This window comes from Miscanthus floridulus, chromosome 17 (assembly GCF_019320115.1).
Source record: "Miscanthus floridulus cultivar M001 chromosome 17, ASM1932011v1, whole genome shotgun sequence".
NCBI classification, from domain to species: Eukaryota; Viridiplantae; Streptophyta; class Magnoliopsida; order Poales; family Poaceae; genus Miscanthus; species Miscanthus floridulus.
In genome coordinates, this window is record NC_089596.1 from 111,798,658 (window position 1) to 111,870,746 (window position 72,089).

A 72,089-nucleotide genomic window follows, 5' to 3' on the forward strand; every position below is an offset into this window, starting at 1 on the left:
TGCGATATTTACTGAAGTGCGTGAATCAAGATTAGATTTGATTGGATTTGATAACAAATCAAGTTTTGGCTTGGAGAATGAGTTACGGTAATCGGGCAAAGGCAAGCGTTATCTGGAGTAAATTTTGGAGCATTAATGGTTTTATACTCCGAAATTGGGGGGCATGTGTTGACACCGTTTTTTGCACGTGTCAAAATAATCGGAGTGGACTAATCGGCAAGGGGAAAGTTATTGAATACTTTGGTAGCCAATGAAAGCCAGATGGTTGCCGATAGCTGGTGATGGTCGATGGAAAGGTTGATTTGGACTCGGGCGTTGCCGATGAGGTTGGAGGTGTTATTGTCGATGCCGATGAAGGGAGGCTTGAGGACTACTGCCGATGAAACATGGAGTATGCCGATGAAGGGAGGCTTGAAGACTACTGCCGATGAAACAGGGAATATGCCGATGAAGGAAGACTTGAAGACTACTGCCAATGAAATAGGGAGTATGCCGATGGGAAGGAGGACGGTGAGATTTCCATCGTAATTGAGGCAGACAGGGAAATAGATAGGAGTTGATTTCCTTTTCTATATTTGTTAGGGTATGATTCATGTAAGAGTCACGTGTTTCCTTAGATATGGGATTGGTGTCCTAGTTGTGTTTGGTTGTATCTCTTTAGATCAGGGTATAAATATGGAGTAAGGGGCAATGTAATAGATATATCAATCAATATCAAAACCAATTTTTACTCCTATTCGCATCTACTTACTTTTCGGCGACTTCGTCAATTTGCATATTTTTCCTTTTTTACGAGTTCTCATTGATTCGGCGAGCTGCATCGTTTCAGTGCGACCTTCGGCGATTCTTGAGTTCCGCGTGAGCACCTCTTGGCCGTGACTTCCGGGCGTATCGCTGTTGTCAGGACTAAAGTGTTCGTATCTCCATCCTTGTCGATTAGCAGGTCAAATCGACTGGCACGCTTTGGATATTGATTCGGGTATTAGCCCTTTGTGTTTGCAGATCCACTTTTGCATCAACACATTGCTACTGTGTTGTCTGGACCACGCTTTCTCTCCTGATGTCTGCTGTTTTGAGGAATTTGCCTGTCTGGGTTATCTTTATTGTTTCTATTTGGGAATCTTTCTCTTGTTTTTTCCTCTGCAGTAATCATCTTTTCCACTGTTCTTCTGAATTCTTTATTGTTTCTTGGCTTTTCTTTGTAGAAGTCTTGAAATTGACACCTAGCCATGATTCCGTGAGAGAAAGCTTCGATTACTTCTCGTTGTGTGATGTCATGTACTTGAGCTCGTAGTTCGCCAAATCGTCGATAGTAATTTTTGAGACTTTCACCTCCTTTCTGCTTGAGTCCTTTTAACTCTGTGTGGGTGATTAGGTGTGTAATAATACCCGTGAAATTTTCACAGAAAGCTCTTTGCAAGTCCTCCTAATTTCTAACTAATCCTGGATTCAATTTGTCAAACCATTGAAGTGGCATAGTTTCCAGGGCCATGGGAAAGAACAAGGTCTTGATGTCATCGTCTCCTCTAGCCAATTCAATTGATTGTGAGTAAATCCTAAGCCATTGCTTTGGTTTGGTCTTGCCATTGTACTTGGAGTGGTTGGACGGTTTGAACTTGTGAGGTAGTTGTATGGAAGCCAGTCTGTTTGCGAAATAGGGGAATCTATCATATGTTCTGGCTTCTGTGTATTCTGATTCAGCGCCCCCTTCTTGCCAACTATCATCTTGGTGAGAGTAGTTCTAAGTGGCTGTCCGAGTAGGTGCTTTGCTTCTGTCCTTTCTTGGTTGTTCGACTCGGTTGTTTTGACTATTATTTCTTCGGCTCTCTCCGTTGTGACTTACACTTGGTCCAAGTCTTTCGAAGGTGGACTTCCTTTGATTTTGATCTTCCTGTTCATGAGATGTTGCCCTTCCATCGTGCGTCCTAAGGACTATTGATCGGAGAAAGTCCCAGAGCTGTTTTTGTTTTTCATTGGGATATGAAGTCGCCCTGAGTTCTTCTAGTGCTTCTCGGATCTTATCGTAGGGTGTATTCGCTGCTCGTCTTTCTTCAACCTCTCGCTCTGATTTTCTTCTATTGTACTCGGCTAGATCTGACTCATATTTGATCCAAGTGTCCTTTCGCTGCTTAGCACGATGTTGACGTCCTTGTTTCAATTTGTTCTTTCTCTCTCTCGCTTGTCTCCGACTCTCAGTCTCACCATCGTGCCCCTAGATAAATGGTGATATGTTGGATTTGGATTCATATGAAGACCTTATGTCGGGTACTTCTAGGGGGATCAATGGTGATCGAGGATGGCGAATCATGAATACTTCTCTGGCGTGAGTTGTTCTGTCATCGTCGTTGATTTTCGTATTGCTAGAGCTGTTGATAACTTCAGTAGAGGTTTTAAGGTCACAGATCGAGTCTCCCTCTTGGTAGGGTAGAGTCATTGTTGTCGTATCGTTGTCTAGTTGGGTGTCGTCATCCTTAGGAACGGTACCTGGCCAGTGAACGATGTAGTCTTAAGATGTTATAGTTAAAATGAGACCTTCCTAGGCTCCCTTCAGTGGCATTCTAAGCACCGGATCGAGGAATCCTTCGGGCCATGTCTGATAAGATGTTGCCATGTTGTGGAGTCCGAACGGAAGAGGACCCGACTTCTTTGAAGTACTCTGAGTGTACTCCGAGTAGTATTCTTGATAGGTTGACGTCATGTCCCAGAGCTTTGTCAAAAAAGAACTTAGTTTTCCGAAAGAACTCAGATAAGACTTCGTCTCGGAAGCGAAACTTGAGTTTGAGTCAGATGCGCAAAGTCGTGGAACCTGAGTTGAATCGGACATCACGAGCTGTGCAAATCTTCCGGCAAGCTGATCTGTCGTTGTCGCCGAAATGGAAAAGTCCTGATGATGGTCTGAATCTTCGAGAAGACGACCTTGGAGCTTGCCGTCGTCGCCTACCTCGCAGATCCATGAACCGAAAATAAAGGTTGATCCCATCGAGAAGATCATGTTATCGAGGTCCGTCGAGCTCTCAGATGCAAATTCGCCGAAAGCCCCTACCTGGCGCGCCAGCTGTCGATGTTTGACCACCGATAGCCTGCCACGGGGGTTCCTGGGGCAGTATGTTCGGGCTTCAGCGTATGCAGAACTCGACGGTTAATGCAAGAGACAGTCGATTTATCCTAGTTCAGACCCTCGATCGTAGATCGAGTAATAGCCCTACGTCTAGTCGGTGTTAGCCTTTGCGTTGGATTGATCATAAAGTGTTGTGTTGTACAATTGTTGTCTGAACTCTCTATCCAAGGAGCCCTACCCTCCTTTATATAGTCAGGAGGCCAGAGTCATAGTCGGTTTACAATGAGAGTTTCTAGTAGGATTACAGAATAATACTACTACTAAGATTACAAGAGAAGAATCTTAGTTAGGCTAGTTCTTCTCCCTTCCTTGCGGGGTATCCCGTGGGTCCCGCACCGATAGTCTCCTGTTATTCTTATATAAACAGAAAAAATAAATAATAATGATAGTATTAGTGTCTTTGATCTCTTATCGTTTTCTAATAAATAGATATTTTTTGTCATTAATCAATCTAGATCAGCAAATGGTACAACTAACTAATCTAAAATAGTTTTGTCATCCATGCTAATATATATATATATATATATATATATATATATATATATATATATATATATATATATATATATATATATATATATATATATATATATATATATATATACTTCTATACCTTAATAATACTCCCTCCGTACCAAATATAAGTCGCTTTGACTTTTTTGGTACATCTATTTTGTTATGCATCTTGATATAATAATATGTCTAGATACATAACAAAATAGATGAACAAAAATATCAAAGCGACTTATAATTTGGAACGAAGGGAGTATAAAAAACACAAAATTTTATCTTGTTTCTTCCTATACCCCTAACTACCGGGATATGACTCATACGAGTTAAAATAGCTTCTAGCAATGATGAATATAGGGTTTGATTCCAATACATTTCCTATTGGGTTATGTCCTCCATATCTCATATTTGACCCAAACTTGTGACCCCTCTAACAACTCGCATCTAGCGATGATGCAGTGTTCGGTTCATATACATATTGGACTCCGTTGCAATGCACGGGCACTTTTGCTAGTATCAAAATAAAAAGTTTGTCTATTACTATACTGTAAGTAAAGATTTTTTAAAAGAAAAGGTAATAACGTTTTCACTTGAAGAGCTCAAAGTATCACATCGGTCATAGATCTAGTATTTAACAGTCTAGCTAGATTTATCAAAGATATAGAAATAAATAACTAAATGACCAATATGGATAGAGCAAATATGGAAAGACATAACAGTTAACAGAGCTTGACACCAATGTCTTTGTACATCATAAAAAATCATCGAAGCACTTTCTAGACTCATGCAACTCCTTCCCCCACTATGGTCATCATCTTAGCGTGTCCTCTTGGCTGGAAAGTTTTGGCAGCACCGTTGACTTCAACAGAGGGAAAACAAAACATATCCATTCCAACTGCCATAGCTTAAATTTGATGGCTATAATGAGTTGACATAAGGAGTAACTTGTTTGTCTGCCGTGATTATGCAAACTAGATGATACCCCGCGCGTTGGTGCGGGGATTTTGTAGCATTATACTGGATTATGAAGCAACTTTTAAAAGTTAAGTTGAAAATAAAAAAAAGAATGAATAATATAAACGACAATAGGTGAAATGATTCTACCATGCAGTGTACTACCGAGGTTTCAAATATCCTTTTACCTCCACGCTACAAGATGCTCCAATTCCATTTTTCATTCCCAAGACGTCGATGGACTGGACCAATGTGGGACCTATGGATTGTTGAGTCCGTCGAGTCGAGTATATTCTCTTCCAAAATAGAAGTCGTTCTTGCTTCCCTAGAAATAAACTTTTTTTACTTTGATCAACTATATATAAAAGAATATTAATATCTATAATACATAATTAGTATCATTAGATATATTGTTGAATATATTTTCACAATAAACTTATTTGGGAATATAAATATTGCGTGCATTTTCTACAAACCTAATCAAAGTTAATAAAATTTGACCTGCACATATCCTAAAATGACTTTCTTTGTGAGACGGAGAGAGTAGTTAATTAAGTAAAATACAGCAGCATGGTGCCAACGACCCCTTCCCCTCCAACTTCCTTGACGCGTGAGAAAAAATCTTGGGCTTGCTCTTTCCTGATCCAATAGACTGCTTTTGTGGTCTTACTTCTTGGAGGTATATGCTACGATCGATGGAAAGGGGATTCAATAGATATAATTGTTCTATATAGCATTTGTACTGCATCTGTAGAGCCAAGCAGATGAGTCTGGAGAAACACTGTAGTTAGCATTAGAGATTCCTGACTTGAATTTAGACTGAAGCAATCGTTCAGCTCTGGTTCACATTTAGTATATTTATTGAATTAACTAGCTATATTGCCATGCCTAATAATTTGATAAGATAAGATAAAATTGTTGGGTCTATCATAACAATAATTAAATTATTTGTTCAACAAATGGTTCACATTTTGCCAAAATCGATGTAAACTGAGTTCACTATTGGGACTTGGCAAAACAAAATCAAATATTTCCTTTGATTTTGTGTTGTATAGATAGTAACTATTTTCCTTTCTAATGGATGGTCTGCGTTTATTTTTTGCAAACACCGATAGCAGATATGCTATTTCATCAGGTGTGGATGTATGGTAAATCATAAATGTAAATTGAATTTAACTACAATTATTTTCAGGGTTCAAAACTATAGTGAAGCATATATCGATGCGATCCTAAATGCCTGCGTGCTTCCAGCGGGTCAATTACAATGATCTTTGAGCAGCATCTGCCTACTTGCCTTTCGCTGAGCCTTGGAGTAGGATCTACACCATGATGTTATAACCCTTCCTACCACGTGGGGCTGTTTTCCTTGACTGAGTTCAGATCCTCCTAGGTATTCATATATTTAGGCAATTACGCTTGCTTTCTTCTCAAAGTATTTAAGACATTGATGTGATTCTAGGACCAGTGGTTCAGACCATAAAAGAAGGATACTCCGTAGATACAACTTGCTGGTGACCAGGTGTAGCTGCAAATAAACATGTACATTGTCTTCAGTTTCAACTTTCAATCAATTGCACAACTGAATCGCCTTTAAGCATAGTGAATATGTTGGTGACATAGTGAAAACTCTAGGAAACGCACCAAATTAAAAAATAAAATAAAATATATTGGAAAAAATGAGAATACACTTTGCTTCAAGTATGGTGATCCTGTACCGTACATTAGAAAGATGGTGAAGATTTGGGAGCAAAATAATGTTAAAAGAATACTGGGGTATAGACAGATGAGATCCAGAACTGTTTAAGAGGCCCTGTGATGGCAAAGGAGATTTTTCTTGCTTGTGGTGAAGGTACAGGGCCCTAATTTTTTTATAATTTGGCCCTTTTTTGAAGAAAATTTATGTTTGGTCCCCTGGAGGACTTAAACTCATCTTTGGACCATGAGGGTCAGCGCCAGGACTCATGGCGCCGAGGTAACATGTCTCGGCGCCACAGATCTTGACTTCGAGGTGCCTGGCCGTGCACAGCAGGGCATCCTAGGTGGCATTCACGTGGCCGGTACCTCAGCGCCAGAATACATGGCGCCAAGCTCGGCGCCATAGATCTTGGCGCCGACCTCAAAGCCATGTATTCTGGCGCCGAGCATGAATTCAAAGCGTGCGGCCAAGTTTCCCTTGCCGAGGCTGCTCTCATTTCTTCCTCCACCCTCTCGATTTCTTCCTCTCCCTAACCCGTTCAATCTCTTGAATCGACGAATTTGACCTTGGATACTTGGATTTGATCCATACATCTTCACGAGCAAGGTATCCTCTCTCCCCTTAGCAAATTTTATGCATTGATTTGGTATATATTACGTCTATTTTGCAACCCTAGATACGTTAGTACCTAATGTTTGAAGTGATTTTTTATTTTTTGTATTATGTAACGATAGGATGCCAAGGCGTAGTAAAGCTAGTAAACCAAGGTAATCTCTTATCATCGTGTTATTTTATGTTTTCATTTATGCACAACAAATAGAAAAACCCTAGGTTTAGGGTTTAATGTTCATTGCTTTCAGTTCTTAGAACAAATTTGGTTCAATTGTAGTTAGGGCCGGATGACTGAAAATGCCTTCGACCCGTTGCCTCTGCCTAGTGATGTTCTAGTGCCCATGTGCTTTTACGGCGATCCTTGCAAGGTAGCCAAGTCCAATGAAGAGGACACGTATAGGCAGAGGTATTGGATGTGTGCCAATTTTGCGTTTGAGCCTACACTTCGTCAGCGCCGCATTAACAAGATGGTGAGAAATTGATGTTGTTTAATATTTATTTTGTGTCAAATGAAGTCTTGCATGATTTATTTGTTTTGTAACCATTGCATTTGTTGCAGACCCCTCCACCGCTCTGTGATTTTGAGCAGTGGATCAACACTGAGATCAAGCCAGAAGATAAAGGAGTGGATGCAGAACTGTTATGGTGGGAGGCAGATAATAAGGAGATGATGGAGAAGAGACGCAGAGAGGAGGCTCTAGAAAAGAAGCACAAGGAAGAGGAGGAAATGAGGCGTGTTGCTTCGCACAGGGAGGAGAGGGAGAGGAAGCTTGAGCGTGCGCAGCGAGCGAAGGCAGCGATAGAGGAGAATCCCGATGCCTAGAGGAAGGGAAAGTGACCTCGTTGCACTCAGTAGTCTTCATAACTTGCTAGTTCTATGGTATATTCACGAACAATGTTGTCTAATCTTGGACTTTGCATTGTGTTGTCATGTAATGCACTTTTAGTCTGTCATCATCTACTTCAAATGTTGTTATGTTGATTAATGTGCTCTATTTTTAGACCTTTCATAGTGTTTTTGGTTTTATTATTTGTTGTCATAATATTGAGTTTAATATTGAATAGGTAGTGAAACGAGCTCACGTAGTGCAAATAAAACGTAACGAAGTAGTGAATTACCTAATTTAACACACACAACACATGAAATAGCATGTGATAACATGTACCAAACTATGGTACAGAGGTCCTGAACTAAACCTAACATGGCTTAGGTAATTGAAGCAAACAACAAGCACATGAAATGGTATGTGAGAACATATGCCAAACAAGTGTACATATTTTCTTCGACTAACCCTAACATGCCTTAGGTGATTAAACCAAAAAAACAAACACATGGATGTGGTCCGTTAAAAAGATTGGTTTGTCCTAGTAGTGTGGCCACATAGCAAATTGTGTTGCACCTTCTCCATAGTATCCTCCCATTGTTGGTGGTGGTGGTGGCAGAGGACCCTTGTTCCTATGATTAGGGCAGGTGCAATATGGATCATTGTAGAGTGCCTCCTGTGAACTGGCACCATTGTTGTCGTCTTCATGTTCGTCGTCCTTGTAACCGCTGCTAACTTCCCTTTCTAGATCGAAGATACAGTCCTACAGGTAGTAGATGTACTCCGCATGCGGATAAATAGGTCGAGGATCAACCCACCTAGTGAACCCACAATTTTCTTCGGCAAGGAAGACTGCAATAAGTATGTCTTGTAAGTTGTATAAAAGAGGAACATATTGAAAAAAACAAATAGTAATAGCAATTACCCATGCTCGCGTGCATTTGAAGAAACGACGACCTTCATCTATTCCCTCGGTGAACATCTGCACTAGGCAGTCCTCACCATGTATGCATTTTGGCCACTCTTCTTTTCGTTCACCGTATCCTCTCAGTGGTGCCTCTTTGATGAAATCACTTTTGCTCTCAACTGGGAATCTCTCATAAAGAGTTTCCTCAAAGAAATCGGGACCAAGAGAATCCTCCTACATAATGGTAGTTCCCTTCCCCTTTCCTCTCCCTCTGGACGACCCTCCAGACATTGGTACTACAACGAAAGAAAATACTGAGGAGTGCTCTTCTTCCTTATTGTGTGTGTGAATGAGAGGGAGTGAGGGGTAATTTATAGGCTGAGAGGAGGAATGGAGGCCTCTCAATGTGCCATGTCAGCGATCCGTGTACCTCTTCACCTCAGCCCTTGGATCAAATAGTAATAAGATGGATGGTGGGGATGGAGTAGAGTTGTGCTTCCTTGCATGCCTTCCTATCTTGAGCAAACCGCCATTTCTATAGGTGTACTATTGTCTGAAAGGTTTAGATTCATTCACTGTTACTGAAAAGCCTAGATTCATCTACAAAGCGTCTGTACGATATGATTGGACTATACACGTTCTAATGAATTTACATTTAATCTGTGTACTGCATTTGTGCCTTTTTAGCAGTATAGTATAATTAATGATTCACGGAAAAAAGTTCACAAAAGTTTCCTTTGTTTCAGGAGCATCAACGGTTACAAACAGAGACATCATTATATAATCCAAACATTTAATCATTCAAAGAGTACAATACAACCACATCGAACATCACAATCAACATAACATGTCCTGCATAGTCCAAATAGTCCACAATGTCCATACAGTCCCAAATAGTTATAGAAAAATAACTACATACTTTCCAAATCTCCACACGTGCAAAATAAGCAAAGTCCATGCAGCCCAAATAGTCTGTGGCATCGAATCTAAGTTGGTAGCATAGTCTTAACCTATAAGTCATCATCACTGCCTCCTAGTCTTACCCTTACCCTTGTGGCCAAGAGCGCCGGTGAATGGAGTGTACGTGCAAGGCGGATGACGTCTTCTCATTCCTGCCTCGTAGACTGAGTCGAAGGAGCGTCCTGGAGCTGAGACTCGGCAAGCTCATCATAACCACGCTCCTCGTCATCCTCGTCGTCCTCGTCTCCGTGGCCTTGGAATGTCCATAGTCGCAGCGCTAGTACCTCCGTGAGAAGAAGTACCGAGGGCTACAGGTGTGTCCCATTGTCGTGCGTGTGGCCTGTGTACGTCCATCGCAGCGCTAGTACCACAACCACAATGAGCTGCAGCACGCCGCAGCCTACGTGCTAGTCTCTGTCATGCAAAGATGCAATTAGTAAGCTGTTGAGTGCATACCGATAACTTATTATTCAAATGAATGCCATATCATCATGATACTACCTCTGTTATGCTAGATGGTATGCTTGAGCAGTGAGATATTAAGTAGAAAACCACTAGCTGAAACAACTTACTTAAGCATAAAACAACAAGAGGGCTAGTGTCGACTTACTCCAAGAAAGTTGTTTAGTGTGTGGTCGTCCACGCCTGTCCTTGGAAACCGTTCGATCTCAATCACAGATTGTCTCAGCGCATTGCCCTTAAAAAAACAAATATTAATAATTACAAGGTTGCTGAAATTTTGAAAACTTCATAATTATAAGAAAACTGAAATTAGTAACTAAAATTGAAAAAAATGAAATATATGCATTAGATTTCCTGTAACGATATACTTGTAACCCAGGAATCCTACCGACTTCGCCAACGACTACAGGGGATCCTACCAGTTGTCCTGCCCATTCTACTGCTCATCTTGCACATCCCAAAGTCCCAACTGATCATTATTCATCAGTCACTAACTTGATGAACCTCTGGAAGACGTTCATGTGCATGCATCACCAACTGATCATCTTCCTGTCTCCTTCAGTACACACCTGCTGCTGTCAATCTACTCAAAGACCCTGAGTTCTGTAGGTGACCAAGTATTCCAGTGCAGCGCAGCAAGTTTCTCTCCAGATCAGATCAGTTCATTTGCAACGTCACAGGTAAACAACAGAACACACATACTACTACTTCTTCCCACTCGTTTCTTGGTTTTTGCTGGATTACAATATCGGTTTTCAGGTGGATTACATCCTGGGAGACAATCAGATCAGTCCATTGTGTTGTCGGATAGTCTATAGTACCCATTGTAGTTCAGTCCTCATTTCAGTTTTTTGTTTTTCAGTTCAGGTTCAGTGTACGAGTTTTAGTCTACTGAATGTAGTTCAGTTCAGGTTCAGTGTGCACTTGTTTTCAGATTACTACATTAGAGTTTCAACTAGCTCCAATAGAGTTTGAGTGAAGTTGCAGTGAACTGCATTAGGTTGATTTGTAGAATCAAGGTTTATGATTTCAGGTTCAGTTCAGGCCCATTACATTCTATTTTAAGTTTCAGTCCTGACTAATATAAGTTGCATAGGGAAAAGAATGGGAGTGGGTATACCAGTATATGTACACAAACTAATGTAGCTGTAAAAGATTTTCATCCTCTAGGTTAACTTGTTCCACAATAGAAATGAACCGATGATTGTTAAAATAGTTATCGCTATGAAATATCACATACACACATGGTATAAATTTCTATTTCTATATTAAGAGAAAAAGATAAACCAAGAAATCTTTATTAAGAGCAGCAAATTTGCATTTGCCTCACTGAAGAACCTAAGCACCTAAGTCTATGAATGGTATTTAAATGATGGGGTTATAGTTGACATTACCACTCGGTCCAGGATCAGCGCAGGCTCCACCTGTGTCCCGGCCCTCATCGCAAGGTCGTAAGACGTTTGTTCATCATCGGAGGACTCAATGTCGGCATAGTCTGTTTGGGTCCATTGCACCTTCAGCTTGATCCTTGTTGCCCGTCTATACCAAGATAGGTACGCTCTGAAGTTCTTATTCGTGTGGGGCCGGTCATTCTCATACAAGTTCTCATGAAAGTGATCCCAGTGGTCGATGTAGTCACGGTGCAAGGTCTCAAAGTCCGTCTCCTTCTTTTGTTTGTGACGATCGATCCTGTAGGGTGACAGAAATGAAATTGCAAACTTATAGGCTTCAACAGGATATCATAACAAAATTGGGGAGCAGACACTATAACTAGTTGAAAGTGACCCTCACATCCATAAGTACAGAAAAAGACATGTTTATCTTCTTTTTTTTAAATAATTATTTATTTTTGCAGTCTACAGAGCTTCACATATATACAGATTTCTTAAGAATTGTCCTGGAAATAATCAATGCAATCCTTACATATGCATTGCCCAGAAATCCTGAGGTATGTATTGGCCTGCAATTCAGTTTACTTGACAGGACTAGCACTGCTTCTAACATTTTTCTACAGGTTGTGTATGCTGTATTGCATCGACAAGAGGTTTTTGAGCCACGTTTCAATGAACTGCTTGAGAACATATACACAGTATGTGTTACTTGCCGTTCATGGCGTGGAGAAGGGATGAAGGTAGTAGTTTCATCTTCTTTTAGAAAAGACAGTGACCTCATCATATTCAATAAAGTATACAACAGTTCAAAGACGCTTACTTGTACAAGTCTATTGACGTCGAGAACGGCTCCATGGGCCACTCCTGCCTCAACCCAAATTGGCTTGCAACCCGGTGTGGCAGGTGGAACTCAACCGAGAACGGCTCCTCTCAGCCACCGCCTACCTTCTGCGTTTGTTGCCGTTTTTAGCTGCTCCAACTTCTCCTCAAAGAACGGCACATCAAGCATGCGAGCAACCTCCTCGAATAGAGGAAAGTTGTCCTTCGTACCATCCTTCCGAAGTAAATTCTCGGCAAGGTGTCGAGTGCATCAACGGTGGTGCAAAGGTGCATACCCCGGAATCTACTCCTGTACGACACTGAGTATGCCCTGATGTCTATCAGATATGACACGACATGGATCCTAACAAGCCACAAGAACCATCCCCAGCTATCTTTGTTCTCCCTCTCCACCAAAGCGAAAGCCAAAGGAACCAATGCGTTGTCTGCGTCACACGAAATGGCTACCAAAAGTGTGCCCATGTACTTGCCAAGCAAAAAAGTACCATCAATGGATAACACTGGACGACAGTGCCTGAAGGCCTCGATGCACTAGGAAAAGCACCAGAATGCACGAAAGAATATCTGCCTCCGGTCCTTCCATTCATTCGGCTTCGGGATATACACATAATGCATGCCTGGATTTGCTGCTTTCATTGCATTGAACATTGCAGGCAACTGCTCGTACCCCTCCTCCCAGTCCCCATATATCATCTTCCAGGCCCGTTGCTTTGCCCTCCATGCTTTTCCATACTTTATGTCATACTTAAAAATGTGTCCTTAGTCATCTCCATAATTGTCCTGACCTTTAAGTTGGGCTGACCCTTCAAAGTTGTCCTGACACTTTGAATCCATGCTCGGCGCCAGAATACATGGCTCCGAGGTCGCCGTCAAGATCTGTGGCGTCGAGCTCGGCGCCAAGATCTGTGGCGCCGACCTCGGCGCCATGTATTCTGGCATCGAGGTACCAGCCACGTGAACGCCACCTAGGATGCCCTGCTGTGCACGGCCAGACACCTCAAAGCCAAGATCTGTGGCACCGAGACGTGTTACCTCGGCGCCATGAGTCCTGGCGTCAACCCCCAGGGTTCAAATATGAGTTTAAGTCTCCCAGGGGCCAAACATAATTTTTTTTTCAAAAAAGGGCCAAATTGTAAAAAAATTGAGGTACTGGGCTTGCAGATATCACATCCTTTAATGCTTTTGTTTAAAAGCTATGTAATGTTGTCTTTCTAGCTTAATTCTTCACTTCTTCAGTGCAGTTCATGTTTAGTTGTGCTACTATACTTCAATTTTTGTTGAAGTCAAGAAGCAAGATCGAGTCCCGGCAAAAGGATAGGAAAGAGGAGAAAAAAGATCAACCAATTTGATAATATTTACTGTATTTGTATAGAATTCAGGATCCATACTTTCTATTATTTTTTTGCTTAAAATTTGTGATGTACCAATAACGCAGAAAGGAAAAAGGTGATGTCATCAATGATGTAACAATAATGAATCTTATATGTTCCATTTTATTCTAAATTATTCTAAACTATGGAAACACAATTGTCATTTGGTTAGTTTTTTTTCTCCAATACGCATGAGAGCTGCTTATTATTTTATTGAAAGAAGTCATTTGGTTAGTTCTGATGTGTACGCACGAAATATTTTAGCATTAGCACAGACAATATACTAGTTAATTAAAATACAGCAGCATGAAAGAATCTCTTACTCCCTCCGTCCCAATTTAACTGTCGTTTTCGGTGTCCGTGCTATGACTTTGACTCAATTTGTACAAAATATGTGTAACATTTGTGTCTCCAAATAAATTTGTTAAAAAACTAGATTCAAAGATCTTTTCAATGATGCTAATTATATATCATAAATAATAATATTTTTTAATATATATTTTATTAAAGTTGTTTCTCGGAACGACAGATATTCTGGGACGAAGGGAGTATCTCTCTCTTGCTCATGAACTGTAGCACACAAATCCCCAAAATCGATCTCCAGTTTCCCACAAAATTAAGACTGCAGGAACGGTGATATCCTAATCTCCCACAAAATCAAGACTGCAGGAACGATGAGGAAGGGGCACATGCGTGGATCTGCCGCCTGCAAGGTGCGAGCTCCATGGCCGACCATGGAGCGGCTGGGAGGCAGATGCGAAGGGGCGGCGCACCACGCATCCATGGACCACGGGTGACAAATGCAGAGGGCAGCGTGTCCGTGGACATGGCGGCGGAGGAGCGGAGGGAGGCTTGCCGACATAGGAGGGAGGTGCTAGCGCCGTTTCTGCTTTTCATATCCATGTCGCGAGAAGATTGACTGAACAACGTCAGTCACCAACGTCCACTCCCTGCCGACTCGATCTGGAGGACATGTTGAGCTCTCCGTCCAGATCCGGCGGCCATGCTCTCTCCCTTTTCACTGCTGCAGCCGATGCCTCCTGCGATTCAGTTGCATCGTGTATCTCTTCGATGCATGGCGCACTTGGAGTTCGCGCACCGCGCACGGGGAGGGCCTGCCTGCGGCCTGCGCTGCCAGGACGACGCTCGTTGCCACGTCAACAGCGGGTTCTTCGTTCCCACCGCCACCAGTTCACCACAACCTTGCCACAGCCACCACTGCTCTCGCTGTGATGGTTCAGTTTTGAAGGATGGAAACTCGTGGGTAGGGAAATGGAGCAGATAGAAGGAGACCAACGATCACGACGTGTATCAGTTTCTGGAATTGGAAAGGAACATGAGTTGCATGGCGGCTGGTGGGAGAAGCTTTGGCTAACTGCACCTGCGTGACTTGGTTAGTGAGTTGCGGAACACATCTGATGACGTGGTTTCGCAAAATCGCAGGAAAATCCTCGGGTTCTCCTAGGTATAGCAGATTGGCTCTATCGATGTTGTATGTGCAACTGGTCCATCCATTCGTCGATAGACAACCATGAAAAGCTCAAGATCGGTGCAGCTTACATCATTATAGCCTTTTTTTTTTTCGAGAAGTTGGTCCTGACTAATATTTTGCCGAGTGCACAGAAACGACACTCGACAAAATAATTATTTGCCGAGGGCCAAATTCTGACCCTCGGCAAAACAGACAGCAGGTGAAGGCCGTTTGCCTGCCGTCACAGGTTGCCGACGGCCTTTCTTTGCCGACGGCCGGACCATCGGCAAAGGGCCCGGTTGCCGAGAGTAATTATTTGCCGATGGCCTGGCCCTCGGCAAATATGGTTTTGCCGATGGCCTACCGTTGCCGAGGGCCGACTCTCGGCAAACCTTTCTTTGCTGAGAGCCCGACATTTCGCTCTCGGCAAAGACGCTGGCTCTTGGCAACGGGCCTGTTTCCGGTAGTGATGGTCAATAATAGTGTGAGATCAGTATGGGTAACATGTCTCAGACTAACAATTCATTGGCATTAGTGATGGTTCTATGTTTTTGGAAGCCTTATGGCGTCTATGGATGTTGGTACGATATGAGGCCGTCTAATTCATGGTTGATGAGTCAGAAATGGCACCAATAGATTTGAGCAGCATTATGGTTAACACTGCGATATTTTATAGCAAAAAGGAAACTATAGATCTCTCCGAGATTCAAAACATTAAACTTAAAACGTTCCTTAAAAAAAACATTAAACTCAAAAGAGAGCTAAGGAACTTGGATATAGTTATTTCTCGAGGAATGAAGCTCAACAAGAGATAATTATTCAAGACTTCCTTAATTATACTAGGTAGAAATAGCTATCTCCTATTACAATTACCACTAAAAAGAACAAACCTAACACTACTGTTTTCTGCCAATGACGTGCGATACCTCCGCCTCCGCACTCCCTCGGTTCCCCTCGAAATACCACTCACCGTGGGCCCATCTGAATTCCTTCTTAGAAAATGTCACCCACTACTACAAAAACGATTTGTAACAACACCTTACTTTCTTTGTAGAGGCGGCTCTATATTAAGCCGCGCCCTACAAATGGTTGCCAAATGAGCCGCTCTTACAAATTGATTTGTAGAGGCGGCCGGTGTTATCAGCCGCCCCTACAAATGGCCCAATTTGTAGGGGCGGCTCTATATCCAGCTGCCCCTACAAATCGGATTTGTAGGGGCGGCTCAATATTGAAGTGCCTCTATAAATAGACGCCGAGTATTAAAAATTAAGCACTAAAATTTAAATTTTGTAAATGACCTCGGATGCAGAAACAATCAAAATGAAAGTTGTAGATCTCGAAAAGTTATGAAACTTTGTAGTTGACAACTTTTTCAGTTGAGATCATTTACTACTTGAAAATACTGTTTGAAATTAAAATTTGAAATTGTTGAAGAACTCTGATTTCTCTTTTTAATCTCTGGCTAAAACTTGTAACTAGTCTTTCTCCCTCGTACTAACTTTAAATTTGATGATTTTTTTTTCTAAAATTTTCTAAAATCATGCACTTTCAATTCATTGTGTTCTTACCACTATTATTTTATCCATCTTTTCATGTGACCGTGTTTTATCTATTTGAATTTTGAATTTGAAAAATAACAACTTCAAACGTTATTTTGGAATACTATTTGATTTCAGATGAAAAAAATCATAAACATAGAAGTTGCAGAACTTATCAAGATCTACAAGTTTTATTTTGGTCATTTCTTCATCCGATAAAGTGGTAATAACATTGTTCATAAAATTTACATATCTCTCTTATAGTTTCATAAACAATAAGAGGGATATATAATATCTGTGAACAATGTTACTACCACTATATCGGATGAATAAATGATCAAAATAGAAGTTGTAGATCTCGAAAAGTTATGAAACTCTGTAGTTGACAACTTTTTAATTTGAAATCATCTTGTCAAGGAAAACAACATTTGAATTTCAAAAAAATCAAAATTTGAATTTTTTAAATGACCTCGAATGGATAAACAACAAAAATGAAATTTGTAGATCTCAAAAAGTTATAAAACTTTGTAGTTGATAACTTTTTTATTTGAAATCATCTTGTCATGGAAAACTACGTTTGAATTTCTGAAATTTGAAATTTAAATTTTGTAAACGACCTCGGATGGAGAAACTACCAAAATAAAAGTTGTAGATCTCGAAAAGTTATAAAACTTTGTAGTTGTCAATTTTTTCATTTGAATTAGTTTGGAGCCTCAAATAATCAATTTATGCTTAGTTTTGTATAATACGTGGAGAACCAAAATGGAACGTAGACACAAGTGATCATGAGGTGCAGTGGTAGAGGAGTTTACACGCGAGCGAGAGGTCGCGGGTTCAAAACCCGACCAGCGCAAAGTGTGCAAAAATCATGAAAAATGCTACAACTGTAGAGTGAGGGTGTGTGTGGTTGTCGTTGGGGTCCTCCTCGGATTAAAAAAAATTGCTATTTTTTGCCCATTTTTCGTGATTTCTGGAAATTGATTTGTAGGGGCTGCTCAATATCCAGCCGCCCCTACAAAATCGATTTGTAGGGGCGGTACAAATCAGTGATTTGTAGCTGCCCTTTCATAGGGGCGGCTGACAAAACCGCCCCTACAGAGGGTTACCAGCCGCCCCTAAAAACCTTTTTTCTACGTAGTGACCCAACAAATAGGGTGCTCGCCCCAGCGACAGTTAGGCCGCCCGTCCGCTCCCTCGCTCCCCATGTGCGCGGGCGACCCAGCCTCGATCCCTCGCTCTCCGCGATTCACGCGGTGATCCGGAGCTCAATCTTTTTCCCCACGCCTCACCCCCTCCCTTGCAGTCCTCGCTCTGTCCTTGCGCTCGTCGCACCCGCGCCATCGTCGTCACCGTCGTCGTCACCATCGTCCTCGCCCGCGCCATCTCCCTCGTCGCTAGAAATTGGGCTGGGGCGCCAGCGACAAACACTAACCCTATCTCCTCCGCGCAAGGTGCGCACCGCGCCGAGACGCAGCGCCCACTCCAAGCTCCCCGAGACGCCGTGCCCAATCCAAGCTGCCAGGACGTCCGCAGGACGCACGCCGGCCGCCGCCATGCCTCCACTCCGCCGGGCCGCCGCCACACAGCCATCGCCGCCCATCTCGGAGAAGCCCTCCACCCCGTTTGGTAGCATTTGTGAGTCTAATGCACAGAGGTTTTGCTTTTTACTGGTTTATTAGTTGTGATTGTGATATAGATTTCTGGGGCGGTTTGCAGGTGACGTACGGGAGCATGATCAAGCTGATGCACGAGAAGATGAAAGCATTGGCTGCACTCGCATGATCTGACCGTCACCAGGTTTTCAACTGGACCTTCCTTTAGATCTCATAAGGTAGTTCAACAGTCTTGAGTTTATTGATTAGCTCATTTTTGTCAAAACACAATACTCTCATCAGTTTCTTTGAATTTAATATAAGATACAAACAGTCTATTTTCAAGATTGAGCTAATTTTTAGATGAGATTAGAAAGAATGCAGGATCTCTTTGAAAATATACGATGGCTGATTGGTAGTGCTGGTAGTTCTATGATGAAAGAAATAAATATGGGAAGAAAAAATATTGTTATTGCGAACCTGATAATTTGTGTTTTTTGTAACACAAAATTAACTACTATTTTCTATGAAAGGACAGTAGTTACATTTTCATTGCAATGGCTAGCGCCCTGTTCGCTTGGCTTATAAGCCATACTTTTTCAGTCAACAAATAATATTTTTCTCTCACAACAAATCAGCCAACAGTACTTTCAGCCATGGCTTATCCACCAAGCGAATAGGGCATAGCTTAGTAGGATTGCAATGGGGTGAAGCAGTTCACACACGAGACCATGACCTGGTGTCGCCTGCTCGCGGCACTCGCCACCGGTGATGCCTACTCGTGGCCCATGCTGCACGAAGCTCTGATTAGTGTGTATTCTAAAAGAAGATACCAAATCATCATGACTAGATATGCCATGTACCTGCTTTTAGTCAATTTAAAGATCTCAAATGATTATTGGACTGTACCTGCCATCATCTCAAGGGAATGGAAGCTGGCTATTGGCGATCATTGGGTTATGCTCGGCCTAAGCTATTTGAGGAGAAAACTCAGTCAGGTCTGCATTTCATTTCATACACCATATATTATTAGTAGTGTAGTCATCCCAATGAGATATATAGAACTTATTTTGTTTCATACACCTATATTCCTTCCGGTAAATATAATGGTCATGCAGTAATCTATGTGTTGAACATTTGAATTTCACCTTAAATATTCTCTAAAACTTTAAGCATTTTCTATCTTCTGATGGTAGAAATGCCATGTGGCAACATAGCATTTACTAACCTAACTTGGGTATTCTGGATGATGTGTGATGTTTTTACACATTGAGAACTTTGCCTGGGCTTATGTGATTTTGACTTGGTCATCTATTCTTTTGATTCTATAATATAATTGTTTGTTGGCAACCACACCTTTGGAGTAACTCAGGAACTCAAATTATGATTAAGTTGTAAACTATGCAGCATATCAAGACTTCTTTTTTTTCCTGAAACTCATATTAGGATTAAGTTGTAAACTATGCAGCATATCAAGACTTCTTTTTTTCCTGAAGTCTGAACTGTTTAGTTTTAATAAGCATGAAGGATGAACCTATTAGTTGCATTTTTATTTGACAAACTCCTATTTTGTAATGGATTAGGAAGCTGAAGGAATTGCAAGTTTAAGATGGAAACTCATGTGGCAAGCTGGCAAGCAGCACTGCATGATGGGGTTCACATAGTAGAAATTATGATTCCTTATCTATGTGCATTGTTTCCCAACATTTTCTTCAATCACTGATAGTTTACTGATTGAAAAAATGGGCACTTCAATGCAGGAAGAACAAGATACTGTTTTGGCAAAAATAGAAGTTTCTCATGCTCACGTGGAACTGTTAAAGCATACAGATGTTTTGAATGATGCATTCTATATTTCACAACATGGAGTGTTTGGAACAATAAATAACCTCTGTCTTGGACACTCTCATGAGGTAGGTTATTGTTGTTTCCTATATATTAAAATGTGATTTTAATTCAGTTGTTTCATTCCCTTAAAGTCTTACTTCTTTAAATGTTTATTGGGAGGGTGACGCGTGGCATGCTGCTGTTGCATAAAGTTTGGATTTGCAACTGATTTTGCCAAATAGTTTGAGCTGCAGTTTTTTCTCTGTTCAGCGTACAGCACCTTGAGTGAAGATGTGATTATGGTTTCATGTCAATTGGAATCGGGTTTGGTTTTGCACATGATTTTGTAAAATAGGCCGAGCTGCAGTTTTCTCTGTTTAGTGTACGGAAGCAGCTCGTGCTCACTTTTTTGTTTTTTAGATTGTCAGTCCAGCAGCAGATCAACCCTTGATCGAACCGATTACATTTTCTCTTTGCAGGACTAGGAAAAAGTCTACTCCACCCCCTCAACTATGGAAGGTGGTCTACATAACCCCCTCAACTATGAAATCGTCTGTTTTACCCCCTGAACTTTTCAAAACCGTCTAATTTACCCCCTGGGTGGTTTTTTCAGCGGCGGTTTTGCTACAGTAACAGCGGGTCCGTATTAATCTAAGGCTACAAAAAAAAATTGTACTAAAGCATACCGTATTATATATTCACTGTGTAGATCTACTCATATGGAGTCCAATAAAATAAGATTTTTTATTTTATGATTTTTCTATGATTTTTCAAAAATTCACCGAAAACAAACAAAAAATTCAAAAACGGCACTGTAGCAAACAAGTTGTTACTGTAGCAGGCCGTTGTTACTGTAGCGACCGCCGCTGAAAACCGCCCAGGGGGTAGAATAGACGGTTTTGGAAAGTTCAGGGGGTAAAACAGACGGTTTCATAATTAAGGGGGTTATGTAGACCACCTCCCATAGTTGAGGGGGTGGAGTAGACTTTTTCCTGCAGGACTATATCATCAGCAGCTCAGACATATTCCATGATCTCGCCGTTTCTACGGCCACGCCGCATAGGTGCAACCTCTGCTCTGATTATGATTTAGGACTGATCATTTAATTGTGCATATGTGGCTCTTTAATTGTTTGTGACTACAGATGTCCATTGTCTAGGAAAAAAAATTAGGAGCATCATAAAACAGAGCTGCATGTTTTCTTTTAATTATTTCTAAAAGCATGTTGAACCAAGTTAAGGTACTACACTCATCTATTTTTCTTTACCACAAGTGCTTCCAAAGCTAGAAACTGAACTGTTGATTAGTGGATTAGGTTTAACATTGAGGTTTTGTGAAAAATTATTGTTTATTTGACCCTATGTAGAAGAATAAAAATTGGTCTTAAGAGAAAAAAGCCCGTACTTTTCAAAAATATATCCATGCAGTTGTTAGCACGAGTATGATATATGTATCTGAAGTAAGTGTTTCATGTTATAGCACATCAAGCAAGGATTTTTTTTAAAAAAAGGATTAGAACCACGCAAGACTGGACATGCAAAAGCCTAGCTTTGGGGATGGAGGCCTAGATGCTCATTGTAACGCTTACTAGGAGCTACACTTTGTAAAACATGCATGTGTACAGTCAATTTTTGCAATGGGAGGGAACGCCAATAGTTGCTAACTTATTTATGGTCAAATCAATGAGTTATGCATGTGCTTTGAATACAATCAAATTGGAAAAAGAAAGATTGTTAACTCTGCATTTGATAACAAAAAAAAGGTCCGTGTCCCTATAGGAAATGAAATTATATTTAATAGTTAGGCACCTACCTGACATTTTTATGTGACATTGACCTTTTGTCCCTTATTTTTTCAGATAATTGAATAGCGAACACAAAGCCACTTGAATTGAAGCATTGTATTGGTTCTTCACTTTGCTGGATCGATATCAGTATATCAGTACTAAAAGACTAGTATTTCTTTGGACTGCATTTCAATAAATCTCAACAATTACCAGCATGTTTTATTCAAGCTTTTACACTGTCCTGGTTTGATTCTGTCAGCTTAGAATTGGATATCCGAGTTTTCTTCCTGACGATATAAAACTTTATCTTAGCCGCATCATAGAAAGGTCTATAAAGTAGATTTTGTGAGCCTGCAACGCCGCGCTCTCCGTAACTTTGTTAATTTCATAAACTTTGTTTTTTTAATTAAATATCACTTTAACATTGTTATTTAATTTTTATAGTATTGTTATCTTATTGTGCGATTCATGTGTTTTAAGTACAAAATTACCCCGTTCGCTTGTCTTAAAATTGGCTTATTCGGCTTCTTTTTTCAGCCGGAACAGTGTTTTTCTCTCACAACAATTCAGCCGGAACAGTGTTTTCAGCCAGTTTCAGCCAAGTTTCAGACCAGCGAACGGGGCCAATGTTAGCTATCCCATAGCAACGCACGAGCATGCTACCTAGTATAGTTTAAAGATAGGAATGAAAAAAAAACGAATAGAATATTCAACATGTTTGTTGAAGATAGTATAGTTCCGGTAACTCTATTGTAAAATGTATTTGCGTAGTGGTTTTTCTTTATTTCCTGTTTTCTGCTATTAGCGTAGCAGCTGTAAATAAGTGTGTACCTTGTTGTTTTTTAATTTTCTCCTACTAATATATTTTCGGCAAAGCTTTTGCTAACCGTTAAAAAAAGGGAATAGATGAGAGAGACAACAATAACTTTAAGCCAAAAAAAAATTGTTTGACGATAGATATATATAAAGTTTATGCCAATGAATGTGGTGGGACACATGGAGCGAGAACAATTTCAATTAAACAAATAAAAATACTTGCAAAGTATTTTAAAGAACATTTGCGTGGGTCACCTTGCTAGTTAAAGGAAAATGATGAGGGTACTTATTACTTTCAAAAGAAGTGTGCCAAAGATCTCCGGGCATTGTTAATTTGTTTGCAGTCGCGTATGATCTGAGGTCATTTGGGCAGGACAGTTGTGATTGTCATGCTGGACTGATGAGTGGTGCCGGTGTCTGTGCTGCTTCTACCACCCGTCACAACGGTAGATGTATCGAAGGCATCAGGTGGTGGCTCATAGGTTGCCACCGGCATCCTCGCCGGCAGATTGGGCAGTGGCAGCTCAGACCGCAGCACGTTGACGGCCTGCCTGATGGACGGTCTGAGGCTCCGGTCAGGGTGCGCGCACCAGAGTCCGACGACCATCACGGTCTCCATCTCACGGGCGTCGAATTCACCCTTCAGCCGTGCGTCGGCGGCGTCGACGATGGCTCCTCTGCCGTGCCATTCCCACACCCATTGCACGATGTGGATCACGTCTTCTTCCTCGCGGTGAGCCACTAGAGGCCGCCTGCCGCAGGCGATCTCCAGGAGGACGATGCCGAAGCTTTAGACGTCCGATTCGGCGTTCGCCCTGCCGGTGATCATGCACTCCGGGTCCATGTACCCCATGGTTCTGGCGAGCACCGTGGTGTGCGATCCCCGGCCGTGGTTGACGAGCCTGGCGAGCCCGAAGTCGCCGAGCTTGGCGTGGAAGGACGCGTCCAGCATGACGTTGCTCGGCTTGATGTCCCTGTGCACAACGCACTGCTCCCACTCCTCGTGCAGGTACAGCAGAGCCGACCCCAGACCCAGCACGATCTCGTGCCGGACCGGCCATGGCAGCAGTGTGTCGTCGGCGTCGCTGCCACTGTGGAGGTGCTTGTCGAGGCTGCTGTTGGGCATCATCTCATAGACGAGGAGCAGCTCGCGGCCGCCGTAGCACCAGCCGATGAGCTGCACCAGGTTGCCGCAGCTGGCTGATGATCCTCACCTCCGAGGCGTACTCTTTCCTCCCCTGCTTCGAGCCCTTGGACACCCTTTTGATGGCAACGTGAAGGTTCATCTCCTTCAGGAAGCCCCTGTACACCGACCCAAATCCTCCTTCCCCAAGCTTCCTGTCATTGGCAAAGTTGTCGGTGGCAATGGCGAGCTCGCCGTAGCGAAACCGCTTTGGCCCGGTCCCTTTCTCGAAGTCGTCTTCCATCTGCGGCTCCTCGTCGAAGAACGCTCCTTCTCCCAGCTCTTTCTCCCTCGCTTCCTCAAGGATTCTAGCTTGCCTCCTCCGTTGCCAATCACGATCGAGACGGAGAAGAAGCCCAGGATGATCAAGATCGAGACGGAACCGACAGACACGCCAATCACGATCCCAATCAAGCGATGACGTTGGTGGCGCTGTGAGAGTAGGTTGAACGAGATGCCCTTCCTAGGCACTCGGTTCCGTGTTATATAGAGCCGGGAACAGCACCCGGCGTGGCCTTGTACAACAAGAAGTTACAAGAGATATACATCAAGATATCTATCAACTAGCTTGACCTACAAACCAGGAACTAACCCTAGTGCCAAGCCTAACAAACTCAGGAACCGACCAGGTTAACCCAACAGACTATATCGTCTAACACCCTCCCTCAATCTCAGCCACTAACAAGATTGAGATTGTCTCTGAATTGTCGCAACTTGACAACCTGAAGAGCTTTGGTGAAGCCATCAGCTACTTGATCTCCAGAATGTATAAACCGGATCTCCAGCAATTTTTGTGCAACTATTTCTCTGACAAAGTGGAAATCTATCTCATTATGTTTTGTACAAGCGTGGAACACCGGATTCGCAGAGAGATAAGTAGCTCCCAAATTATCACACCAAAGCATTGCTTTAGGAGGATGAGCAACCTTTAATTCATTCAACAATTTCTGTACCCATAGCATTTCAGCTGTTGTATTTGCTAGCGCCTTATACTCAGCATCTGTGCTAGATCATGACACCATGGCTTGCTTCCGAGCTGTCCAAGAGATCAAACTACTACCAAGGAAAACAGCAAAGCCACCAATAGACCGCCGATCATCAACACAACCCGCCCAATCCGCATCTAAGAAAGCACTAACCAGCATGGACTTCGAAGCTCCAATTCGTAAGCCAAGACCAACAGCACCACGTACATATCTCAGGATTCGCTTCACAGCGCTCCAATGAATGGTGGTCGGTGAGTGCAAGAACTGACACACCTTGTTTACCGAGAAGCACATGTCAGGGCGTGTCAACATTAGGTACAGCAGCGCCCCAACCACACTTCTGTAACGTGTTGCATCATCTGGACCAAGTTTATCCCCCCCCCCCCCCCCCCCTTCAACACTAAGTTTTCCATAAGTGGACAAGGGGGTGTCTAATGGCTTGCATTTGCTCATCCCAGTCCGAGTGAGAATATCGGTAGCATACCGCTCTTGACAGAGAACCAAACTGTTGCCTTTGCGCTTGACTTCAATGCCCAAAAAATAATGAAGATCACCAAGGTCCTTCAATGTAAACTCACGCTGCAAATCAGCAAGCAAAGCATCTGTGGCCTCTGGAGATGAACTAGCCACAATGATATCATCAACATAGACCAAGACAAATAAACTGTGCTTCCCTTTGTTATAATAAAACAGAGAGGTGTCAGCTTTAGAAGGAATGAAACCTGATGATTCCAGCTTACCACATAGCCGTGCATACCAAGCACGCGGAGCTTGTTTCAATCCATAGATAGCCTTGTCCAATTTACAAACATAGTCAGGATGTGACTTGTCCTCATAGCCGGGAGGTCGATGCATATAAACCTCCTCTTCCAACACACCATGGAGAAAGGCATTTTGAACATCCAACTGTCGTAGAGACCAACCTTTAGACATTGCAATGGACAAAACAAGTCGAATTGTTGCCGCTTTCACAACAGGACTAAAGGTATCTTCATAGTCTATGCCATATCGTTGCTTGTACCCTTTGGCCACTAAACGTGCCTTGTACCTATCAATGGAACCATCAGCCTTCCGTTTGATTTTGTACACCCATTTGCAACCAATAATGTTTTTGCCTTTGGGTTGTGGAACTAGATGCCAAGTATTGTTATGGATCAAAGCATGATGTTCAACATCCATTGCAGAAACCCATTTTGTATTTCCAAATGCTTCCTCGGATGTAGTAGGCTCCCCTGTGGATGAACTGGCCAACATACACCACCTCACAGTACCATCCAAATAGGTTTTAGGTTTGGTGATACCTTGTTGAAGGCATGTAACCAGATAGGGAGCTGGAGAAGGAGCAGACACTGCTGGAGAGGTAGCACCAGACGTTGCCACACCGGATCCTGATGCCGCCACAACAAATCCCGGTGTCGTACGCCCATCAGTCGGTGCTGTCGGCGGGACGATGCTGACCAGATTGGGTTGCGCAGCCACACGAGTGGGAGTCGAGGGAGACTGCGGAGTCGCGGCCACAGACGATCCGGCGCCCTGTTGACCGGAGACGCGCGCGAGGAGGTGACCCGAGATCCGCCGCTGATCCCGAAGATGCTGCGGCGACGGTGTCAGCAGGATCAACATCGGCCCCCGTGCGGTCTCCTATAGAGGGACACATGAAATATGGATCGTAGGAAGCTGATTTTTCACCGGATTTTTCACCTTCCGTCATCAAATTTTCTCCTGCATTCATCAAATCTGAGCTGTTCGTAGGATTAGTCAGTGTAGGAGACACTAAATGCTGATCATGTAATTTTGCATCCCCAAAACTAGAAGTAGGATTAAGAAGTGAATCTGGTAAAACATTGAGTTCGGCTTTAAGTTGGGCGCCAGCATTGGGACGCATAGATGCAAAAGGAAAGATGTGCTAATCAAACATGACATCCCTTGAAATATAGACACGCCCTTCAGCTGGATCTAGACACTTAACCCCTTGTGCATATTGCTATAGCCAAGGAACACACACCGCTTGTATCGGAATTGCAACCTGCGCGAATTATAGGGCCGAAGATTCGGCCAACAAGCACAACCAAATGTGCGAAGGAAGCTGTAATCAGGGTGATGCCCAAGAAGACGATAGTGTGGTGTATCATGATTGATGACTTTGGAAGGTAACCGATTGATCAAGGATACAACGGTAAGAAAAGCTTCATCCTAGAATTTCAATGGCATAGATGCTTGGGCAAGCAATGAGAGTCCTACCTCAACTATGTGCCGATGCTTGCGCTCAGCTAACCCATTTTGCTGATGCGCATGAGGACATGAAACTCGGTGTGATATACCTATGCGCTTACAGAAAGAATTTAATGCTTGATATTATCCTCCCCAATCTGTCTGGATAGCCAAAATCTTGCGATTAAATTGCCTTTCGACAAGATTTTGGAAACCACGAAAACGTTGGAAAACTTCTAATTTATGGCGCAAAAGGTAAATCCACACAAATTTGGAATGATCATCAATAAAACTCACATAATAGTTATTTCGACCAACAGAAGTTGGTGCAGGACCCCAAACATCCGAATAAACAAGGTCCATTGGACTAGTGGATACACTAGTGGACCGCGAATAAGGCAATTGGTGACTTTTTCCTTGCTGACATGCATCTCATACACTTTTATTGTTTGAATCATGAAAAAAAGGAAGCTTGTGACGACTAAGGACTTGTTGAACTATGGAAGTAGAGGCATGCCCTAGCCTATGATGCCACAAGGTTGATGGTGGCTTGACGGCGCTGTGGACTTCTTTATTCGATGATGACCTAGCTGACGACGACCATACGGGATAAAGACCTCCTTCACATCTGCCTTGAAGGAGTGTTTTCTTCGTTGACTGTTCCTTAATAGAAAAGTGGTTTGGGTGAAATTCAACAAACACACCATTATCTCATGTAAGACGACTCACAGAAAGGAGATTTTGTTTGCTTGAGGAACACGAAGAATATTGTTCTAATGAATCTTACTAGTAGGGGATCGCAAAAGACCATGACCAACAAGAGTGATCTCCATACCTAAACCATTGGTGGCGTGCACCTGCCCACCGCTGTGGTACTTGTCCCGTATGGTCAGCTTCTCTAGCTCATTGGAGATGTGATCGATCGTGTCGGAGTCCATGTACCAATTCTAGTCGATGCCATATGAGGTTGTCGCAGACGACGCCGACTTCTGTGGGGGTCTAGTGTAGGAGGCATCAAACCTCTTGAAGTAGCAAAGCACGGTGTGGCCCTCCCTGCTGCACAACTGGCACATGACCCCAGACGGTGCACCTCTAGGGGAACGTCCACCGCCATGACCGCCCTTCTACCCACGGCCAGAGCCGTGATCACCGCTGCGACCGCCACGCGCGTTGCCGTTGTTGCTGCCACGTCCTCACTTGGTGGCGACATTGGCAGAGGACTATTGTCCACCACCACCACCATCGTGGAGCTCCATCCGCTGCTCGAAGGTGACCAGTTGAGTGAAGAGACCCCCAAGTAGATGGATTCAATCTTGCAGTGACGACGGAGACGATCGGGTTGAATTCAAAATCCAAACCGGTGAGAATGTAGGAAACTAGTTCCTCATCCTCAAGACTACGGCCAACAGATGCCATATCGTCTACGAGGCCTTTCATCTTTGCAAAGTACTCTCTGATGGTGGACGCGCCCTTTGACGCCATAGCAAGTGCCATGAGCGTGCTGATGATGCGGGCGTGAGACTGAGAGGCAAACATACCCTCGATGGCTGCCCATGCCCTGGACGCGGTCACCTCTGTGGAGACCTAAGCAAGGATTTCACGGCCCAAATTGGATAGGATGTAGTTCAGTACCATCTCATCCTTGGCCACCCAAGTGGCATAGTCGGGGTTGGGGACGGGCAGCTCCTTGTCATCAATGCCTTTCTTGGACTCGAGGAACGCCATCGGAGCCCGAGCGTTCGGCGCGATGAACTTGGCAAGCTAGGTGTCGGTGTTTTGAGTTACAAACTAGTAAATTTCTAGTATTGCGTGTCTGGCTCGGATGGTGTGCTTAGAGAACATGAGGTTTATACTAGTTCAGGCAGAAAGTCCCTACGTCTAGTTCGTCGCTGCTGCTCATGTTACTAGCACTGAAAGTTTGTAGTAGGGGTTACAAACGAGCGAGAGAGGGACAGGTCCCAAGTCTCTAATGTGTGTGTGTTCCTAAGGCATGTTAGGGCATGTGTTTTGATATCCACAGCCGTGTAGAGTGGTGGACCACCGTTGTCTCTCCTAGGGCGTCCTGCTTCCTCTTTTATAGACAAAGGGGAAGAGCAGGTTACATAGAGAGAAAGGGGGAGAAGAGCCAAGGAGAGTAAGGCTTCTATGACTGCTAGGCCTTTTTTCTCCTTTATGCGGGTCCCACTAACACTACTGATGGTGACAGGTATGGCTCCATGACGGGCGCCTGTTCGCCGCTAATGCCACGCCTCGGTGTTGTCAGTGGGTCATGACGTCCCATTCTATCCCGACGGGCGACGCGATAAACCAACGTGTTGGTCAGCAGCCGTATAGGGAGTAGGTAGCATAGTGACCACACATCCATCACTATTGGTTATGTGAGTTCCCTAGGGTGACATGTCGCGGACATGGGTCATGTTGAGATGTGCCCGCTCCCAGCATGATGCTAGAAGTTTGACCTTGGGTTGTACTTTCTGGCCCGTAGTGGTTGGCGGCGGTAAGGGCTTCCATCAAGAGCCATGCCTGAGGGGTCAGGCGAGGCAGAGCCTGCCCCCAGAGGTCGGGCGAGGCAGAGCTCGTGCACCTAGGGGTTGGTTGGAGCTATAGTCACACTCTTGACTGCTTAGATGAATCAATGTTGATGATCATTAGCTCCTCCTCTTTGGGTACCCTAGTATTGGTCCTCGATAGTAGCCCCAAGCCTACGAAGGAGTAGAATACTCCTTCAGAGGCTTTTTCGAACAGGAGGACTCTGAGGGCCTTGACCTTCTTTTGTTGCCCATGGCGTGTCCTGGGGACGACGATTCCCTTTCGTCGTGATCGGACCCCTCGGGGGTATAGCCATGAGATTTGGTGGGTCAGAAAAGGTCTTTCCTGATTCTGACCCCTACGAGGGTCTGTCGTTCTACGACCGCGTGTTCGGTATCCTTACGAGTCCAACTTTCCTTGAGCCCCCGCCCATTGTAGGGGTCCGGTCGAGGGTCGGCTCGTCTTTGTGATCATCTTCCCTCAAGCATTTTTTCTGATAAAAATGGAGGGGCTGTGCCTTGCCATGATTTTCCTCCATTGATGAATCATGGTGCTTAGTGGGATGTTAATGGGCTAGTCCAAGTGGGGCCCGGCATCCCATTCACGGGGGTCCAGCTTGGGTTAGTTGATGACCAACTCTAGATTCTTAGAGGTCAATCCATATAGTTCTCGGGTCCGTTCGACCAGTCCTAAGGGCTCTCTGCCTTTCTTTGAGGAAAAACCATGGATCGTATCCGACCGAGACTCGAACATGGGCCGGGTTGGCCACGACGCTCGTTTGCTTGGGTACTAGCCGCTAGCGGGCCTATCCCTTTCCATCCCTAACTCTAAAGGTGCTTGGAGCGGTTGTCGAACCCGTCGGTGGGCCAACCTTTGAACTCCTAGGCCTAGGTGGGCTGTAGGAGTATTTTTAGCTCCATATCCCTCTTACCTATGATGGGTCATGGCCCATTCGGGGAGATGAAACATCTAGTGCATTTTCTGAGGGGACAGCCATAGGTTGTGTGCACATGCCCCACGACGAGACATGGTGATAGGTGATGGTAGGCGTAGAGATCTAGGTGGGTGGTTGGTTTCCTCGCACCTGTTGCCCCTTCGCAGCCATGCCAGCACTGCCAATGCTTAGGTTTCCTGCCTTCACATCTCCGTTGTCATAGAGCTCGCATCTGTCCACCCCACCTCCAATGGATCTGTGGTGCTGTTCTGACATCACCTTCCAGCGCATGGAGGGCCTCGTTCGTCGCGGTCTCCTCTGCGTGCGGACCTTGGCCGAGGAATGGTTGCTGCCCAGCAACGAGGATTCATCATCATCGCCCGATGGCTACGTGGTGCCATTCGCCTACTTCCACAAGCATGGCTTGTGAGCCCCGCCCACAAATTCCTCTGGGGGCTGCTGTACTTCTACAAGATTGAGCTGCAACATCTCAATCCCAATGGGATCTAGCACATGGCGGTGTTTGTCGTGCTGTGTGAAGGATTCCTGGGGATCAGCCCCCGCTTTGACTTGTTGAGGTATTTCTTCAACGTCAACCTCCTGAAGAAGAGGGAGAAGGGTGGCAGGCAGGAGCTGCACATGCTGATGGGGTGCGCTGGTATCCAACTTTGGAACAATCGGGTCAGCGAGTACCCATCCATGTGGCTCTCAATGTCTAAGAAGGGCTGGCACTCATAGTGGTTCTACCTCAAGAATGACACCGCCGCCCCTCTGTCGGAGTTAACCGGACGCCTGATCGAAGAGGCCCTAGAGCAATGGAGGAAGTGGGGCATCCCGGAGAAGGACAAGAAGAAGATCCAAGACTACATCACAGCCATCCACATCCTAAAGGAGAATGGCCTGCAAGGGTCGGGCATCATTGGGGCTTACCATGCGAGGAGGGTGGCGTCGTTGATGACGCGCATGCTCCCGCTATACGCGATGGCGCTGGAGGCATCGTTCGATGGAACGGTGCTCACCGAGGGAACGCTCCCCAACTCCGAGATCGTGCATCAAGGAGGGGATAGAGCCTTTGTGGGATGATGCAGGTGCCACGCTTGACTTTGTCTACCCGATGTCGAGGCATCCTCCGATGCGGCCGTAGCCAGGCTATGTTGTCTTTGTAAGTTTCCTTTTCTCTTGCCTTCTCTTCAATTGGTTTCCTAACCCTGTGAGACTAACTTTAAGAGGAGCGTGACCAGCCATGGGACCTCATCCTCATGGATCGCCCGTCACCACTACCGAGGGATTCAGCCGTGAGGGCAGCGAATCGTGTTGAGGGTGAGTGGCTGAGGAAGGCGAAGGAGGACAAGGAGGGGAAGAAGCAACCGAAGTTGCAGGCATGGGAACAAGGGGAGGACACTAACAACGACGATGATGATGACGATGGTGACGACGATGAGGTGATGGAGGAAGAAGAAACGGTAGCCGATGATATGAAGTGGGACAACTTGGAGAATGAGGATGCGCTGACAGGCATCAGTTCGTCCTTCCAGGCATCGGGACCCTTCCCGGTCCATGGAGGGGAGGGTACATCTAGGGAGCCGGTGGAGGCGGGCTATTCCAATGATGCCCCCCAGGAATCGATGAAGGCAAGACATACCATCAGCCTGCCCCATGAGCGAACAGAGGTGGGTGGCTCTGCCATCGTGTCCAAGGTGCTAGCGGAGGTGGGCAGCTCCGCTGTTGTGCCCTAAGAGCCAAGGGGAGCGGGGCATTCCACCAATGTGCCCTAGGAGCTAGTAGGGGCAAGCCCCTCTACCTAGGAGCAGGGGGCGGGCTTGAAACGGCGTCGTTCTAATGAGGCAGAGCAAGGGTCAGGGGTTCGTCCACCAAACACATCTGCTGTCTGACGACGCTGAGGTGAGTTATCAATTCCTCCGTTTTTCCTATTTTAGTCAAATTTCATCGTGACTTATGTTTTTCATCCCCTGTAGCATCGGCAGATAGTAGAATCCTTTGGCGCTCGCACCGAATAAGAGCATCGCCCACCAATCAAGGCGGCGGCCATCGGCTGGTGTCGCATCCGTTTTGGGTGGGAGCGACACCGGTGTGACCGCGTCGCCAGCCAGTCAGGCGCCGCGCATGGTGGTGCCTGTGCCCTCAATGGGATGGCCGAACATAGGTGTTCAAGGGGTGCCTTTAGAGGTCGTGGAGCAGCCGGTGACGACCGCAATACCACTGCCGATGGTGGGGCGGATGGGGCTATCGACTACGCTCGTGACGCTGACCGTGGCAGACACAACACAGCCGGTCGTGACCCCATCGACGCAGGTGGAGGTGGCGGCAGCCATGGCAGATGGGTCATAGCCGGGCACAACCACAGCATCGCCTGAGTCATCAGCACGACCCGTGCCATCGATGGCCCAAGCGACGGCGCCTGGCATGGGTCGGATAGAGGGGGACGTGGCTGAGGGGTCACTGGGAGTCGTGGTGCTGGGAGATCATGGCTCGGGTGCACCAGCTCAAGAGGAATGCCCTTCGCACCTGGGTCAATTAGTCCTTCATGATTGCTCGTTCTCATTATGGGGACATCATCGATCTGGAGGTGATGGGCCACAGCTACGCGCTCGGTTATGAAGTCCACGAGCTAGAGGAGATGGAAACGGCTGTGGCTCCCCTTTTGCAGGACCTGGCGGACATGATAGAAGGCATAGTTCTCCCCTAGAGGGGCTAGTTAGTTAAATAGGTGAGGCGATCATTTTTGTAAGAAATGGATAAGTTCCATCCCTTTTGTTTCATTTGAACAAGTCTGTTCCTTCATTTGGATTGAACAAGTCTGTTATTTTGTTTCTTTTGAACAAATTTGTTCTTTCTCCTTTTTATGTGTAAAAAAGGTTAATGTGTTCTGACCCTTCTTATTGTTTAGACCGTAGAGCTCGAGGTATGGGCGGGAAACTCTGGTCACACTCGTAAGAGTGCCGTAGCCGCTAGGGCATAGGTTTCTTGCAGTCTGACGAGTTTCACTCGATGTTTGTTTCCGCAAACCTTGCCTCTAGGTTTTTAATCATGAGAAAGGGTCAGGCATGGTGATAGTTTTAGAAAGGGTATATATATCCTTATCAGCCCCTAGGTGAGACCTGACCCCTTGTCATTATTGGGGTTGGGTTTCACTAAAGATCGAGAGGACAATAGCAAAAACTAGTAGGAGAAAGCGTCACTTGTTTTAGAAATGTTATTCTTAGTTTTTGTACGTACCCCCTCCCCAGGATCTAAGCCATCGTTCTACGACTGTGCATTTGGTTTCCTAGCGAGTCTAACTTTCCTCGAGCCCCCATGCATAGTGGGGGTCCGGTCAAGGGTCGGCTCATCTTTGTGATCGTCACCCCATCCGTAGTTTCCGCAACTAGAGGGGTTGTGCTAACGTCACTTGCCTCGATGGCTCCAGTGTCATGCTTGGTGAGCTCACTAATGGGCATGTCCGAGTGAAATCTGGGTCTGTCATTCATAACAGGGTTGGTATAGCTCTCATGTGGCATTCCACTGCTCCTTAACCCATCTCCCGGCAGATGCCTGAGTCATTCCAGACACCGATTCAAGTGGTCCACTGGCCTCTCCTTGATGGAGATTCTATGGGCATGGCTCAAGGTTAGGATCAAATGAGAAGGTCGAGATGACCCTATCCGCTTTTGAGTCGGTCGGGCGAAGGCCGCTATGGCTCATCAGTGTTTTCTCCCCTGGCTCTATTTGACGTGAGGCAACCTCGAGCCCTTCGTGGGCTGTCCTTCAAACCCTGGTCGGTTGTTGCTCATATTGACATGAGGCGACCTCAAGCCCTTCGTAGATTAGCCTTCGAACCCTAGTCGGTTGTCGCTCATGTTGAATGAGATGGCTGCCGCTTCGTGTCGCGATGCGAAGCGTCATGATGCAATAATTGCATATGTGATGCTTGGATGTATGAGAATGGATGAATGAATGCTGATGCTCTAGAAAAGTAAAGTTGGGGTTGGTAAAGTTTAGGGAGCTCTTACTGGCTATGTCTGAGTGGAATTCGGGTCCACCGTTCATGACGGAGTCAGCATAACCCATATGGGGCATTCTATTGCTCCTTACTCATCTCTCGGCAGTGGCCCGAGCCATCTGATCGACTTGGGTGACCCGTTGGCCTCTCCTCGATGGAAATTTTGGTGGTGGGCCCCTACAAACCCTTCTTGGGAAGGCGGAGGCTAAAGCTCGGGGTGTGGGCAAAAAAACTCTAATCATGCCGGTGAGCAAAAATGCTGGGGCGTAGGTTTCTTGCGGTCCGACTAGTTTTACTCAGCGTTTGTTTCTGTAAACTGTAACACCCTAGGTGTTTGTCCCTAGTGAAGTAATGGGTTTGAGCTCAAACATGACATGTTAAGTGGTAATCAAGATCCTTAGCTCCTTATCTTGAAAGTGGTGATGAAGGTGTCAAGGCAAATCTATGAAAATGAGCTCCAGGTTAAACTTGGGCAACACACCTTTGCTTACTTGTTGGCCCTTTTCAGTCATATACCTAAGTAATGTTGAAGGTGCTTCTTTCATGTGCCTCACATCAATTTCCACCCACAATGATGATTGGAAAAGTTTCATGAAGTTTGGAATCAAGAAGTCACATGAAGTGACAAGTTATGTCCTTGCCTAAATTGCTTTATTAAGTGAATGAGAACATGTGATGTTAAACAAACATTGCAACCTTGCTTAACAACTCTAATTCAACTCATGAACAAAAGTTATTAAGGGTTCATGTTGATCATGTGTCAAGAAAATTCTTCAAAGTGTGGGAAATAGCTAGAATTGTCTTTTTCATGATATGGTTTTGACTTGTGTTGACCAACTATTTGGAGTGCTTGCAATGAGTTGGACCTTAAATAAAAGTTGCAATTCTGCTTAAGTAGAATAAACTTTGTTTAAGTACCAAGAGCTAGTTTAGTATTTAACTTAGTCTATCAAGGCCTCCAAAAGTGAATGTAGTGCTATTTTGGCCCCTCTGAAATATTTCTATCCCTGATTGACAGCAGTGAGTTGACATGTTTGCGACATTTTATATTCCAAATTCATATGGCAACTCACTTGGATTCCTTAATATGAGTTGAAGTACTATCCATGGAGATGACAACAAAATAAGTTTCATCAAGTCTAGATCTAGTTTGGACCTTCAGAATCAGCTCCCAAAATAGCTACTTGCACTAAACTTTCTTGTTGATGCCTGAATGTTCCAAGTCTGGGATTCAGTTTCATGTACCCCTCTTTGGAGCGCTGGTTCTTTCTAACTAATCCGATTTAGACCAACTCTTTTAAGCAAACTTGTAGTAGTCATGTAGCCCTACAAAGTTTACCCTAGTTCCTTAAACTAAGACTCCATGGTTTAGGAGTCAGAAGGGGGAGAAGAATGCAGTTTCAGTCAGCCTATAACTGAACTGTAGAATTTAGTTTTGAGGTACCCTCCTTTGAAGATCCATATCTCCAAATCTAGGTTGAGTTAGCTCTTGATGCTTAAAGCAATCTTGTTCACCTCACAAAGATCTACAACTTTGCCTCTTGTGCCGTGATCACAGGACAACCAGATCGGAGGATAAGGAAGGTTGAAGATGGAGTTTCAATTGTATTTTTGACGTGGTCTTGTCAGCTCCTTAGCTGATTTCAAACTCGAGCCCATCATGGCCGATCGAGCGCAAGATGCCGCTGTCGCATGGCCCTCGTGCTTGTCCGCCTGACGGCCACCTCGCCCATGCTCACGATGTGAAGATCCTAAGCTGCCCCTAACACACCTCACTCGCCTCCCCACTCCCTCTTTACCACTCCCTCACCTCACTCCTCAGCACTGGCGCCATGGCCACCATGGGCAGAGCCACTCGTCGCCCCACAGCTTCGAGCTCCCAGCCCAGGCCAAGTCACCACCAGCCCTATGACCTCCCTCTTCGCCGTGTGCATGCTTGCCAGAAGCATCTCGCTGCCGTTGCCTTTGCCTTCGTCGTCGCTGCAGGCCGTCGTCGTGGCATGCCGCCCGTGCATGTGGCCAAGAGACCACAGACCGCCTTTGGTCAGGACAAGACTAGGCGCAAGTGTGGCCTGACACCGCAGTGCCTTGGTGCCTTCCCCCTTGCTGCTGGCGAGCACCACGGCGGCCGGAATCATCGTCTTCCCTGACAACCTCTGCTCCGGTTACGTGAAGAAGAAGACAGAGAGGAAAATGCAAATAGAAACTCTTTGTTGGGTCCAGTTGTGAAATTCGTGACCCATATGAATAGCGCTAAGAAGGACCTTTTTGTTGGAGTTTGTTTTATGAAAAGTGCAGGGTCCCTGATGCAAGATCTGTTTGTCTCTATCTTTTTCTTTATGCATTAATTTAGCTGAATCTTTGAAAATGCATAGTAAATCGTAGAAAAATCATAAAATAGCAAATGAGGACTTTTTGGAATCCTTGTGAGTAGATGTACATAGTAGAGTCATAATATGATATGTGTTAGTAGAAAGTTTCTGCTATTTTTATTTATTCTTGCAAAGTGCTTTTAAAAATCCTTTTAAGTTGTCGGATGCATATCTTGAGTTATAGAAGTCCAAAAATGGTAGTTCCAGTTGTGTTAATATTGGGATTACATGATATAGCTAATAAACATATTAAACATGCTAGTTGTATATTGTTTTTATAATGTTTTGATTTAATCTTGTTAAATAGGTAATTTTAGCTTATTTTGCTTTTTATTTTCATATCTGAAGTTGTGGTGCTCCAATTGCTGTGAAATTTTTTAGTAGGCTACTGATGTTATATGTGTGATGTGGTAAAAATTTTATGTTCATTAGATGCATTATGGTGGAGTTATTGATTTAACTTGCCTACAGCTTGATAAATGGTTTATAAATAATTGGTATAGGCAAAAATATGAAATGTGATTCCTTTGCCTTTGCATGATGATGTTGTGACCTAAGAACACTTAATATGACCATGTGCTTGCAGAAAATATTGAATTTCATATTTATCTTGCTCTCACATGATTTCTTACAATAGCAATTTGTCCTTTTTGTAGTAATTAAATTATAAAACCTGAGCAAGTGAAATTTATGCAGTAATCATATTTGGTCATCATATTTCTCTCATAAAAATCTCAGCCCCAAACTAGTTGTTCTCATATGGCACTAAAAATAGCATATATATTGCATTGTATACATAGAGGATGAAAGTTTGCTAATAGATCTATGTAGTTATCGTCCTATGATGCTTCTCATAGGTATTAGTATGTGCTATGATTGTTTGAATAAGGTCACAATCTGTTTAGAGTAGCATGTATGTCAAGAACATGTTAGTTTGTAGCAACTAAATAAGAGATGAATGTGGTATGCCTCAGCTATCTAGACTGCAGGTACAATTTTGGTTGTGCAATTAGTTTCATGATGCAAATCATGTTTTCTATGAATATGGTGAATACCAAAGTTGTAGGTAACTTCATAATCTAGCTTGTGTTAGATTTTTATGACCATAGTTCTGATAATTTAGGAGCTATAGATTTTATAATTTCCCTATTAGGTTTTGCATGCTCTCTGTACAGATCTGAATGATTATGTTGTTTGACTTAGCTAAGCTTTGAATCACATCTTTGATATAATAGAATAAGTGTAGTGATTTTCATGATATTTCCAAATTGTTAAAGATCACCCCTTTTGGTGGTCTAAATCTCTAGTTATGAGCTTGTGAAGTGGAGTGACATATTCTGTCCTAATATGGACAGAGATGTCTTCTTTATGATGTTTGACCTAGTTAACTTTAGAATTAGCTTATAGTGTCTATAACAAAGTGGTGCATGGTTTGATAAGATTTCTAAAAAGTCTAGAACCACCTTGTTGTGAATTCTAGAACTCAACTTATTGCTGTCTGAAGTGGCATGTTAGATTATGTCCATGTTTTGGACATAATTGTTGCTTTGTGTGTTTAACGCCAAATAACTGTTGAATCACCTAAAGGTGATAATAAGAAAGTTGTATATGACTTAATAATATTTCTATAAAGTTAAGGATCATGCTTGTTGGATGATTAGAACTCCAGTTATACTTTTCTGAAGTTAATGTCAGTTTTCTATGCTTATCGGTACAGACCGGAGATATTGGCATATTTGATTATGTTAACCTGTGAATTACCTTTTAGAATGAATAACAAAGTTGTATAAAATTTCATTATATTTCTAGAAAGTCCAAGATCACTTTTATTGAATGATTGTAACTCTAGTTATGGTTGAAACACGCGACTACTGTACTGATGTCCAAATTCTGTGTATGCACTTAAGTTGATTGCCCATTCTTGATGTTGCTGGTGCATGCTCTAAATTATGTAGCCCTAGTTACTTAGTTGAATGACTTGCTCTCAAGTGCTTAAATCAATATGATGTGACCATTGTTCATATTCATGAACTTGCATCTTGTATCTCATCTAGGTACGCCAGATGACCCACGTGAAGGACATGATGTTGGAGCCGAACACGAAGATGGAGTTTGGTGAATCATAAAGACAGAAGGACTAAGCAAGTGGTGAGATGAGAGATTCTTGCCAAGTGAGTATTGTCTAACAAACACTAACCTAGTGTTGGATCCTAGGCAAGCTCCAGAGCATTCTAAGCCTCCTATGTTTTCGAACTATCAACTTGAGCCCTTTTATGTTGATGCATTAAGTACTAGGAGTTGATTGGAACCACTTGCTGCACATATCTTCCTTATATATATATACATACATATATATATATGGAAGATATGTGCAGCAAATCTTGAATCCTATATAGGTCTAGGATCAAATATATGCTTAGCCATGCTTAGTCGGTAGAAGTCGGGTGATTACTTGTCACCTGCATGATATAGGCTGATAACTAATCACGGTTGGCTATATTTACTAGCGTGGAAATAACCATGTGTCAATGAATAAAGGAGACCGGGTGAGATCATGATAGAGAAGCAACAAGGCATGGATGTCTTAGGTGCCTATCTATACCCGTGTGTGTCGATTAAGGACTGATTCACTGTATGTCCTCATGTCATGTTGAACGCTTGTCTAGCACTTAGCTGGCTGAATCTAATGATACGACCACGAAGCCGAGTAGCTCAATTTAGGCTAGGCCCCGATAAGTGGAAGTGCACACACTAGAGGCAGTACAGATGTGTGGAGAGCCAATGGCGTGAGTCTAAGGGCGGGTTCGAGTCCCGATCTTCCTGGCAGATTGGTAGAATCTCTAAGGGTGCGGCGCTGATTGGACCCACGAGTTAGTCCTGAATTGTACCAAAGGTGACCTGAGGCTACCTTGGTGTAGGTGTGCCTCGGTTTGTGTTAGGAATAAATTTCCCAGCTGGGTAGCAATCGATTCGAATCACCGTCTCTCCGGATAGTGAGAACTTGACTAAGCAGTGGCAATGTAGAGTAACTTAATGGAAACTTGATGGTTATGATGATGATACTCACATTACTACACCGGCTATGGTTACTATTGCCTATTACTAAATGATATTCCACATGTTTAGCACAGGTTAGTTGCTAATCTAGAGATGAATAGCTATAATTAACTTGGTTACCGAATTGTAAAATGTATAGCTCAACTAGTGGCTTTTATGCAAAATTTGTCAAGCTAGCTCCACCTATAAAGCCTTGCATACTCCTTGGTGTCACTTTATTTCTAGTTTATGATGGGTAAGTCTAGCTAAGTATATTTGAGTACTCAGGGTTTATCCCACCATGTTGCAGGTGAAGTTCTCGGTCAGCTGAAGATGGTGGCTAACCCCCGGTGGGCTCGGTGAATCTATATTTATCTCTCATCTATATGCTTTTATCAGAGGATGTCACTTATGCTAGCAATGTATTTGGAACTTATATTAATGTAATCATTTGAAAGCTATGTTGTTTTCACTAATCGGTTTTGAAACCCAAACTTGTATTATTATTTGTGAACTCATTGTAAACATTATTTCCGCTGTAACTCTATGTATGTAATGTGTATTTGCTTAATCATGCGATCTTTGTTGTGATGTTGATTTACCGAGGTCCTTTGTGACACTCGGCGGACTACCGGGTTTATATAAGTGAAAGTATGCGCGTGTCAACGTGTTAGCGGGGACAGCCGTACTTAATCTTGTACAAATTGGACGGTTCTGTCATACAAACCTTGCCTTTACATTTTTTAATGTGATAAAGGGTCAGACATAGAGAATGTCTACTAAATAGCCATACTCTTCCTAGCCCCTGAGTGAGGCCCGACCCCTTGTCATTGTTGGGGTCGGGCGTCACTTAAAGATCGTGGAGTCTATAGCGAAACTAATAAGAGAAAACGTACGTAAATTAAGGGTGATCTGTCTCTCGGCAGCAGCCCATGCCATCTGATCGACTTAGGTGACCCACTGGCACAGGACTTACCTTGATGGCTCGAGTGACGGGTTCAGGGAGCTCTTACCGGATATGTTCGAGTGGAATCCAGATCCATCGTTTGTGACGGAGTCGGCATAACCCACATATGGCATCCTACTACTCCTTACCCTTCTCTCGACAGCGGCCTAAGCCGTCCGATTGACTTGGGTGACCCGCTGGCACAGTACTTACCTATGGAGATAGAGGATGAAATTAGTTAGGTAGATAAGCCAGGCGGCGAACTCGTAATAAGTGGACAAGCTCTTAAATTTTGTTATAACCAAACAAATTTTTAGCCCTTCTCCCCTTTTGTATAAAAAGGTTAATGCGTTCTGACCCTTTCTGTTGTTAAGGCAATAAAGCTTGGGGTGCAGGTGAACAAACTCTAATCATGTTGGTGAGCAAAAATGACGTAGCCGCTGGGGCGTAGGTTTCTTGCAATCTGACCAGTTTTACTCAGCGTTCGTTTCCTCAACCCTTGCTTCTAGATCTTAACGTGAGAGAGGGTCAGGCACAGAGAATGTTTTCCAAGTGGATATACTCCTAAATGTGTCCTGGCTCTTTCCAAAGTTAAAGCTTAAGAAGCTTGGGATATGGGAAAGAACTCTGATCACGCTGGTGAGCAAAAACGCCGTAGCCACTGGGGCGTAGGTTTCTTGTAGTTCAACCAGTTTTACTCAGCATTTGTTTCTGCGACCTTCGCTTCTAGATCTTAATGTGAGAAAGAGTCAGGCATAGAGAATGTCTACCAGATAGATATGCTCTTATTAGCCTTCGAGTGAGGCCCAACCCCCTGCCGTTGCTGGGGTCGGGTGTCACTAAAGATTGAGGAGTTGATAGCGAAACTGATAAGATAAAGTGTGCGCAAATTAAGGGTAAAAGCGACATAGCTATTCGATATTCTAGGCATTGGCAAAGACTTCGCCGTCGATGGTCCTAAGCTTGTAGGTGCCTGGTCAGAGCACCTCCATGATGATGTACGGTCTCTCCCATGGCGGAGAGAGCTTGTGGCGGCCCTTGTTGCTCTGGACGAGGCAGAGCACCAGGTCCCCAATGTTAAATGCCCAACCCCGCACTCAACAGCTATGGTACCGATGTAACACTTGCTGGTACTTGGCTGAGCGGAGGAGGGCAACGTCGTGCACTTCATTTAGCTAGTCCATGGCATCCTCGAGGGATGCCTCGGCTCCCTATTTGTCGTACGCCCTAACCCTTAACGCTCCATAGTCGAGGTCGGTTAGGAAGATAGCTTTGAAACCATAGACCATGAAGAATGGCATGTAGTCGGTGGCCCGGTTGGGGTTGTCCTCAGACTCTAGAGCACCGCGGGAAGTTCTGCGACCCATCGTCCGCCAAACTTGTTCAACCGGTTGAACATCCTAGGCTTGAGGCCTTGTAGGACCATGCCATTCGCGCGCTCAACCTGCCTGTTCATGCGGGGGTGCGCCACAGTGGCCCAATCAACGCAGATGTGGTATTCATCGTAGAATTGGAGGAACTTCTTTTTGGTGAACCGCGTGCCATTGTTTGTGATAATAGAGTTTGGGACTCCAAAGTGATGGACGATGTCAAGGAAGAACATCACGGCTTGCTGGGACTTGATCGCGGAGATCGGTTGAGCCTCTATCCACTTTGTAAACTTATCTACGGTGATAAGAAAGTGCATATAGCCCTCGGGCGCCCTCTTGAGAGGTCCGACCAGATCGAGCCCCTAGACCATGAACAACCATGTGATGGGGATCATTTGGAGTGCTTGGGCTAGTAGGTGGGTCTGTCGAGCATAGTATTGACACCCTTCACAGGTGCGCACAATCTATTCAGCATCGGCTACTATGGTCGGCTAGTAAAAGCCTTGTTGGAACACATTTCTGACAAGGGTCCTAGGCACAGCGTGGTGCCCGCAGACCCCACCATGGATATCACTCAGCAACTACTTCCCTTGTTTGATGTGGATGCAGCGTTGTCGGATCCCAATGTGGCTTCACGTGTAGAGCTCACCCTCAATAAGGACAAAGGATTTGGCATGACACGCGAGCCGCCGTGCCTTCGTTTTGTCCATCAATAGTGCCTCACAGAGGAGGTAGTCAAGGTAAGTTGTCCTCTAATCGGCCAGAGGGTCAGGCTTAGTCGCTGGATCTTCATCAAGCTCCATGACTTCGGGGTCGGATGGAGCCGATGGCTGGTTAGCCCCTGAGCCTAGGGTAGGGAGCCTATCATCGGTCTGTTCTGGCTCCTCGTAGCAGACTAAGGGCTTGTACTGATCGCTGGCAAAGATGCTCGTCGGCACTGGCTCTTGACTGGACGCCATTTTTGCTAGCTCATCGGCCACCTCATCAAGACACCTCGGGATATGATTGAGCTCGAGACCATCAAACTTGTACTCTAGCTGGTGGACTTCTCAACAATATGCGGCCATCTTGGCATTGTGGTAGCTTGATTCCTTCATGACTTGGTTGATGACCAGCTGGGAGTCGCCTCGGACATCAAGCCATCGGATACCAACTCGATGGCGATGCAGAAGCCATTGATGAGTGCCTCATATTTGTCTACATTGTTGGAGGAGGAGAAATGGATGCGAACCATGTACCTCATGCGTACCCCAAGGGGCAAAACAAAGACTAGCCCCATGTCGGCGCCTTTCTTCATCAGCGATCCATCGAAGTACATCATCTAGTACTCTTGGTCGATGGCTGCTGGCGGCATTTGGATCTCTGTCCATTCTACAACAAAATCAGCCAGCACTTGGGACTTGATGGCCATCTGAGGGTATATGAAATGCCTTGACCCATTAGCTCAAGTGCCCACTTGGCGATTCTTCCTGTGGCATCCCTAATTTGGATGACCTCACCGAGAGGGAAGGACATCACGATCGTCACTAGATGCGACTCGAACTAGTGACATGACTTTCTCTTGGCGATGAGGATGACATACAGGAGCTTCTAGATTTGGGGGTAGCAAGTCTTGGAATCAGAAAAGACCTCGCTAATGAAGTGCATGGGATGCTGCACTTTGAGGGCGTGTCCCTCTTGTTCTCGCTCTACCACCAGGGTGGCGCTGGCCACTTGAGTGGTGGCCGCAATGTAGAGTAGAAGCGGTTCCTCGTCGGTCGGGGGGGACTAGGATCTAGGCCTTTGTCAAGAGCTACTTGACTTGTCAAGCGCCTCCTGAGCCTCGAGCGTCCATTCGAAATGGTCGGCCTTCTTCAGAAGCTGATAGAGGGGGAGACCTCATTCATCGAGGCACAAGATAAAGTGGTAGGGCGCGGTGAGGAACCTCGTAACTCATTGTACCCCCTTTATGTTCTGAATCGGGCCCATCCTCATGATGGCCGAGATCTTCTCTGGGTTGGCTTTAATGCCATGCTCGGAGATGATAAAACCCAGCAGCATACCCCTTGGGACCCCGAAAACACACTTCTTGGGGTTGAGCTTGATGCTGTTTGCTTGGAGTTTCATGAAGGTCTGCTCTAGGTTGGCTATGACCTGGCCATCCCGTTTGGATTTTACCATGATGTCATCCACATAGGCCTCAACTATCCACCCGATGAGATCCCCAAAACACTTGAGCATGCAGTGTTGGTACGTAGCCCTCGCTTTTTTTAGGCCGAACAACACTGTGACATAGCAGAATTATCTGAACAGGGTGATGAAAGACGTCATGAGCTGGTCAGACTCTTTCATCGTGATTTGATGGTATCTAGAGTACACATTAAGGAAGCAAAGGGTTTCGCACCCTGAGGTCGAGTTGACTACTTAATCTATGTGTGGCAAAGGAAACGGATCCTTTAGACACGCTTTGTTGAGACCTGTGTAGTCAACACACATTCTCCATTTCCCACTCTTTTTTCATACAAGAATGGGATTGGCTAACCACTTAGGGTGGTATACTTCCTTGATGAACTCGGCTGCCAAAAGCTTCTCAATCTCCTCACCGATGGCCCTGTGTTTCTCCTCGTCGAAGCGACACAGGCGTTGCTTCATTAGCTTGGAGCCTAGCCTGATCTTCAAGGCATGCTTGATGACTTCTCTTAGAATGCCTAGCATGTTCAAGGGTCTCCACACAAAGATGTCTCTATTGGTGCGGAGGAAGTCGATGAGCGCGCTTTCCTATTTAGAGGAAAGCATGGTGCCAATGCGCACCACTTTGCCTTTGGAGCTGCTAGGGTCTATGAGGACCTCCTTGGCGCCCTCTACAAGCTTGAAAGACCTGGTCAACCACTTGGGGTCAGGTGCTTCTTCGATGACCTCCTCCCTGATGGCCGTAAGCTCTCTAGAGTCGACAATTGCCATGGCATGTTAGCAGCACTCAACCTCACACTTGTAGGCATGGTGGAAGGAGGTGTCGATGGTGATGACCTCGCATGGACCTGGCATCTTCAACTTTAGACAGGTGTAGTTGGGGATGGCCATGAACTTCACATAGCATGGATGTCCTAGGATGGCGTGGTAGGTTCCATGAAACCTAACCACCTTGAAGGTAAGGGTCACTGTCCTATAATTGGTCGAATCCTCAAAGGTGATGGGCAAATCGATCTGCCCAAGTGGCATGGCCTGCTTTCTAGGCACGATGCCATGGAAAGGTTCCCTGGTTAGTCAGATGCGCGATCGGTCGAAGCCCATGGCGTCAAAAGTTTTGGCGTACATGATGTTGAGGGTGCTGCCTCCATCCATGAGCACCTTGGTGAGCCGCTTCATGCTGATGATCAGGTTGACCATGAATGGATATCTTCCTGGCTATGGGATGCTTTTCAGGTGGTTGGTCCGATCAAAGGTTATGGCGGACTCCGACCATCGGAGGAAAGTAGGCGTGGCCAGCTCAGCCGTATAGACCTCGTGGCCCGCAAGCTTCTGGCGATGCTTGGAGTTGTAGGCCGCTGACCCTCCGAAGATCATGAGGCAGCCATCCAGCGTTGGAAAGCCACCGTCCTTCCCCTCGGTGTCGTCCATGGTCGGCTTGGGCTCCTTCCTATGCTCCCCCTTGTTGGAGACTTCGGACAAGACCTGCTTCATGAGAACACAGTCCTTGTATAGGTGCTTGACGGGGAAAGCATTGTTCAGGCATGGCCCTTCGAGTAGCTTCTCAAAGTGGTCCAGGGTACCCTCGGTGGGCTTCTGACCCCTCTTGTGGTTAGTGATGGCCATGAGCGAGCACTCGTGCCACTGCTTGTTCTTCGTCTTGTTGGGATGGTTGGAGGCTCCTTCACTAGCGTCTTCATCTTGCTTCACCTTGCCTTTGAGGTGGTCAAAAATTGCTCCGGTTGCCTCCTCGTCTGAGACATGACTGATGGTGATGTCAAGGAGTTCCTTGGTGGTTCATGGGCCCTTATGTCCCAACTTGTGGACTAGGGACTCGCAGGTGGTCCCAGACAGGAAGGCTCCTATGATGTCGGCATCGGTGATGTTGGGCAGCTCATTGCACTGCCGGGAGAAGCGCCGGATGTACCCACAAAGAGTTTCCCTGGACTTCTATCGATAGTTTTTGAGATCCCAGGGTTCTTAGGACACACGTATGTGCCCTAGAAGTTTCCCACAAAGATCTCTTTTAGGTCTGTCCAACTTTGGATTTGGTTGGGCGGAAGGTGTTCCAACCACGTTCACGCCGAATCGGCCAAGAACAATGGAAGGTTACGGATAATGAAATTGTCATTATCCACTCCACTGGCTTGACAAGCAAGCCCATAATCCTTGAGCCACAGTCCGGGGTTCATTTCCTCAGAGTATTTTGGAATGTTGGTCGGCGGTCGGTACCACGGTGGGAAGACGGCGTTGAGGATGTGTCGGCTAAAGGCCTAAGGTCCCAACAAGTCAGGGCTCGGGCTTCGGTCCTCGCCGCTGTCGTAGCATCCACCATGATGAGGGTGGTAGCCATGGCTAGCCTCCTCCCTCGCATCTCCATGGGTACGCCTGCAGGCATTGAGGGTATTGCGCGCATCACGGTGGAGCCTGAGACATTCATGCACCAGGACCATGGTGCATGGCCTACCACCTTGTAGTGCCTGGTGGACTAACATGTCCTTGTCAAGTCGATCTGATGGCACGCACTGGCTGGTGTCGAGCTCATGTTGTCGGGACAGCAAGCTCTTTGCCTGCTACACTATTGCATGCTTGAGTAGCGTGCAAATCTCGCGATGGGCTCGACGATCCTCAGGGCTCGCGAGTCTCGGAAGCCCCTAGAGCAAGGCCACCGTAGCAGCGATGTTCTAGCTTGCCCGAGTGAAGTGTGGGAGGGCTTCGTCATCCTCGATGATCCTTTGGTTCACATCGTGGGCCATGGCATGCGCACGCCCACCGTCTCTATGGCGCTCGATCTCTTGCTCAAGCTCCGCACATTTCTGCTCGAGCTAGAGCCATGCTTCCTCGATCTCTTGGTGCCGGGACTTCAGCTACTCTACCTGCTGGTGAGGTGGGGCCCCTGCATCCCCCTCGACCTCGTCATCGAGGTCGTTTGTTGGGGTAGCCTCTCCCTCATTGATGCTTTCGATGTATCCCTCGAGGGTACCTGCCATGAAACATTCATGAGAAGGGTGATGGCTCCCCCTACTAGAGTTAGAGTTGGAGGGCAACCCTGATTCTCCCGTGAGGAGGTCGTCCCATGAACTCATCGTTCGCGGGGGATGGAGGCATGCGTTGTGCCACAAGGTGACCAATGGTCTCTATGGCATTGTGGAGACCGGACGGGAGCACTGTCGAGCGCTTTGGATGAGGTATTCCAGGAAGAGCAGCTCTCCCCCGGCCAGCTATGTTATGACGTTGGCGAAGGAGAAGGTGAGGCGGCCCCGATCCTCTTGGGATGGTCGGGGTCCCAAGAAGGCACTGAGCTAGCGCTCTATCCTCCCATAATCAAAACCGAGGAGCTAGTCACTATTGGGGGCGCGGGCCTCTGGTGCTGTTAGCCACAGCTCCTCGAGCACCTCAGCGATCGCGTCGAGGCCAGTGAAGTGGAGAGGTTGGATGGCGATGGGAGTCTGCATCAACTCTTCCTCCATCGTGACGATGAAGTCCAGGTTCCCAAAGCGCACGTTCGCGCCTAGGACCCAACTGACGCCATGACTAGCCATCCAAGGCCTGATGTGGACATCGATACGCACAAAAGTCCCCTACCTGGTGTGCCAACTGTCGGTGTTTCGAGTTACCAACTAGTAAATTTCTAGTATTGCGTGTCTGGCTCGGATGGTGTGCTTAGAGGACACGAGGTTTATACTAGTTTGGGCAGAAAGTCCCTATGTCTAGTTCGTCACTGCTGCTCGTGTTACTAGCACTAAAAGTTTGTAGTAGGGGTTGCAAACAAGCGAGAGAGGGATAGGTCCCAAATCTCTGATGTGCGTGTGCTCCTAAGGCGTGTTAGGGCATGTGTTTTGATGTCTACAAACGTGTAGAGTGGTGGACCACCATCGTCTCTCCTAGGACGTCCTGCTTCCCCTTTTATAGACGAAGGGGAAGAGCAGGTTACACAGAGAGAAAGAGGGAGAAGAGCTAAGGAGAGAAAGGCTTCCAGGACCGTCGAGCCTTTATTCTCCTTTACGCGGCTCCCGCTGACACTGCTCATGGTGACAGGGATGGCTCCACGCTGGGCGCCTGTTGTCCACTGATGCCATGCCCCGGCGTTATTAGCTGGTCATGACGTCCCATTCTGTCCTAGCAAGCGATGCAGTGAACCAGCGTGCTGGTCAGCAGCCGTACAGGAAGTAGGCAGCATAGTGACCACACGTCCATCACTGTTGGTTATGTGAGTTCCCTAAAGTGACATGTTGCGGGCATGGGTCATGTTGAAATGTGCCCGCTCCCTGCACGATGCTAGAAGTTTGACCTTGGGTTGTACTTTCTGGCCCGTAGTGGTTGGCGACGGTATGGGCTTCCATCAAGAGCCATGCCTAAGGGGTCAGGCGAGATGGAGCCCCTGACCCAGTGGCCGGGCAGGGCGGAGCCCCTGATCTAGAGGTCGGGCGAGCCAGGGGCCCTGACCTAGAGGTCGGGCGAGGCGAAGCCCGCGCACCTGGGGTCGGTTGGAGCTGTAGTCGCGCTCTTGACTTCTCGGATGAATCAATGTTGATGATCATTAGCTCCTCCTCTTCGAGTACCCTAGTATTGGTCCCCAACACTGGACGCCCTTTAGTGCCGAGAGAACTTGCGCCTTCCACAACACGTGGTTGCTGCGAGTCAACTTCTCGCTCTCGGGGAGGAAAGTGGCGAGCAATGGCACAACAGATGCTACTGTGGAAGAAGCAGTGAATGCCATGAAGTTCCGCTAGGAGATTGGGTCCAGATACCATGTGAAAGTAGGTTGAACAAGATGCCCTTCTTGGGCACTCGGTTCCGTGTTATATAGAGCCGGGAACAGTATCCGACGTGGCCTTGTACAACAAGAACAAGTTACAAGAGATATACATCAAGATATCTATCAACTAGCTTGACCTACAAACTAGGAACTAACCCTAGCACCAAGCCTAACAAACTCAGGAACCGACCAGGTTAACCCAACAGACTATATCGTCTAAGAGCGTCTCAAGCAGTTCCCCAATACCCCCCCCCCCCTATCCGCATAAAACTGTCATATTGGGGACAATTGTGCTTTTTTATTGCTCCAGCAGTTCCCCAAAACCTCTCGTTTTTTTTGTGGCCACCAATATTTCCTCATCTCCCTTCAAAGAAAGAGGGAAATACAACTCCCCCAATACCGTAAGGACTATCCGAACTACCATTTTTCAGCCATATTTTCTCTTACACTCCTATGGGACCCACCTTCTATATGGGTATTGGGGGAGATATATTGGGATACTGCTACAACAACTCCTCTAATATTGACAAAAGATGATATTATGCTACCCCAGTACATGTATATTGGGAAAAGATTATTAGGGAACTACTGGGGATGCTCGTGCCACCAGCAATCACAATCAGTCGATGACGTAGTTGGCGCCGGCGCCGCCACCGGCGGCAGAGTGATGTTTATCGGGTCCACCAGGTAGCGCAGGTAGCAGCTGTAGCCCTTGATGGCGCCTCCCGTGTTATTGGGAAACAGCTCCCCCAGCCTCTTGGCGTAGCTCGTGATGCAGCGCGTGCACTGGCTGCCGTTGAGGTCCCTGGTGCACTGCGCCAGGCCGTACATCTCCTGCGAGCCCATGCCCGAGTACGGCGTGCTGCACTGCTGCTGTTGAAAATCCGCGACGGGTCGGAGGCGGCGCCGCCCGAGAGGCTGTTCATCAGCGGCACCCAGGCCCCCTGCATAGCTTCTGAGGTCACAGGCATGCCGCTGATGGCCGTGTACACGGCGAACACTTCACGGAGGTCCACGGTGGCGGGGATCGGCGCGGACGAGTACCGGAGCACGCACGCGTCGTACGCGGCGCTCACGTTCCGGCTGCCCGGGCACACCGTTGTGATCCCGGCTGGCGCCCTGGAGAAGCAGTCCAGGCACAGCGTCGCGTTGCTGTCCGCGAAGCACATGATGAGGCCGAACACCGCGTCGGGCCCCGACCCGGCGCTGCCCTTGTAGAACCAGCCGTTGCCGCCGGCCGCAGCGGGGAGCGCGGCCTGGAGCTGGTCCAGGCTCTTCTTGTACTGGCTGCCGTCGTTGTAGTTGTGCGTCGTCGAGCAGGACGGATGAAACGGCCTCAATCTCTCGATCTTGTTGCCCGCCTGCCCTGCGGCTGAGACGAAGATGAGGGCCAAGGTTGCGAGCAGGAGGAGAAGGCGGGAAGCCATAGCCGGCCGGCTGCTCTCAGCTCCCCTGGGACGCCGTTGCTTGCTGGTCTTCTTGGACACCCTGTGTCCTCCTCTGCGTTGCGTTTGCTCTCTTTCTAACACCGTCAGCCGCGGCTAATGAGGATTTGTAGTGGATCAGGTCAATTCGAGCTATACAATTCTTGGTTCTCGCACGATGTAGGATCAGGACCCGGCGACCGGTGTCATGTGCGGAAAGTGTTGTGTCCTGGTGTGCAGATGCAGAAATCAAACTGTCATGTCATAATAAAGCAGCTAGAAGTTCAGAGGGTCAGCTTTAGGGTTTAGGGTTTAGCAGCTTGAAGTGTAACAAATGACATTTTACCAATTTCTTGCTGATTTCAGGAGTGTTTTCATTGAGAAAATTTCCCCCTTCTGTGTGAGGAAGTACAGCAGGATTCTTTTGCAAGTTTCACAAGGGTGATCACTGACTCACTGGTCACAAATTTCGTAGGTTAGGAGTACTGATTTTCTGCTTTCAATGGATATCTCTTAGCTCTCCCCCTCAAAAGATATCGCTTAGCTCTGAAGTAGTAGCTGATATCTCTTAGCTCACAAGGGTGGTCACAAGTTTTGTTTGGGTCCAGTCTATTATCAATCCTACTCCCGTCACTGTCGCTTTAATCAGAATTATAAATGGTGACAGAGAAGAACATTCAGGCAAGGAGAGAAGAACATTCAAGGGCACATGCCATGCTTTGGACGATAGGCAGAAGGAAAGAAGGTTTGCCACTCTCCTAGTGTGTGTGCTGAGGTTGTTAGGGAAGGTAGCCGTTGGGGGGACGCTGTGATGTCGTCGACGTTGGTCTCTGAAGAATGGATACTCTGATTTGGTTGCCATCAGCAGAGTTAACCTGAACCTGAAGCCTTCGACATTTATCACCGCTGAGTAACAAGATGCCAAAGCTCCACGCTGGCTCTTGCTGCAATTACTGAAAGTTCTCTTGCAGGGGGGACCAGAGGAGCAGAAGATGAAGGTAAACATGATTTATCAAGCCTTATTACATCTAGAAAATAGTATGGAAAGGGATTACTTGTTTAGTTTGTTCTTGTTTACTTGAGCTAGCTCTTTTACACAGCAGCAGCAACCACCTAAAGCATCAAAGCGGAAAGCACGTAGGGAACTCCCGCAAGTAATTATGGACAATAACCAGAACATGATCCCGGGAAACATATATCATCAGACATGGCTGAAGGATGCATCAAGCCTTGTCTCAAAAGGCGTAAAGTTAACAGTGTATGTTTGGTCCGACTAACCTATTTTCCTGGAGATTTCTGTACTGATGCATTCTAATAAAGAACATTTATCTGATTTATGCTTGCAGAATTTTAATTTTACTCGATCAACCAAGATAAGTGATCTCATGGACATCCCCCCCGTTGCTCTAATATCTCATGACAACTCGTCCTCAGAATTATATTATCCTAAGCCACTTATGCAGCTCTGGAAGGACTGCACTGAAGTCAAGTCCACAAAAGCTTCTTCAGGTCACTTCATAATGTGTAATATTGTGTCATCTTTCTTGACTTGATCGAAACCATATTATTTTAACATGCTAAAGGCCAATTCAAATACCTTAACTGTTTCTTACTTTCTTAAAGGAGGGCAGCGATCATCATCACAAGAGCAACAGCCGAAAAACTCACCACCTCATGAATTTCCGCCTCAGGTTATTCTAGATTCTTTTATTTTCTGAAAAGAATAACACCCTTCCCTAGTGAGCTGATCATAATTATCATTAGATTTGTCCCTGATGAGTGGTTGAATTTTCAGGCTGGGGGAGAGTATGATATGGAAACAGGTGGTCTGCCGATGGACTTCACAGATGGCATTGAAAAACTCAGAGCAAACATGAGTGCAGAGTATGACAGAGCTTACGATACTCTGCAAAGTGACCATAGTACTCCTGGAAGTCCTGGTAAGTTGAAGAGTGAATAAGTTTAATTTGTGTCTGTGCTTATATAGATAGTCAATGACGTAAATCTCTAGCAGAGTTAAGTCGCAGGTCTGCTTCAAGCTCTGGTGGCTATGGACTGGCATTTATACCATTGGATCCAGAAGTAGAATTGCCACCAGGAAGTGGAAGGTGACTGTTGACTTATAGTAATAGCAGCATGTCACCTATATTAGTATTCTGAACTATGACTGTGATATTTTGGTACTCAAAGAACTTGCCCATCTAAAGATGTTTTCATCATCACAACGGAACCTCCTATTGTATATGCTTATAAGTGCAGAAACTAACGTGTGTAATCTCCTCTACGAAGTGTCAGGCAAATAAAAAAAAATTGTCTAGCTCCCCACTGTCCTTCAGTGTCTTTGTTAGTTTCTTATAGTGAGCATGTGATGGTTATTGAACACAGGTCCAAGAGGGGGCGGCATTCACTACCGGAATCGAAGGATTTGTCAAGTGTCATATTCTTTGTCGAGTGTATTTTATTGGACACTCGACAAACCATTTCTTTGCCGAGTGCCAAACTAAAAACACTCGGCAAAGATTCGACACTCGGCAAACTATCTGTTTGCCGAGTGCCTTACTAAAAACACTCGGCAAACATTCTAACACTCGGCAATTCTACTGAAAAACACTCGGCAATCTTCGGCACTCGGCAAATATGGGAAAACACTCGGCAAATTACGGCACTCGGCAAACATCGTTCCACGTGTCCCTCCATTGCCCTTTTGCCGAGTGTCCGTTGGGCAACACTCGGCAAACAATTTATTTATTTTTTCTCATTTGACCTTGAAACTTTTTTGTAGTCAACAAACAACATAGCATAATCCATGTTAAAATTTAGCATTTTTTTGGATCTGTTTGCTAGTTTTAATTCATTAATTGCATTCTAGGAATTTAATTGATTTACGTCAAATTTGATCTATAAGTGCATAAAATAATAGAATAAAATGGGTAGAAAAATCATATTCATGGTGTCAAGTCTATTTTTTGGCCATACCGAAGAAATGAAAAGAAATTTGAAACATCTGGGTGCCAACACTCGATCATCGACATGTAGCTTATTGGTTTTTTAATTATAAAAAATTCAAACGAAGTCTGAAAAACATAGGACTTGCCATTGTATCATGATATGATACGTAGAGGCTATGGTAAAAAATTGAGACGATTTCAAAAAAGTTGTAACGTACATTGCTTAGAAACCGAAGCATCTCTAAGCAAGAATCGTAGTATCGAGAGAGAACGAAACAGGTTTGAAGGCGAAGTGACGGTTCAATCATTGTTTGACCTTGAAAAATTTTCTATACATTAGATTGAGCTCAAACTTTCTGAGCTTGCTATTTTCCCCTCCCATGAAAAGAGAAAAATAAATAATAAATAAATAAAAAATAAAAAAATAAAAAATAGGAGGTTTGTCGAGTGTCAAACAAAAACACTCGGCAAATAGACAGTTTATCGAGTGTCACAAAAAAACACTCGGCAAAAAGAGAGGTTTGTCGAGTGTCCAAAAACAACACTCGGCAAAGAAAAAAATGACTCACCCGCCCCTCCCCTCCCTCGCGACGCACACACCCCCTCCCCTCCCTCCCAGCTCACTCCCTCCCCTCCTTCCACCGGCGGCCGGCCCCCTCCCCTCCTCCCACCGGCGGCCAGCCCCTCCCCTCCCTCTCTTCCCCAGCCGATGGCGCCCCTCCCCCTGATCCACCGCCCCCTCCCTCCCATCCCTCACCGGCGGTGCCTCACCACTGGATCCGCCACGCTCGTGGTTTGCTCCCCTGTTCGTGACCTCGTCAACCATGTGCGAAGAGCGCAGCTCCTTCCTCGTCCGCAACAATGGCGCTCCGGATCTCTAGCCTCCGGATCTCCTCCCCTTGCTTGACGACAGCCTAGATCTGCCCATAGCCGTGGCTCTGAAGGTGGAGCTTCATCTTCTAGGTGAGTGGCTAGCGGACCCTCTCTCCCTCTTCCTAACTAACCCTCACCCTCTCCCTCACAGATCGATCCCGGCGGGGCTTCTTTCGCAAAGGCAGCGGCGGTGAATCATGGTCGTCGCCTTGGCGGCCTCCTCCGCGCAATCCGGTGAGGTGGCGCGGTCCGTAACGGGCATCGCAGCAAGCTGTGTTCTTCATCCGCGGCGGTGGCGCGATGGGTCTTGATGCGCGGTGGTGGTGTTAGGGTGAGGACATGTCAGTGGCGCTAACGTGCCCAACAATGATGGCAGTGACGACGTCGAGCTATGGTAAGAGGTCCCAAGGCCCAAACTTAGTAGAAATTAGGGTTTCCATTTTGAAATTTGGGGTAAAAGGGCGAAAATCATGATCTAGGTTTTCGAGAATTTGGGGGAAAGTTTCAATTTGGCCGTGATTTGCAAATTCTCCTCCTACATGCTAATCCGAACCCTAGTGGCGTAATATGCACCGTCTTAGCATAAGACATCATCAACAGGGGCTAATTAAGGCATGAACTTGGCTTAATGTAGAACATTAAGCATTAAATTAGGCATAAAATGCATTAACCCATGACTAATCATGACAATTAACTAAACCTAGGCCCTAGTGATACTATTATTATTAACTTTTCGCATTAAGACTCAGTGCATGAGTATTACATATATTGCTTTTCCATATAAGAGGTCTTGAGCATTCATGCTCACTACCGAAGATGGCTTCTTTGCCGAGTGTTCCAGACTTTGCCGAGTGCTTTTTATCGGGCACTCAGCAAAGAGGTTGTTTGCCGAGTGCCAGAGAGAAAGCACTCGACAAACAACTGGCACTCGGCAAAGAGGTGGTTTGTCGAGTGCCGAGCACTCGGCAAACAATAACACTCGGCAAAGAGGTGGTTTGCCGAGTGTTAAGACGGCTTGGCAATCGACAAACCAGAACAGTCGGCAAAGGGCCGCCTCCATTAACGACCGGTAGGTGCCGTTAATCCTTTGCCGAGTGTCTTATCCTGACACTCGACAAACAGGCTCCTTTATCGAGTGTTATTTTTTGACACTCGACAAACCATATTTTTTTCACTTTTGACCTTCAAACTTTTTCTGCAGTCCTCATACAATACCAGGTACTCCATGTTCCAATGTGGCACATTTCTCGAACTTTTTCTATATTTCTTTAATTTATTTCATTTAATTGAATTTTCTTGGATAATTCAAATTATAACAGCTAGTCATTCGAATAATGAAAAAATAAATGGAAAAATGATATTCATGTTATTTAGTATAATGTGAGGCCATATCCAGGAACAGACCACCAATTTCGAACATCTTGTTCACGAAACATGACCACGAACTTGCGGTCGAGTTGTTTTTAAATTCTATAAAAAGCAAATGAAGTCCAAAAATCATGAAACTTGTCAAGATATCAAGATATCATATGTGGAGGCTGTGATAAAAATTGAGAAGATTTCACGCAAGTTGTCACGTATGATGTTTGCAAACCGAATAATCTCCGAAGAAGTTTTATGATTTCGTGAAGAGGCCTACAAGGTGGTAAGCATCGTACATGACAAACTTGCGCGAAACCTCCTCAATTTTTTATCACAGCCTCCACATATGATATCTTGACATCTTGACAAGTTTCATGATTTTCGGACTTCGTTTGCTTTTTATAGAATTTAAAAACAACTCGACCGTAAATTTGTGGTCATGTTTTGTGAACAAGATGTTCGAAATTGGTGATCTGTTCTTAGATACGGCCTCACATTATACTAAATAACATGAATATAATTTTTCCATTCATTTTTTCATTATTCGAATGACTAGCGGTTATAATTTGAATTATCCAAGAAAAATCAATTAAATGAAATAAATTAAAGAAATATAGAAAAAGTCCGAAAAATGTGCCACATTGGAACATGGAGTACCAGGTATTGTATGAGGATGGTAGAAAAGTTTGGAGGTCAAAAGTGAAAAAAAATAGTTTGCCGAGTGTCAAAAAATGACACTCGGCAAATGAGCCTCTTTGCCGAGTGTCAAGACGGCTGGCACTCGGCAAAGAATGTTAATTTTTTTAAAACCCCCTCTTTGCCGAGTGCTAGACTGGGTGGCACTCGGCAAAGAATTTAAAAAATTTAAAAAATACTTTGCCGAGTGCCAGATCGGGGGCACTCGGCAAAGATTTTTTTTAAAAAAAACTCTTTGTCGAGTGCCAGGTCAGGTGGCACTCGGCAAAGAATTAAAAAAATAAAAAAAAACTTTGTCGAGTGCCAAATCGGGAGCACTCGGCAAAGGGGGATTTAACCCCGCCGGCTGGGCCGGCCCACACACACGCGCTAGTGCCACCGCCGCCACCGCCCACGCCCGCGCCGCCACTCCCCGCACGCCCGCGCCAGCGCCGCCCCTCGCGCTGCACCACCGGAGGAGGAGGAGAAAGAGAGGAGGAGGAGGAGAGCGTCGAGCTGGCAGCATCTCTCATGGACTCTCGCGCTGAGCGCTGCTCCTCTCCGCATCTCCACCGCCAACGCGAGCTCACCAAGGCGCCATCTCTGCTGTGTCCGTTGTCCTCTCCGCCGCGACCGCCTTTCCAGCCGCCACGACAACTGTCCCTGCAGCGCGGTCGTCCGATCATCGTCCCCGTTGCGCACAGATCTAGTCCGCCTACTCCTCTCCCTCCCTGTTGTGGTTGTCGTCCCTGCCGCGACCTCCATCCCCACTCAGTCTCGTCCGTCGCCGTCGTCATCCATCACCAAGTCCCGGCATCGAGTGGCCATTAGAGGCCCCCGCTCGTGCAAGGGAGGCCAGATCCACAGCCGCTCATTCGAGGGAGACCGGATCTGCCACGTCCAGGTTCATGCACTTTCGTTTCTTGGTGTGTCTGTTTTCTAAAAATTATGTATCTTGTATTCTTGTTTAGGGTACTGGAGGATGGAGATGCTACCTTGGTCCTTAGATGGAGCAGGTGTGTATGATGATTGTATTTAGAGCTTGGATTTCCCTTCATTATCAATTGAGGCCCGGATATTATTAGCTTGTATTTAGAGCTTATACTCAGATGGGAACGCAAATGGGATAATTGACCCGCATGGAATTTGGGATAATTTACCTGTCTTCTTAAAAGGTACAGGTATATTTAGTTGTTAACCAAAACTTCATAAAAAATCCAATCTCGTATGTATTAGTTAGACATCAATTGGTATAATACCTATAACCATCTTAGTTTCACTGTATCTCTTGGTTTGCTGATAAAAACATCTTTCTTGGATTGTGTTGACTCATGAGATGCTCTGAAATTACTCTGAACATTCAAGGGTCTCTACTAAAACAGTTACATGGTTTGCTATTGGCCACAACACTTGTGCACATGAATCTTTAACCTTGGCTTAAGCAGAAAAGGAAGACCCAGTAGATGTGCAAGGCCATCTATATTGTACGCAAGCAAATGTGAGTATAGTAGTTTCAGAAACTGTCTTCAGCATTTCTTCATCTAAATTGCATCAGTTCCTAGATGTACATCTTTTATAACATTGTCTGATGATACCTGTTGCTGCTTTCAACTTACTGGTGTATGATAGATTTAAATTCATGTGTAAAGTATAATGCTAGAAAATATCTTTAATGCATGACATTGGACTGTAGTTTATGAAAAAGACATGAGCTCTCAATATGCTTGTCATTTGCCCATTTGACTTATGAAAAGTGTACATGCCTATTATGATGAACTATAATTAAGTTGTTTTGGTGATGTCTTACAATCAGCATCTGTCTTTGGCTCCACTTTACTATGAATGAACTTATGGCTCATTTAACTTAAATGCTTACTGATTTGTGGTCTTATTTTGTAGAACAATCTGGCTATAGAAGGCCTGAGGAGGCAGCAGTGCGGTGCATGGAGGCAGAGGCCCAGCGGTTATCTGCAAGCGTGTTTCACCATTTTTGCAGATCATCTCTCTAGAAGAGATTCTGATCAAAGACAAGAGATGTTGATGCCGAGATAGGGGAAGTGCTACCCATTTGCCTTAGAAAAGATATATAGGACAAAATACTTGTTAGCTTGATTGTGAATTGATACATACTAGTTAGCTTGATCGTGAATTGATTGTCCTCAAACTATATGACAACGGTGGACTCGCTAATAAATGAAACTCAATGTATATTTTTATGATTGGTACGGTGTATTATTAGTTGTACTGCATGTTAATGCAACGATAATGTGACACCAATTTGTGATGTTTGTTATATATATCTTCTGTTTGTTTAGATGGGATGTAAAAAACAAATAAAAAAGACTGTTTTCAATCACTTTGCCGAGTGCAATGGCCATGACACTCGACGAAGTGACTACCTGGAAACATGCTTTGCCGAGTGCAAAGGTCATTGCACTCGGCAAACATCACAGATTTGCCGAGTGCCACGGGCCAGGCACTCGGCAAAGGTCGCCTGTTTGCCGAGTGTCTGAGCCAACGGCGCACGGCAAAGCGGCCACCTTTGCCGAGGCCGTCACGGTGACTTTTCTTTGCCGAGTGTCAGATTAGCACTCGGCAAAGGCTTTGCCGAGTGTCCGATAAAGTACACTCGGCAAAGAGGTCTTCGCCGATAAACTGTTTACCGAGCGCCCTTTGCCGAGAGGCTTTGCCAAGTGTATATCGGCCTTTGCCGAGTGCCTCAGGCACTCGGCAAAAAAGCCGAATCCGGTAGTGGCTAATACTGAACCGAGTTTGATGGAGGTTTGTATCAGGCCATTTTTTAATTTATCTCACTTTTTATTATCATTACATGAATGGTGTTTCTAACCAGATCGAGTGCAGTAATTTTCTTTGGAACTGAAATTATTACACTGTTGTAACAAAAAAACTTACAGAATGTGCAATGAGAATTGCTAGCTATGTATATAGACCAAACTGAAGAAACAGAACTCTGTATGCTAAGTGTTTCTTTATGATGAAAAAGTTTGATAGATAGAATCACATGCCTATATATGCCAAGAGTTGATAGGGGTATTGTAACATCCCTCGCTGATCACTTCTTCTCACCATCGTCCCAACCTCCCTTTCTCTCTGCACTTCTTGCTTGTCTTTACTTCATCTTCAATTCAGCGCCGCGCATATACGAAATACGAACAGATTCAGTGATTAGCTAGCTGCCTGTATTTGTTTTTGTCTGCTTGATTTCGCCAGGACTGTTTTTTTCGCGCTTCGTCTTGTCTGTGCATTGTTAATGAGTCGTGGCCGGGTTTCCTTTTCCATGAATCTGTGCTTTTCAATGTTACAAATCTCTTAAAACCTACCATTTCATTTCTTCTACTAGTACGACTACACTGATGAGTTGTAAATGCTAATAGTAGTGGTAGTCGTCATATATGGCCATGTTCGCTGGTCTGAAACTTGGCTGAAACTGGCTGGTTTTGTGAGAGAGAAACACTGTAACGGCTAGTTGATGAACAATGTTTTGTGAAGAGGAGCAGCCGGCTGGTCTGGAAAAACCAGACCAGCAATGTTGTCATCCTTCAAAGAAAATAAATTCCACCATCAAACTATACGATACCACCATCAATTTATTTCCGGAAAAGAAGGCATTTAAGTAGGATATAAATAAATGCCAAAAGGGGACTCATATCTTCAGGATTAAAACCTGCTGCATTGCATGCTCTCACTACTAGTCACAACTCACAATAGGCCTACAGTCATCACTCACCTAAGACTGAGACTGAGACTGAGACTGAGAGTTGATTAAAGTATGGTTGGCGTGGTGAATGAATGCATTAAGCACTTTCTGCTGCATATATATATCTACATATATATTATCTGCTGCTGCACTGCACTAGCTGTATATGTGTAGACTTTTCAAGAAGCCCGGTCATATATCCTTTATTTCTCAAGAAAGCAAGTGTGTTGTGTTCTTCTCCTGATTTGGATTAAGCTCTCCAATCCTTTTCGCCAACGAACTTAATCGGTACTTGCTCGACTTTATTGCTCAACCATAGTGTACCGAAACTTCCTACAATCTTACAAGTCAGTACAGATGCTGGCGTCTTAAAACCATAGAAGACCTTTACACAGTTGGTTTACAGCAACAAGTAAATGCACTCGGTTTTTATTTCTGCCTAAGGTAACAGTACAAGAGTCCTTAATATGTTTGAGATCGTCGATGTAAGAGGAAACCAATAGAACCATGCACAAATGTTAATTCTTCATTTTTTTTATTGGTTCTCAGTAATCTCAGATCAATTATATATGTTTGAGACGATACTCTACAACTACAACTGACATTTCAATCTGTCATGCAGAACATGATGGATGGGCACCATCAGCTCGCTATGATGCAGCAGCAGCAGCATCAGAACCACGGCCAGCAGCAGCAGCAGCCGCCGCCACCGCAAGCAGCCACGAGTGAGAGCGATGCACGGGCCCACGCCACGACGAGCTGCTGATGGAGAGCAACTCTGCCAGCGACAACATGGAGGGAGGTGCCGGGTCAGGCTCCGGTGGTGAGGAGCTGCAGGAGGATCTCAGCCTGCAGCCAGCCCGCAAGAAGCGCTACCACCGCCATACCCCAGCACCAGATCCAGGAGTACCCGCACCCTGACGACAAGCAGAGAAAGGAGTTGAGCCGGGAGCTGGGACTGGAGCCTCTCCAGGTCAAATTTTGGTTCCAGAACAAGCGTACCCAGATGAAGGTACTGACATCGTCACAAAATATCATCACCTGCTTGCATTCACGGTATGCTGTGTTGCTATATGTGCTAATGGAGTATCATGGATGGATGGATGGATGCGCTACTGCAAGCAGCACACAGATGGCAGCTAGCGAGTGTAATTCCAAATTATTATTTTTCTTTGGAAAATAGGTTTGTCGAGTGTAATTCATAAAAACACTCAGCAAACAATAATGGTATGCTGAGAAAAAAATTATTTTTTTTCTTTGGAAAATAGGTTTGCCGAGTGTAATTCATAAAAACACTCGACAAACAATAATGGTATGCTGAGAAAAAAAAATTCTTTGAAAAATAGGTTTGTCGAGTGTAATTTCTAAAAACACTTGGCAAATCACTTTTTTTTTTTGCCGAGTGTCAAATTTGACACTCGACAAACTATTTGTCGAGTGCGCGATAAAAAACACTCAGTAAATAGTTGTTTGTCGACACTGTAGATGTCGTGTGCTGTTTGCCGAGTGTTACACTCGGCAAAGCCTTTGTCGAGTGTTTTTTGGTCTTTGCCGAGTGTCTGTGGCACACGGCAAAGTCACTGTTTTCAGTCAATAATGATACCATCACAACGACTATGGATGCAGCTTCATGCTCTGCTTCGCCTCGTCCTCTACGCTTGCTGGCTGCCCATGGATGCAGCTTCGTGCTCCGCACTTGCTACCCGCCCGTGGATGTAGCTTCGTGCTTCGCGCCTGCTACCACGCCCATGGATACAACTTTTGTGCTCTGCGCCTGCTATCGCGCACGCGGGGCCACTGCGCCCGAGAGGACCACCTTCACCTGCGCCCCCTTGCCGCGCCTGCACATGAAAGACTTACAACATAATGCTAGTGCAACATATGTGTATGGGCACAGCAACATATGCAACATCTAGATAAAATTCTTACAACATACGTTTAAAACAACTAAAACATTTGAAATATACACTTGCAACATACGTGTATAGTCAATGCAACATATGCAACATCTAGATAAAACACTTGCAATATATGTTTGAAACAACTGAAACATTTGAAACATACACTTGCAACATACGTATATAGTCATTGCAACATATGCAACATCAGATCTACTTTTACAACATCTAGATAAAACATATACAACATACATCTGAAACGCATGAAACATACGGTTGCAACATGTGCTCATTATTGGCATTTATTAACGCAAACAGAAAAATCCGCAAGCGCAAAAATAACGCTGTAGCTTTCACCCGAGAGTATTCCAAGGTATCGATTTCCACGGGGAACGTGAAGTGTACTAATCAAGGATCAAGATCGTCCAAGGATAAAGGTATGTAAATGTTTTTGTGGGTAGAGAGGAATTTTCTAAGGTTTCTCTAGTTGATCTAAGAATTAAGGTTACTTCAAGGTTTACTTACTTCGGGACATCAGAACACTAGCTTCAGACTGAGATGAGAAAGGAGCTAGGAAGTTCAGACTACGATCCTACAAACACCAACCCAAACGTGGTGGACTACGTCGGCCATTAGGGCTGTCACCACCTAGGGCTACCACAATGATCCGTAGGGCTGGGTACAATTCCAGGTAATCGCAAGACTAAGCACCACGTCTATTCTATTGATTACTACTCTAGTTTTGCAAAGACTAGAGCACTTGATGCAAGCGAGAACACAATAAATGAACTTGAAATAAATACTAAAATTAAGTAAATAAAGAAATTAGAAATAATAATTGAAGCACCTGGAGATTACTCAAGGATGAGTCAAATCTGTAGAAGTACAAAGTCGAGGAAGATTCGACAGATCTGGCTCCTCCTTAGCTCTCTCCTCTTCTCTCTTCCTATTTTTCTATTTTACAACTAGATGAGAATCATCTAGAGGGACACTACTACAAGGTGTATGAAAATATAAAGCTCTACAGTGTAGCACGGGTAGATGTGTGTCTCCTGGAGGGGGTCTGGGCGTCCTTATATAGGTCGAGGTGGAGTAGGGGGCAAGGAATCGAGGTGGAGTAGGGGACAAGGAATCACCACGTCATTGATCCACGTCAACTCCCTCGATCATCGTTGGATAAACTGACCTAAATAGCCTTAAAATCATGGGTTTAGATCTTAGGAAGGCGTACGAGGCGGAGGAGGGCGAGGGGCCTCTATAATGGGCCGGTAGGCCTCACCACTAGGCCGGCCAGCCTTCTACTATGGCAAGTGGGCCTCCCCCTCGGGTGGTGGGTCTTGGGCTCTGTCTTGAGTCAACTTTTGTAGGTTTCGTGAGTTGAATCACTTGTTGATGTCGGTTTGCCTATTTGGAGTGTATGATAGTGGTATCGGGAGCTAATTTCTGGATAAATCTTCCTGCATCCAAATATTCATCAAAACTTATGGAATTCATTAGTTTAAAACCCTATACCTATGTTTGGTGATGAAATTAAGTGTATATGTAGAGTATATTAATGGTTTATTTTTTTATATTAACAACCATCAACACTCATATACTTGCTGCCCCCAATGGGCGCTCGTTGATACGGAGCTTGACATTGGTGCGGAGCTTGATGCCACGACACGAAGGCCGAACCTCGGCTGTGCGCAGTGCGAGTCTGGACGAGAGGTGCGAGGTGCAGCAACACGTAGCATGAGGCACGGGCGAGGCAAGGCGAAAGCAGCATGCGCCACGAGGCACGAGGCACAGGTGGGGCATGTGAGGCACGAGGCACAACATGAGGTACGATGACAGGCAGGTCCGTCCCGTATGTAACACCTCAGGTGTTAGCCTTGCATAACTTGACTTGCATAACATGAGCATGAGCATCAAGCATTCATAAACAAGCATTTACAATTGAAACATTGGATTGAAACATCTGCAACATTTACTTGTTATCACATGTTTCTTTGAACATATGCAACTTTTCTCATTATTTCATGTCTCTATGTGTATATGCATATGATCATGAGTGTATACATGTAGATGGTTGATATGAGTCACAAAAATATATTGGCAATACTTAAGTTAGCCAATGGAACATAGTTCATGAATGTCATTTCCCATGATCAAGCCTTAAGTCAGGTTTCATGTGATTACACTAAATAGCTCTATGAGTGACTAATACATGAAATGATTGAATAACCTTGCAAATTGCTTAAACATGTTTAGAGTATCATTATGAATAACTTTGATATTCATGGTTAGGGGAAATTAGGTCATTAAGCCATGATTTGAAGTGTATCATCATTTAAATGTGACATGTTTGACCAAATTTGAACTAGGTGTTAGAGACCTTGCATGGAGGAGATCACTAAAGCAAAGTTGTAGTATTTGACATAAAGAACAACTTTTATTTTTGGGTCATTGACTGATTTAGCTTCTAACATGCTTGGATTGGTCTCACAAGAATCAGCAAAATCAACATTTCAACACTTAACAAATTTTTTCTAAGTCATATCGACTGACAGACTGATAGGCCTACTTTGGGGGTGATTTTACTCAGTCTCGGTCGCGAATTAGCATGAGTTCACTGAAAGAAAATTGTAGCTGGTACATAGGGCTATGATTGTTGTTAAGACAGTTTATGAGTTGGAGCCAAGGATTAGCAGCTGCATCGCCGTGAAAACTCATTGTCAGGCGTCCCATTCGGGTTCTGAACCAACTGAATCAGGATGTGGTGGCTGACCGGCGTCAGTCGTCGCGCGCCGCGTGGAGCCAGCGGTCGGCCGCGCGTCACCCGCGCCTCACCGCGTGTGGCCAGGGCAGGCCAGTGCGTGCCTTCACCTCTCTAGCACCCGCCCGCACTCAGCCGCGCCCCCATTTCGCATTGCTGGCTCTCCTTCGTCGCTCACAGCGCCCGCAGCAGCAACGCCGCTCACCGCCACCGTCGTTGCCAGCCACCGGCTTGTCTGGCCGCTTCTCCATCACCGCAATCCCTCCACCGTCTCCCCAGCACCCCATTGCTTCTCCCAGTGCCCGCTGATAAAGCTTGGTAAGCCGTCGCGCCATGCAAAGCCTCACCGGAGCATCACCGCGAGCCCCATCGTCGTGGCCACATCGCCATCGTCCACCTCTCGCCACGCTAGTTGATGCGCTAGGTTCGCCATAGCCCGTAGATGCTCGGCGTAGCGTTTGATTGAGCCACCGTAGCTTCCACCGGCGTCTCGCCGTCGGCCCGCACCTCCGCCCCGCCATGGCCGCCGCCGCCATTGCTAGCACCGACGAGAAGTCCCACCAAGTAGAGCATTGTGTGCGCGAAGTCGAGTAGAACATCTGGTGATGATGTCACCGCCGGCAAGTTCGCCGTCGGCGAGCTTTGGCCGCGCCATCATAGCGCAGCGTAGCTGCCCTATTTCGGGTCGATGACATGTGGGGTCCTCTGACCGATGGGTCCCACCGGTCAGCGACAGCAGGAGATAGGATAGGTCATTTGATTCCAGTTTTTGAATTGTTTTGTGATTTTTATATCTTCAGTTTGGTAGCTTCAAAAATTAGAAAATAAATTTGGTTATGTTCCTTAGGAAGGGTAGTATTTAGGAAAAATATATTCTTGACATTTACAGCAAAAATTTTGGGAGATTTAAATAGAGATTTGAAATGTGTTTTTGAATGCATGCAAATTTATTTATTTTATATCTGGAGTTCCTGTGCTCCAAACATTATGAAATTTTTGTGGTAAGCTATTCTTGTCATGTATGAACTCTGGTAAAAATTTGAGGATCAGTGCATGGGTAGATTTATAGTTATAGATTTTTCTTTTATAAATAGTGAATCCTTGTATGAATTTCTATAAATTATTTGTGAATCCTTTATTCCTAAAATTTGTTGGGGGTAATCCTAGTACCAGAAGGATGCTAAGAAAAATAGGAAATCTGTGGCTTGACACTTTTCACTAGGGTTTTCTATTTATGCTACTTTAAGCCTTTCTGTATTATCATTTTTGTATAGAGTGTTTTATTGAATAAACCGGCATGAAACTTTTACAGTAGTCCTTTGATAGCATTAGTAAGGCACTGTAAATTTTTAAGAATTTTTGATGCACATTTGATATATATTTATTATTTAACCTATGTATCCAAATAAAATAATAAAGGCATATAAAGAAATAGTTTAGGCTTCACCATTTTATTTTCTTGGATGTATTTGGTATGCTTAAACTATTGGTAGGCTTTATGTTGTCAAACTTTGAGTGATTACATGAAGTAGAAGTATTGTTGCTTTGAATTGCAAAGTTAAAGGGATTCCGGATAGATTCTATAGTTTGATAAGTTGCATGATAGGGATGATGTTTCCTGTAAAAATGGTTAATAACAAAGTTGTAGATAATTTAACAAGCTTTCCAGAAACTATAGGATCACTGCATTTGGATTAGTAGAACTCTAGTTATGAGTGAAACAAGTAGCTGCTGTTTTGTGATATAGTAGATGCATTGTGGAAGTAGTAATTAAATAATCGAGAAGAGATATGCACCTACTCAATAAACATAATGCACTTGTTAACATATATGCATTCATAATACTTATGCCATATTCATGCATCTAGGATCGGAGGAAGAGATAACGTTGCTGGAATTCGACAAAGCAGAGGAAGGGGACCAGCAGGAGAATCCTCAAGTCGTAGCTCCTGAAGGCGTGGAGCAGAATCCTGAAGAGCTTCCGGAGTGTCCTGACCACCGCCCCACTTTCTTTCTGCGAGGCAAGCCTCGGAGTATTCTAAGTCTCTCAGTATTTTACAAATGATTACTTAAGTACTTATGATTGATGCATTAGGTTATAAGAGTTGAATGGAACCGCTTGATGCATATACATTCCTTGTCCAGATATTACACCTTTAACCAGTATAGGTCCAGGATTGAATATATGCTTAGCCATGCTTAGACCGGTAGAAGTCGGGTGATGTCTTGTCACCTGTGAGATATAGGTGGATACCAGAGCACGGTTGGCTATATTTGCTATCATGGAACAAAACCATGGGGTAAAAGAAAATCGAGACCGGGCGGGATGACGATAGAGAAGCAACAAGACATGGAGGTCTTGGGTGTGGATCTATCCCCGTCTGTGTTGATTAAGGACCATACCATTATTGGTGCTTCTGACAAGATTGAACGCATGCCTCTCACTTAGCTGGCCAGATAACTCGTTCCAACCATGAAGCTAAGTAATTCAACTCAGGCCAGGACCCGTTTTGTTGTGCGCTCCTTTCGGGGAACGATCAGACTGAGCCCAAGGGCAGGCTAGGCCTGAACGTCCTGGCATCTGGTGTTCCAGATTGTGCAGCGCAGTACAGACCCGTGAAATGTAGACTTGAGTTGTACCAAAGGTGACCTAAGGCTGCCTTCGCGCGGTATGCCTGGGTTTATGTTAGGAATAAATTCCTAGCTGGTTGAAATCGATTCAAATCGCCGTCTCTCCCGGATAGTGAGAAACTTGGCTAGTTCCAACATCGTAGTAACTTTGTTATGGAACATGATGGTTCGAATGAATATGGAAGTACAATGCCTGCTATGGTTAATATTGTATGCTTTTAAATGATATACCACATGTTTGGCACAGGATAGTTGCTAATCTAGAGATGGATAGTTATAATTAATTGATAAAGGAATCCTAATTGTACAACTTAGTCAAGTGCCTTTATGCAAAATGTTGTCAAGCTATCTCCACTTATACAACCTTGCATAATCATTGGAGTCATTCTATTTCTGGTTTATGATGGGTAAGTCTAGCTGAGTACCTTCTCGTACTCAGGGTTTTTTTTTCCATTGTTGCAGATGGCACTGTGTATCATGGTTATTGCAAAAGTTGCTTCTATCCCGCCGTGGATGAGGAGTAAGCCTTGGGCAGGCTTCTTTATTAATCCCTATCTTTGCTTTTGTGGACCGTGATCCTACTTGGCATTGTATCAAACTATGTTGGAAACTTTAATTTCGAACTTTTTTGCTTCCGCTTATCTATCAAACTTGGTTTGTAATAACTTTTATTCGTACTCTGATGATGAAATATATCTGTAAACTTTATGTAATATGTGGCATGTATGTTGAATCATGTATGATCTTGGTTGTTGTAAATCGTTTATCGAGACCCGTAGTGGTACTCGACGGACTACCGGGTTTATATGGGTTCAAGTATGACAGTGCGACTGCTTGTGGGCTGCCATTGTACTTGTACTCTTATAAATTGGTCGGTTCTGCGACAGCTGGCATCAGAGCAAGATTCAACGTTAATTGTCACAAGTGTATTTAAAACAAAAGTTTTTGTTTTCAAAAACCCTTCACTAGCAACTAATAGTTATATAATAGGTATTTGAAATCTAAAGTGTGCCAATGATCACTTTCCTTATGCCCAAATTAAGGACTATTAGGTGGCTATTTAAGTATTAACATGGGGTTTTTAATTCGTCGTCCATACGGCGTGCTATTGTATGGATGCCATTCACTTGAGTGGTAATATATGGATCAAATGCCTCTACGCCAAGGTAAGACGATGAGTGTATGACCGCAAGATGTGAGCATGCGGTCAGGGAGAGTTAGCTTTGGTACGGCTATGTATGCATGCTTGCATGTGTATATGGTACGTATTTAATTGTGGGTTTAAATTATTGTCGGGTAGATTGATACGGAAGTATATGTATGGGTATACATATATGGAAGTATTTACAATTACATTCTGCATATTTCATTATGGGTTTAGGGCTGAAATGAAATCTTATGCAGGTACACTAACAACAAAACATGTAGCTCGACTAGTTACGCTATATATGAGAGAACGTATGTATGCCACCGTATCTACCGTTAGAAATAAATTTTTTCCTAAGTTTGTGAGGACGTACGGAACGAGCATACATCATGATAATTATCATTCACATAATTAAATTGTTCCTCCCCTTATAAAAATTCTTACTCGGTTATGTAACTCTTATCCATTATGGCATTGTCTCACCAAGTGGTACATGTTAATGGTGCAGATGGCATGCACAAAGCAGACCGCTCGCAAGTCCACCGGAGGCAGAGCTCCCAGTCGTCAGCTTGCTCCACGTACCCGTCAACATCACATGTTTGTTAGAGAGTTTGGGATGTCTACACTCTTATGGAGAGTGCTCAGCTATGTAGGCTATCCTGATGGAATGGAACCCCGCTACTTCTGGGCGAATGAGCAGTTAGGGGAAGGTCTCTTGGTTACTGTGGAGGCCGTTGTTTGTCCCCGAGGTGACGGTTCTGAGTGGATAGGTTGGTGTTATGAGTCAACTGGTAGGACTGCTGAAGAAGCAGCTGGCAGGGCAGCCTTTGGGATCCTGAGGGATATCATGGATCATTTTCCTTAGGAGCTGGTAGCCGCTTTGGTTGGAGTCTTTCCGAGGGGCAACCCCTCCACTGACTCGTGGTAGCAGGCAAGAGAAAGATCTTTGGAGATTGGTGCAGTAGAAGGGCAGAACAGTGATAACCCTGCCATGAGCGCCATGTTCGTAGTGATGAAGGTGTTAGATGGAGTAGAAGGTAGCCTAAGACGTGTGTCTGGTGCTCTTGGTCATGCCCGCGAGGACCGACGTCAGCTTCAGAGGGAGCACGACGCTGAGATTGAGAGGCTTAATGTAGAGATGGCTTAGTTAACTCACCAGAGGAATGCAGCCTGGTCCAGAGAAGATGTTCTGAGAGCTCGATAGTTTGAGCTGGAGCAGCAGCTAGCCAATGCGGAAGAATACAATGACAACCTACATGAGGAGGTTCATCTACTGAATAACCAGCTCCACCCTTATGTTCTGCCTGGAGCCGTAGAGATGGATCCAGAGGAGGACGAGGAAGAGGAAGAAGTGGAGCCTGAAGAAGGAGATGATCCTACGTCTGACCTCGATAGTGATCATGATGAGGACTAGATCGCTTAGTACTTAGTGGAAGGGCTAATGTATCACCTTTATTCATGTAATGGACCTATAGTTCGAATTTGGCATTAGTAATCCGACTATCATGTAATATCGTTAATCGCACGACTATCGCACGTTTGGTTGAACATCAATGCAATTCCAGTCCTTTGTTGGTGATCACGATTTAAATTTGCATGCATTATGAGCACGATAAGTGGTCAAATTGGGGATGCCATGTTGCGAGAATGAATTATTATGCCTCTGTTTTTATTGTGAATATGAGAATTTTCTCTAATAATTCCAGTTTGGCATGATTATAATTCATTTGCAATCTCTTGACATCAGCCAATAATCGCTTATTGTTGCAACTTCGCAGATGACGCGCACCCGTGCTGGAGCTGGTGGCAGCCAGGATGGCAACCATGATGACTTACCACCACCGCCGCCGCCATCCGCTTAGGAGTTCTTTACCCAGTTCTTGGGGAGCCAAAGGACAATGGAGGAAGCTTTGCGCCTCATCATGCAAAACACCGCTCGTGGCCACCCACATCAACCAGGAGCCAAGCCAAATCAGCACAGTATATTCAAGGAGTTTCTAGATATGAAGCCTCCAATCTTCAAGGTGGCTGAGGAACCACTGCAGGCTGACGAGTGGCTCAACACCATTGAGCAGAAATTTCATCTGCTGAGGGTCATAGAGCATCTAAAAGCTGAGTATGCTTCTCATCAACTGCAAGGACCAGCAGGGATCTGGTGGATACATTTCTTGTCGTCTCTACCTGCTAATGCGCGAGTGACCTGGGAACAGTTCAAGCTGGCTTTTAGGGGACATCATATTCCCCTGGGCCTGATGCGCATGAAAGCGGCCGAATTTATGAGGCTCACTCAAGGAACAAAGACTCTCACAGAATATATGCACGCATTCAACAACCTATCCAGATATGGTCCAGGTTTTGTGGATACTGAAGAGAAAAAGATAGAGAGCTTCAAACGGGGTCTGGGTACTAAACTGATGAAGACCATGGCCAATTCTAGGTGTGCCACGTACAATGAGTTTATTAGTGATGCCTTGACCCAAGAAAACCACAACAACATGCATGCCGTTGCTAAGGGTCGCAAGAGGGCATATGAGGCAGGTGCCTCCGGATCTTCACAGTCAAAAGCGCCTATCACAGCTAGGCCACAATTCCGTCCACCTGCACCCAAGTTTAGGCCTCCACCACCTAAAGCTCATAATAATAGACCACAGAAACCATTCCGTAAGGCGTTCACTATTGCCTTACCAAAAGGGACTGGCAGTCAGGGAAGCTCCACCAGACCGAGGAATAATTAGCCATGTTTCAACTATAACCAAATGGGTCATTGGGCCAAGGAATGCCCCCACCCCAAGAAGAATGGCAACCCAAATCAGAACAATCAGAGGCAGGTGAAAGCAAGGGCACATCTAGGATACATGCATTATACCGCTATTGAGGAAGTGCCCGCTGGAGAAGTTGTCACGGCTGGTATGTTTCTCGTCAACAAGCATCCCGCTGTTGTTTTATTTGATTCGGGAGCTTCTCATTCATTTATGAGTCAAGCATTTACATCTAGACATGATCAAGAAATAATTGAAGTAAGCAAAGGGGGTTATAACATAAGTTCAGCAGGGGGTACTGTTACTACTAAAAAGATAGTAAAAAATGTACTCATCTCTATACAAGGGAGGGAGTACACAACAGATTTGATAATATTGCCTGGGTTATCGATAAGTGTAATCTTAGGCATGAATTGGATGAAGTATCATGGTGCTCTTATTGACACTAGCACCCGCACTATTATGTTGAGAGAACCCACAGGAGGGAATGCTTTTCTAGTACCACTCTCCCGCAATTTCGAACTCCAACATTTAGCTTGTGCTATCCAAACCACCACAATTTGTGATATCCTAGTGGTTTATGAGTTTCCGAATGTATTTCCAGAGGAATTACCAGGCTTATCACCTGATAGGGAGGTGGAATTTAAGATTGAGTTAGTGCCAGGTATGGCACCCATATCAAGAAGGCCCTATAGAATGCCACCCAATGAGTTAGCGGAACTTAAGGTTC

General features: G+C 45.0%; 1 non-coding gene and 1 pseudogene across 1 annotated transcript; both read right to left on the reverse strand.

Moving 5' to 3' along the window:
- Positions 1–23,035: 23,035 nt before the first annotated feature.
- LOC136516188 (L-type lectin-domain containing receptor kinase IX.1-like) lies at positions 23,036–50,671 on the reverse strand (annotated as a pseudogene).
- LOC136519259 (small nucleolar RNA Z247) lies at positions 28,316–28,452 on the reverse strand. Its single transcript, XR_010774814.1, has one exon. It is a non-coding gene; the product is annotated as a small nucleolar RNA Z247 (small nucleolar RNA).
- Positions 50,672–72,089: the final 21,418 nt, after the last annotated feature.